The sequence below is a fragment of the Humulus lupulus genome, chromosome 9, assembly GCF_963169125.1.
Source record: "Humulus lupulus chromosome 9, drHumLupu1.1, whole genome shotgun sequence".
NCBI lineage: Eukaryota > Viridiplantae > Streptophyta > Magnoliopsida > Rosales > Cannabaceae > Humulus > Humulus lupulus.
Genome location: NC_084801.1, coordinates 67,839,364 through 67,911,452, shown reverse-complemented (window position 1 = coordinate 67,911,452; position 72,089 = coordinate 67,839,364). Strand labels below are relative to the sequence as shown.

At 42.3% G+C, this 72,089-nt stretch overlaps 2 protein-coding genes across 3 annotated transcripts; both read left to right on the top strand.

Moving 5' to 3' along the window:
• Window positions 1-30,678: 30,678 nt before the first annotated feature.
• On the top strand, window positions 30,679-36,002 carry LOC133800564 (cytochrome c oxidase assembly protein COX11, mitochondrial). Of its 2 annotated transcripts, none has more exons than XM_062238563.1 (8): window positions 30,679-31,122; window positions 31,468-31,586; window positions 31,772-32,135; window positions 32,247-32,299; window positions 33,563-33,635; window positions 33,772-33,876; window positions 35,603-35,683; window positions 35,753-36,002. In XM_062238563.1, exons 2-8 carry the CDS (start codon window positions 31,507-31,509, stop codon window positions 35,852-35,854), a joined length of 858 nt encoding a protein of 285 aa, XP_062094547.1. In that variant the 5' UTR covers window positions 30,679-31,122; window positions 31,468-31,506; the 3' UTR covers window positions 35,855-36,002. The 2 variants fall into 2 exon arrangements, with proteins under 2 accessions (XP_062094547.1, XP_062094546.1); XM_062238562.1 differs by having other exon boundaries at window positions 30,679-31,190.
• A 4,202-nt stretch (window positions 36,003-40,204) lies between these two features.
• LOC133801708 (zinc transporter 1-like) lies at window positions 40,205-44,898 on the top strand. The gene is made up of 3 exons (XM_062239964.1): window positions 40,205-41,013; window positions 42,771-42,920; window positions 44,299-44,898. Exons 1-3 carry the CDS (start codon window positions 40,417-40,419, stop codon window positions 44,602-44,604), a joined length of 1,053 nt encoding a protein of 350 aa, XP_062095948.1. The 5' UTR covers window positions 40,205-40,416; the 3' UTR covers window positions 44,605-44,898.
• The last annotated feature ends 27,191 nt before the right edge of the window (window positions 44,899-72,089 follow it).

The window sequence follows — 72,089 nt, the reverse complement described above, 5'->3', positions numbered from 1 at the left end:
TCACACTCTCTGTACTCATGGTTGGACGACTTTTCCCTTGCCCTTACCTACACCATAGAGCACCCGTGAGCCGAAGCCCAGCAAGAAAACCCTCACAAGCAGATAACATATGTATATTAAACACTTAACATATAAACAAGCCACGACCAGGCTAAATACATACGCCCATGCCGTCCCAGGCGCTTTACCAGGCCCTGGGTTCACGGTCCACACCGTAAGGATATCCCAGGTATCCTTTAGGGTCTTGCCTTGGAAACTTGCACTCCGCGTGCTAAAAGCTGCTCCCGACCCCTTGTCATTCTCGACCTTCGCCGTTCCCAACCCTCACCGTTCCCAGCCATCGCCGTTCATTCATTTATATCTACACATAATATAACTAAACAGATACTTAACACACATATAAATTCAATCAAAGGGCTACGCTCTGCAACACAGTCATATAGGGCCGAGCCCTGCAACTTAATCATATAGGGTCGTGCCCTGCAACTCAAGCTCTATGGGAACAATAGTTTTCTTACCTGTGTCCCGAGCTTTCCAAGCACCGATGTCCCGAGCACCGTCTCCTAGTCCGAGTCTCGCAGAAACCCTAGTCACAACACACCAACAATATCCATACATCAAGTTCTAATCCATTAAATGACTTTGGGTCATAATTCTAGTCTCCGAGACATTGAAATCTATCAATCCGGGTGATAAAATCCTTCCCGAACCTTAACTATTGAATTCCAGAGCCTAAAACCTCTTAAAAGCCCAAAATGCACTAAGCGTCGCAGCCCTAAGAACTCATGCTGCGGCCCCCAGCTCAACCCGAGGCCCTGCCTCATTTCAGCCTACACGCGCCACGGCCCTTCCTGAAGGGCGCCGCGGCGCGCCTCCATTTTAAGATGCCCCTATGTTCTAAGGGGTCACGGCTCTGCAAGAACAGCATCGCAGCCCGACCCCTCGAGCCCAGAAAAACTCACCATTTTTACCATGAAAACCAATCCAATTAACCCCAAAATCAACCCAACAACTCAAGCTAATCATCACAGAAGTTATACTATGGATTCAGCAACAAAACCCAACAAGAATTCAAGCTAAAAACCTCATCAAACTCAAAGTCAATTCTTCACTCAACACACATGCAATACTCCAGAATTTCATCTTAAAAACCAGTATAATTCACTAAGATTAAAGCTTACCTTGAGCTGAGTTGAGTCTCTGAATTAGGTCCTTAAGCTTCAAGCTTCTAGCTCCCAAGATTCCCAGCCCAATTCCTTAGTTTTGATTAGTTTCCACCACAATTTCCCTTGCTAAGACTTAGAGAAAATAAAGAGAGAGAAGAGTGTATCTTTGGGTCGGTTTCTACAAGTTTCTGAGTACTCCTTTGGTTTTTTACTTAGCCTCTAAGGTTACCTCAAGGCTCGGGGTACCAAAAATGTCCCCGAGGGAAAAATGGTAAATTTCCCCCAATATTCCCTCCTAAACATTCTATCTTCAAATATATCTCCAAATATATATTTCCATAACCCGATAACCCCATAGAACGTCCAATACCCAAAATACCCCTCGACTCGTCCCGAGTCGGATTTTCGATCCCGTTGTGACTTTCTAGTTAACCACTCCCTAGAACTATCTCGGATCATGCAACACAGATATATCGCAAATATATCACAATTATTCACATTTATCACATTTATGCCCTCAACGGCTAAAATTACAAACATGCCCCTAATAACCAAACGGGGCCCAAATGCATACTTAATCCACCTAAACATGCATCACTAATCACATATTCACACAAATTCACATATTATGACAATAAATCACTTATTGCTCTCCAGGCACGCTAATCAAGGCCCTAAGCCTTATTAGCGAATTTGGGTCGTTACAAATGCCATCAGGAGGGGTCTCCCGAGTACTACATTGTAAGCCGATGAGAAATCTACCGCTAGGAACTCTGTCATCACAGTCTCGTGCCTGGGGGCATCCCCCACTGTGATCGGTAGTTTGATATTTCCTGCTAGTACTAGGCATTCTCCCGTGAACCCATATATCACTTGAAAACACGGTGTCAGGTCCTTGACTGTGAGCTTCATCTTCTCGAGGGATGATTTGTAGATGATATCTACCGAGCTTCCCGTATCCACCAAGCACCTCTTCACTCGGCCATTGGCGATTTGAATGGTAAGGACTAGAGGGTCATTGTGGGGGTACCTCACGTGTCTGGCGTCATCCTCTGTAAAAGTGAGTGTTTCAATTTCATACTTTGGATTTTTTGGGGACCGCTCCTCGACCGGCATACATTGGGAAGACTCCCCTACCTCATGCCTGAGGGTCCCTGCATATCACTTGTGAGCATTGTTGTTGTTGCCTACTATGTGGGGCCCTCCACATATGGTACCCGGTGTGAAGTCTATAGCCGTCAGCTCCAGTGGTGGACTCCTCTGCCTTCGGAATTCTGAGTTCCTGCTTGGGGTCTCGGTCTTGCCTCGGTACCTCGAGAGTTTTCCTGATCAGAGAAGAAACTCTATCTCATCCTTCAATTGTTTGCACTCGTTTGTGTCGTGCCCATAATCATTATGGAAACGACAAAACTTATTCTTGGCCTTTTTTCCTTTTGAACACAAGGGTGGTGGCTTTCGGTATGGTACCTCCTGGTATGTTGCCAAGTAAATCGTAGCCCTTGATGTGGTCAGGATGGTATAATTGGTGAACCTGGGCTGGTAGGGTTGATGCTTAGCTTGTTTGTCGGCGAGTGCTGACTTAGCTTTCTTTTCTCCCCCTGCTCGAGCCCTGAGGTAATCCTCTTCTTACTGTTGCCCCCACTGCCGCCCTGAGGGTTTGCGCCGTTCTTATCTGCCTTGACAGTGGTCGGATGGTTTAGGCCTTTTTCTTCCTTCATGATAGCATCATCTAGCTTCATGTATTTGTCGGCTCGGTCCAGGAACTCCTGCAGGGTGTTGATAGGGTTTCTGTGTATACTATCCCACAAGGGACTTCGATAAGTTATTCCTGCTGAGATTGCAATGAACTTCCCTTCATCTCCTACCGTGGCCACTCGATTTTCCTCTCTCATGAATCTTTGAATGTATTCTTCCAGGGACTCATCTTTCCCCTGCTTGATGTCAGCTAGCTGATTGGCATAAAGCGGTTGAATCCGCCCAGCACTAAAGACCTTGCAAAATTCCTTCTTGAACTACTCCTAGGAAATGATGGATCCATGTTTGAATTTCTAATACCATTTCTAATACCCTACACCTATAATCATGCTCCACACCGAGTAACTCCATCTAATCCTCGAACTTCCCAATGTGTCGTACCGGGTCCTCCTTCCCAATGTATGTAGGAAGTTTTGGGGTCTTGTATTTTGGTGGGGGTTGGGAAACTTGGATCTTGGCACGGAAAGGACTCCCACTTCTATGAGCCAACTCGATATCTGAAGGTTTCTTTATTAGACCCTAAACAGCCATAACGAGTGCATCTATTTGAGCCTGTACTGCTGGTGGGATCGCTACTCCAGGTGGAGTAGAGGTCCCTGGTACAACTTCCTGAGTGCTGGTCCTCCTATTGATGACCTCCCTCATATCCTGAGGTTGCACATCTTTCCCCAGCCAATCGAACACAGTACTTGTGTTATTCATCGGTTCTTTTCCCTTGCGAGACTGAGGATGTAGGGGTGGTAGGTCCGCCTTGCCCCTGTCGGTGCGACCCTGCCCCCGAGCCTCTCCTCCTATGTAATGCCCTACCTCCTTAGAGTCGTTACTAAGTGAGTTTAAAGTGTGCAATTAACTCGCTAATCGAGGTTTTAGGTTAAAAGTGTAGCTACACCGTAATAAAATTCATATAATTTGAAATGTAATCATTCACTGAAATTATAAAGCGTTATACATTTGGGATCCCAAAATACTGTTTAGAAATATTTACAACTCAAAATATAATTAAAGTCGACTAGACGAAAAAATTAGGTTTAGTACACATCATCTCCCAAAAAAATACCCCTGGCCATGGCAGCCAGGTAGGCCGAACATGTACACGCCACTTCACGCTCTCCGTACTCATGGTTGATCGACCTTTCCCTTGCCCTTACCTGCACCACAGAGCACCCGTGAGCCGAAGCCCAGCAAGAAAACTCCACACAAGCAATCAACATATGCACAACTATCAATCAACATATAACAAAGTCGCCAACAGGCTAAACACATAACAACCATGCCGTCCCAGGCGCTTTATCAGGCCCTGGGTTCGCAGTCTACACCGTGAGGATATCCCAGGTATCCAATAGGGGTCTCACCCTAGCAACTCACACTCCGCGTGCTTAACGCTGCTCCCAGTCCCTTGCCATACTCGGCCTTGTTGCTCTCGGCCTTCGCCGTTCCCGGCCCTTGCCATACATTTACAAATATGCAACACATAGCATAAACTTTAACGAATACTTAAGCAAATACGAACATAATTAATAGGGCTACGCCCTGCAACACAATCACATAGGGTCATTCCCTTCAATACAAACTATAGGGCCATGCCCTACTCTACGGGTACAACAATTTTCTTACCTGTGTCCCAAGCTTCCCGAGAAACGATATCCTGAGCATAGTCCCCTAGTTCGAGCTTCGCTGAAAACCTAGTCACAACGTATCAACAACATCCATCCATTAATCCCTAATCCATTAAATAACCTTGGTATATAATTCTAGTCTCGGGGACCTTGAATTAAATCAATCCGGGTGATAAAATCCATCCTGAGCCTTAACAATTGGGTTCCTAAGCCAAAAACCTACAAAACAACCAACACATTGAATTAGGGTCGTGAATCAGCCCCTTAAGGGCTGCGGCGCGCCCCAAAATAGAGGCACAATTCCTCCCTGCTGGGAGACGCGGGATGCGACATGCCTGTAACGCCCTACTACCTTAGAGCCGTTACCAAGTGATTTTTAAGACAAAACAGTGTGCAATGAACTCGCTAACCGAGGTTTTGAAACAAAAGTGTGACTAATTAAAAGTTAAGGCTGTAATCTTAGAAAAATGCGTTGTTTCAATAAAACTTCTAGTATTTAACATTTGGGATCCCAAAATGAGGTTTGAAAACTATTTACATCTTAAAATAAGTTTACAATTGATCAGTTATAAAATCATAGATTATTACAGCCATTTTCAAATAAACCCCCAACCAAAGCAGTCGAGCAGACCAAACATGTACGCGTCGCTTCACGCTCTCCGTACTCATGGTTGGTTGACTCAGTCTTTGCCTTTACCTGCAACACGGAGCACCCGTGAGCCGAAGCCCAGCAAGAAAACTCATGCAGAACATAACATATGCAAATATACAGTTAATCATATCAGATAGTCCACATATAAACAAGTCAACCATTAGACTAAGCAAACACGGCCATGCCGCCCCAGAAGCCTTACCGAAGCCTGGGGTATCGGTTCACACCGTAAGGATAACACATGTATCCACCGGGCCCTGCCCTGACTATAGCATCCCATGTGCTAAGTGTTACTTCCGGCCCCGCTGCCGCACCCGGCCTACGCCGCTCTCGGCCCTTGCCGTTCATTTTATTATAATCACACATATAGTATAACACAACAACATTCGAACGAATAATAATTCATTTAAGTCTGCATCCTAACATGTCATGCAATATAGGGCCATGCCCGGCAATCATCTCATCATGCAACATGCAATATAGGGTCGTGCCCCGCAATCACACTATGGGCCCATGCCCTATCCTACGGGTGTTATAGTTTTCTTACCTTTCCAATCAATAGCCTAGATCACCTGACTCCTTGAGCACGATCCCACTCGAGCCTTCGCACACACCTAGGCACAAACATAGGTCAAAGTCAACACCGAACCCCAAGTCCGAATACCTAGCCTCGGGACCAATCCCGAGCCCCCGGGAAGTCCTAAATCCCCAAAACAAAGTGGCGGAATCGAGCCCCGAACCCTAGGTCAAAATCCCTCATCAAAAACCTAAAAATTCACCTCTGTGAACAGTGCAGCGCTACAGCGCTCTAAAGAGGGCGTTGTAGCGCTACAAACAGAACACACCCCCCAGAACAGGGGCTAGCACTACAGCGCCCACTGACTAGCGCTGTAGCGCTAGTTGCAGCCCAGAAAACCCAAAATCGCATTTCTGCGATTTCCTTCAACCAAATCAACCCCAAACTTGTCCAAACCTTTTCCAAACCCAAAATCAAGCTTATAAACATCTCACACTCATCCCAAGCATCCCAAGAACTCAAAACCCAAGCACATTCAACCCAAATCTCAAAATTCACCATGAACAACCCTAAACCCAAAAATTCAGTCAACAACTGTAATGCCCTACTCCCTTAGAGCCGTTACCAAGTGAGTTTTAAGACAAAACAGTGTGCAATGAACTCGCTAACCGAGGTTTTTAAAACAAAAGTGTGACTAATAAAAAGTTAAGGCTGTAATCTTTGAAAATGCATCGTTTCATTAAAACTTCTAGTATTAAACATTTGGGATCCCAAAATAAGGTTTGAAAACTATTTACATCTTAAAATAAGTTTACAATTGATCAGTTATAAAAATCATAGATTATTACAGCCATTTTCGAATAAACCCCCAACCAAAGCAGTCGGGCAGGCCAAACATGTACGCGTCGCTTCACGCTCTCCGTACTCATGGTTGGTTGACTCAGACATTGCCCTTACCTACAACACAGAGCACCCGTGAGCCGAAGCCTAGCAAGAAAACTCATGCAGAACATAACATATGCAATTTATACAGTTTATCATATCAGATAATCCACAGATAAACAAGTCAACCATTAGACTAAGCAAACACGGCCATGCCGCCCCAGAACCCTTACCAAAGCCTGGGGTCGCGGTCCTCACCGTAGGGATATCACATGTATCCCCTGGGTCCTACCCTGACTATAAGCATCCCATGTGCTAAGTGTTACTTCCGGCCCCGCTGCCGTTCTCGGCCTTGCCACCCTCGGCCATAGCCGTTCATTTCACTATAATCATATATATAGCATAAATCAAACAACATTCAAACAAATATCAATTTATTTAAATCTGCACCCTAACATGTAATGCAATATAGGGCCGTGCCCGGCAATCATCTCATCATGCAATATAGGGCCGTGCCCCGCAATCACACTATGGGCCCACGCCCTATCCTACGGGTGTTATAGTTTTCTTACCTTTCCATTCAATAGCTTAGATCACCTGACTCCTTGAGCACGATCCCACATGAGCCTTAGCGCACACCTAGGCACAAACATAGGTCAAAGTCAACACCGAACCCTAAGTCTGAATACCTAGCCTCGGGACAAATCCCGAGCCCCCGGGAAGTCCTAAATCCCCAAAACAAAGAGGCGGAATCAAGCCCCGAACCCTAGGTCAAAATCCCTCATCAAAAACCCAAAAATCCACCTCTGTGAACAGTGCAGCGCTACAACGCTCTAAAGAGGGCGCTGTAGCGCTACAAGCATAACACTCCCCCCAGAACAGGGGCTAGCGCTACAGCGCCCACTGACTAGCGCTGTAGCGCTAGTTGCAGCCCAGCAGAACCCAAAAATCGCTTCTTGCGATTTCCTTCAACCAAATCAACCCCAAACTTGCCCAAACCTTTTCCAAACCCAAAATCAAGCTTATAAACATCTCACACTCATCCCAAGCATCCCAAGAACTCAAAACCCAAGCACATTCAACCCAAATCCCAAAATTCCCCATGAACAACCCTAAACCCAGAAATTTAGTCAACAACAAAGTTAAAGGCTTAGAATTCTTACCATTGATGCAAATTTCGACCTTGATTCAACCCTAGACCTCCTTAGCTTGTTCATCATCAAAGCTTGCCCAGAAATTCCCTAAAATTCCCATCAACTCAGCTCAAACCATCAAAACCCTTAAAACTGAGATCTCTAAAACTTACCTCAAAAGTTGATGTGTTCTTGCCAAATCTTCAAGTCTAACCCAAGATCCTTGATGCTCAGCCAACCATTGCTCTCCACTAAGCTTTGCTCCAAGAAAAATGGAGAGGAATGGTGCAAAAATGCACAAACCGATCCTTTGGAAAACCCCTCTGTTTTTTTCTCTCTTTTCTTTCTTTCCTTTTTCTTTCTTTTCTTTCTTTCCTTCAGCATTCTTACTCTCTAACAATCCCACTCACTATATAAAGCCTTATAAAATCTATCTTTAAAAGCCAAATGACCAAAATGCCCACCCTATTAAATTCTAAATCCTTTTACCCAAGTAGGGCCATTTTAGTCATTTTACCCAATTCCCGCTAATCCTCAAGTGTCTCTAATATTTTCCCGTTGCTTTCCAACACCTGATAAACCACCAAATAAATATTCCCCATCATCAAAATTAATCTCAATCTATTCTCTAAATTTCTGCTTATACCCCCAGGCTCACCCCGAGCCGGGTATAAATTCCCGTCATGACTTTCCGCTAGCCTGCTCACTGGGATCGCCTCGAGTCACAAATCACAGATACACCCACATAACTCTGTGGTCTCAACAATCATCACGTATCAATGCAGTTATGCCCAACATGGCCAAAATTACAATTATGCCCTTCTAATACAATCCGGGCCTACATGCATACTAATATACATAGTCATGCATCTCAGATAAACAAACAGTCATATAACATGCTTTAAATCATAATCATGCATTTAACTCATCAAATCACACATAAATCCCATCTTGCCCTCCTGGCACGCTAATCAAGGCCCTTAATCCTTATTAGCGGATTTGGGTCATTACAACTATCCCCTCCTCATAAAAATTTCGTCCTCGAAATTTAACCCAACACATCAGTCAGTAAACCCGCAACTCTGACCATAATTTCCAAGGCCCACCGCCTTTACTTTACTTTTCAACAACACTCTCACCAGAGTAACAATCTTGCCCCTCAAGATTTTTTCTAATAGCCATACTCTCGATAGCTTCTTGTTTACACCGCAACCCTGCTGAAACCTCAGGGTTTGCCTAGATTAAAATGACCAATTCATTGTCTTATTCCTGATTCCAGAGATGCTCAAAATCATCACCTCTACTAGGTGGGATCAGCTTGTAGGCCCCGCTGGCCTAACCCTTAGTACAACTTCAGAATTTTATGTTGAATTAAGAGTCAGAACTCTCCCTTCTTTCTCTGAACACCTTACAGATCCTCGTCTGTTATTACGCAGAGACACAACTCTTTCCTTCCGGAACTTTATTTCCTCATAACTTAGCAATTTACCAGCTCTTTATTCTTTCAAATAGGCAGACACTCCTGCCTTAAGAAGTTTCAACGACCTCTTTGGCTTTCTCTCTGAACTAAAGCCAAACTATAGTATTCACTATGCTTCACCTCTTATCAAGCCCTATGTCGTGTTACATTAACAAGACACCAGCAACTGCCACCACGACTAACTTACCAAGGATTACACTTCCCTTAATACCTCAAGTACTCGCCCACTCAGCGCTCAATTCTTTAAGATATCCGATAAACTTTCAGACTGCCACTCCACTTGCAATCAACTGATAGTTCCAGGTTCCCACTCTGTTCTTTTCGTTCACTAAATCCATTCCAACAATTTAAAATACTATAGGGCCTCAATTCAGTATCATCGACGTTCTATCCTGAACCAGTTCACTTGACCCAACAACATTAACTCAAACAACCGAGTTAAAACTTTTCTTGCCCAAACACCTGACTTAAGGTCTATTGTGGTCTATCCCCATGATGCACCACCACATCACCTTAACCCTTCAGGGTCCAAAGGAAAACACTAGACTCTGTCACCCATTCGACCTTCCCAGTACGACGTACCCTAGGAGGTGGAATGATGTCCATTCAGAATTCTCATTCATAAACTGAATCTAATTGGATCCTTCATCCATTCCTGGTATCCTAACTTGTACCACCTTAGCAGGGTTCTTCCCTGCTTCGACCCAAGCCAACACTTCGGATTCCATAGCTCAGTGACCCTCACCAGCTAATCATACCTACTAACGTTACGCCAATCTCAGTTGTTGCCTTGACCACTCCATTACAATCTATGGCGTTATTACCTGACTGACACACGCCTCACAGCTAGGAGTTCCGCCTCCAATTATATCTCCCCTCGCTCAATCGAGGATTTCAAACACTGATCATCTGTCTGTTACTTTTCACCACATCTGTGTCTCAACGCTATCTCCCTTATTAATACCCAACACTCAGGTACCTTATGCCCTGCACAACAGTCGACTTAACGTTCCAAGTGTATCAACCATGATCCATTCAGTCGCCTCCCGCAAGGTTCAATCCATCCTTGCGTCAATTAATTCCTGGGCGTGCCCAAATCGTGGTGCACTCCCACACTTCCATAACCCTACTATAGATCAGGTCCCTTATGAAATCACTCTTTACTTAACCAAAACACACCTATTCCAGCATCGCCAGTTATCAAATAATTCTTACCTGTCTTCTGAATTTCTTTCTGATGTGACACCACTCAGTCCGTCTAACCTCAAGTTTTACTGTTCTCCTCATCTCTGATGTAGTTGTCTCCGGAGGTGCTCGTGCAATAGATGACGCGCTTACCAGTCTTGTTATGCCTTCAATTCTTTAGATATTCATCCTTAGCTTCTTGCGGCTTCAGATCAATTCTCCTCATGCTTGTCCTTTCTTCTTGTAGCTCTATTCTGAGTACCCCTGACGACACTCAAACTAACACTCCGTAGAACCTTACCTGAGACTCCGCCTTCTGGGTACAAACGTCTTCCGCATAGTCATTTGCTCACCATTTCCGTCTGGGAGTAATCCACACGCACTGCTCGTGAGCTTGAAGGGGACTTGTCCATACCGTTCATGCATTCTCTGCCTAAAGAACTTGCCTGTGCTGCTGTAGCTTGAACCATTCCAGAATCTTTGTTACCAGCTCCTCACACCCTACCCGGTGCAAACTAAACAATTCACGAAATGTCTTTATCCTTGGTTTCCAACTGGTAATAACCAGGTCCTAGATCAACTCTTGGAGACATCGTCCCATCTTGTATCCAACATCGTACTTTTCGTCCTAACCTGACGATGCTAACAATCCCCGCAGTGTAACACACTGGCTACACCAGGGTCAATTCCTTCGATTGCTTCACTAGACTTTCTGTCGGCCAAAACCGTCTTTTACAACATTCTTTATACCAATCCTATCTGTAGTCTAACCTTGAAATACTCCTGAGTCTTCCATTTCATACCCACATAATTTTTCCACTGGTCAGCTCAGTTCCCACTCAGTATCCTTTACATACTCCAGATGATATCCTCTACAATCCATCTGCCAGAGTTCCTAATTCCTTCTCAATAAGTATCACTGTCCTCAGCCTCCCGAATAACACCTTTGAGGCAACCTCTCTATGTCCATCACCCTCTCGGAGCATTCTCAACACCGAGTCCTTCCAGTTCGTTACATGCCCAAAGCATAAGCTCGTCAGTTAATTACTCAACCTCGAGGAATCAGCCTCGAACTTTGAACGTATCAACGCATTCCAGTTCCCTGTTCCCTCACCATGGGAAATTCATCCTCACATATCAAGTCATTTCATGTAGAAGTCATGCCCTCACCTGACCTCCTCTCAGGTGGCATCCTTTCCCTCGTGCATACCAAATAACCTCCCTGGTTCTTGTCGCCCTCTCGATAACTACCTTTTCAATCAGGCTTCTTTCCAATCTCAAATTAGGTGCCCAAGCACTGTCTGGGGTCCTTCTACCTCAAAAATTGAGAATTCGACCTCGCTGCGTCCTATCAACAAAAGTACCATCTTATCAATCAGACTTTTCCCCTTTCTTGGCAAAACCAGAAGCCACAACACTATCTGGGGTTCTTTCAACTTGATTATCATGAATCTATCTTTACTAATTCCATCAAAGGAAGCACCGCCCTTGCGGCTATAGCACCCATGCTCTAATCATCAACCATCAGTTCCTCGAACAACATGGCCCTCTCCGCCATCCACACACAGACGATAAGTTCTTACATCAGAGCGGCCCAAACACCTTGGACTAATCCAGAGTTCAATCCTTAAGTGGGTCGCCATCAATTCCGGATACATCCGCCAGTAAACATTCCCGAAATGAATTATCCAATTCACCAAACTCATTGATTTACACTGTTGTTACCCTCAACAGTCCAAACCGAACTTATAAGCCCACCAGTCTCCACGGTCCAAATCATGTCTTAATAATCCCTTCTAACAATTCATCATCTAGGTTCTTGCCAACCCATTAAGCCAGTACTTCAGCCCGAGTACCATTTCCAGGCATCTCCCTGCCTCAACATTTAACACAACCCTCTAACCAGGATCTCTCATCCTCTTAACCAAGGGTGGAATTAACTCTGCCCATCTATTGATAAATTCCTTTGTCATCCTGTACTCCCCTCAAAACCCGAGGATAACACCCTTTAAGCCTTTCATTTAATACCCTTTTCTGTCCATACCTCACAGTAAGTCAACACTGGTAACCTTACTGTTGAAACATCTAAATCAGCTATTTCCCCAGAGAAAATCCGCTGTTCTTCTACCCCATTACAACTAACAAACTCCACAGCTTACTCACACTAGTGACCCTCTGCTGCTACTTTTCGGGATAACTGGAGATCTCAACTCCAAATTATCTAGAATCCCCATTTTCAACCCAATAACAGGTCCACACCCTTCTAGGAACCAACAACTCGAGTTCACCTGTCAAAACTGACCCAACTCCTGAACTCTGAGGTTCATACCCTGAACTAACCCACAACTAGATCCAAATATCCACAGGTATAATGCACACACAAGCATAAACTAGGCCGAATCCACAATGATATACATTTAGCAACCGAATTTAATCACCACTAAGTATATCCATACTCATCATGCTTCATACAAGCCAATATACAGATATAACATATGAATTTAATTCAGAAAATTAACCGCATACGCTCAATATGCGAACCATTATGCCAATATTCATCCACATGCATAATAATGTTATTCAGCACGCATTAATCTCAACATGCAACAGTCAAGGGCCCAGCCCAATAGTATCTCCTGCATATGTCAACTCATTACTCATGCTTCATATAGATAAGCAGGCAAACAGGCATTCAAACATATATTCAAACATGTCCATCAATCATACCAACCAACACTGAGTCGAGCTTGTCACTGACAGCGAGCGTACATGTTCGGTCGATCTCCAGAACCAATAAACCTTGGCTCGCTCTGATACCAATCTGTAACGCCCTACTACCTTAGAGTCGTTACCAAGTGAGTTTTAAGACAAAACAGTGTGCAATGAACTCGCTAACCGAGGTTTTGAAACAAAAGTGTGACTAATTAAAAGTTAAGGCTGTAATCTTAGAAAAATGCGTTGTTTCAATAAAACTTCTAGTATTTAACATTTGGGATCCCAAAATGAGGTTTGAAAACTATTTACATCTTAAAATAAGTTTACAATTGATCAGTTATAAAATCATAGATTATTACAGCCATTTTCAAATAAACCCCCAACCAAAGCAGTCGGGCAGGCCAAACATGTACGCGTCGCTTCACGCTCTCCGTACTCATGGTTGGTTGACTCAGTCTTTGCCCTTACCTGCAACACGGAGCACCCGTGAGCCGAAGCCCAGCAAGAAAACTCATGCAGAACATAACATATGCAAATATACAGTTAATCATATCAGATAGTCCACAGATAAACAAGTCAACCATTAGACTAAGCAAACACGGCCATGCCGCCCCAGAAGCCTTACCGAAGCCTGGGGTATCGGTTCACACCGTAAGGATAACACATGTATCCACCGGGCCCTGCCCTGACTATAGCATCCCATGTGCTAAGTGTTACTTCCGGCCCCGCTGCCGCACCCGGCCTACGCCGCTCTCGGCCCTTGCCGTTCATTTTATTATAATCACACATATAGTATAACACAACAACATTCGAACGAATAATAATTCATTTAAGTCTGCATCCTAACATGTCATGCAATATAGGGTCATGCCCGGCAATCATCTCATCATGCAACATGCAATATAGGGTCGTGCCCCGCAATCACACTATGGGCCCATGCCCTATCCTACGGGTGTTATAGTTTTCTTACCTTCCCAATCAATAGCCTAGATCACCTGACTCCTTGAGCACGATCCCACTCGAGCCTTAGCGCACACCTAGGCACAAACATAGGTCAAAGTCAACACCGAACCCCAAGTCCGAATACCTAGCCTCGGGACCAATCCCGAGCCCCCGGGAAGTCCTAAATCCCCAAAACAAAGTGGCGGAATTGAGCCCCGAACCCTAGGTCAAAATCCCTCATCAAAAACCCAAAAATTCACCTCTGTGAACAGTGCAGCGCTACAGCGCTCTAAAGAGGGCGCTGTAGCGCTACAAACAGAACACACCCCCCAGAACAGGGGCTAGCGCTACAGCGCCCACTGACTAGTGCTGTAGCGCTAGTTGCAGCCCAGAAAACCCAAAATCGCATTTCTGCGATTTCCTTCAACCAAATCAACCCCAAACTTGTCCAAACCTTTTCCAAACCCAAAATCAAGCTTATAAACATCTCACACTCATCCCAAGCATCCCAAGAACTCAAAACCCAAGCACATTCAACCCAAATCTCAAAATTCACCATGAACAACCCTAAACCCAAAAATTCAGTCAACAACAAAGTTAAAGGCTTAGAATTCTTACCATTGATGCAAATTTCGACCTTGATTCAACCCTATGCCTCCATCGCTTGCTCTCCCTCAAAGCTTGCTCAGAAATTCCCTAAAATTCCCATCAACTCAGCTCAAAACACAGCTCAAATCATCAAAAACCCTTAAATCTGAAATCTCTAAAACTTACCTAAAAAGTTGATGTGTTCTTGCCAAATCTTCAAGTCTAACCCAAGATCCTTGATGCACAGCCTACCAATGCTCTCCACTAAGCTTTGCTCTGAGAAAAATGGAGCGGAATGGTGCAAAAATGCACAAACCGACCCTTGTGAAAACCCCTCTGTTTTCTCTCTTTTCTTTCTTTCCTTATTCTTTCTTTTCTTTTCTTTTAGCATTCTCACTCTCTATAAAGCCTTATAAAAACCTATCTTTGAAAGCCAAATGACCAAAATGCCCTTCCTATTAACTCTAAATCCTTTTGTCCAAATAGGGCCATTTTAGTCATTTTACCCAATTCCCGCTAATCCTCAAGCGTCTCTAATATTTTCCCGCTACCTTCCAACACCTGATAAACCACCAAATAAGTATCCCCCATCATCAAAATAAATCTCAATCTATTCTCTGAATTCCTGTTCATACCCCCAGGCTCGCCCCGAGCCGGGTATAAATTCCCGTCATGACTTTCCGCTAGCCTGCTCACTGGGATTGCCTCGAGTCACAAATCACAGATACACCCACATACCACTGTGGTCTCAACAATCATCACATAACAATACAGTTATGCCCAACATGGCCAAAATTACAGTTATGCCCTACTAACACGATCCGGGCCTACATGCATACTAATATACATAGTCATGCATCTCAGATAAACAAATAGTCATATAACATGCTTTAAATCATAACCATGCATTTAATTCATAAAAATCACACATAAATCTCATCATGCCCTCCTGGCACGCTAATCAAGGCCCTTAAGCCTTATTAGCTAATTTGGGTCGTTACAATGCCCTTCCTAGGTTCCCCAGGCCTCCACGCACATGCGGGCCGCGACATGCCCAGCCTTGGGCCACGACTCGCACCTCCAAACCCAAAAAACCTCCATTTTTCCCTGCATTTCTGTAACACCCTACTACCTTAGAGTCATTACTAAGTGAGTTTAAAATGTGCAATTAACTCGCTAAACGAGGTTTTAAGAACAAAAGTGTGATTAAACAAAAAGTTAAGACTGTAATCTTTGAAAGCACCCTATTTCATTGAAAATTCCAAGTGTCTAACGTTTGGGATCCCAAAATAAGGTTTATAAAATATTTACAACTCAAAATAGGTTTACAGACAACTAACTATCAAAATCACAGTTTAATAAAGCCATTTCTCAAAATGCCCCAACCAAAGCAGTCGGGCAGGCCAAACATGTACGCGCCGCCCTACTCTCTCCGTACTCATGGCTGGTTCACTTTTTCCTTGCCCTTACCTGCAACACAGAGCACCCGTGAGCCGAAGCCCAGCAAGAAAACTCACACAGCACATAACATATGCATATTATATAACCATTTATATCAGATAATCCACAGATAAACAGATAGTCCATCAGACTAAACATATATGGCCATGCCGTCCCAGAAGCATTACCAAGGCCTGGGATTTTGGTCCTCACCGTAAGGATATCCCATGTATCCATTGGGGGCTCACCTTGGTGGTATGCACTCCACGTGCCAAATGTTACCTCGGCCCCACTGCCATTCTCGGCCTTCGTCGTTCTCGGCCCTTTGCCGTTCCCGGCTCCTTGCCGTTCTCGGCTCCTTTTCCGTTCATTCAACTATAACCACATATAGCTTAACTCAAACAACATTCAAACATATAACAGTTCAATCAAGGGCTATGTCCTAGCATATAGTACAATCTAGGGTCGTGCCCTGCAACAACACTATGGGCCCATGCCTTGCTCTATGGGTACTATAGTTTTCTTACCTGTATCCCGAGCTTTACAATGCACCAAAGTCACGAGCACGGTCCTCTATCCCGAGCCTCTTTGAAAACCTAGTCACAACACATATAAAACACCCTTTAATACTAACCAATCCAAAACCACTTCCCGGAACCTATCCCGTACTCTCGAGACCTCCAATTTCCCAAAACAATACAACGGAAACATCCCCCGAACCCCCAGGGCAAAAGCCCTAAAATGCAAAAATTCCCTGCCCAGAAAATAGCCTAGTGCCGCGGCACTACCCTTCAAGGGCCGCGGCGCCCAGAAACTTCTCTGCTGCCTGATGCAGCCTTGCGCCGCGGCGCCCCTTCGCGAACCCAGATTTCTGGGTTTTCCCCGAGCCAAAACACCTCCAATCCAACCCAAACACATACCTAAACCCCAAAACCAATTTGAAACCTCAAATAAACCATCTAACAACCTATAAACACCAGCAACAAGGTCAAACACCCAATCACACCCAAAATCCACACTTTGGTTTCAAACTTCAGAAACTTAAACCAGTAGGCCAAAAACTTAAACCAAAGCTTGAAAAACTTAAACCACATGAGATACGAAAATTCAAAGATATTTAAAACTCTTACCTCAATCAATAATTCAACCTTGAGCTGCTTTCCCAATCAAATTCCAAGCTAAATCACAAACTCAAGCTGAACCTATCCTCAATTCATCCCAAGAATTCACCAAGCAAAACACACAACTTAATTCTCAATTCCATGATATTCTTAACTGAATTTTAAAACATATGCACAGAATTTCCTTACCTCAATATGCTGAACACCCCTCTAAGTTTCCTAGCTTTAATCCCCTTCTTGATCCCAAGAGATTTGCCCTTCTTCCCTTCCTTCTTGCCCTTAGTTTTTTCCCTTTTCTCCTCTAGGTTTTCTTCCAATTTCAGCAAGATCAAAATATGGCTAAGTATAAAACGTGAATCACCTTTTCCCTCAGCTGAAGGTATCTAAACCCTTGCCAAAAGACTATTTTACCCATCCAAGTAATTTCTTTCCTAACTAAACTTCAAGGGCACTTTTGCCATTTCACCTTTCCTACAAATCTACCATCTTTCTCATCTAAAATCTGTTACTCTTAATGGTTACTAATGGTCACTCAAGTTACTCAATCACCACTAACCATTAGCTCACAAACTCAAAGTATACAATTCCCAAAATACCCCTAGGCTCCTCCCCAGCCGGGTATTTAATCTCGTTGTGACTTTTAAACTAATTAGCTCCCTAGGACCATCTCGGCACATGCATCACAATAATATCACCACTCACACGTGGTACTAATCATATAATACAATTATCACATTTATGCCCTCAGCAGGCTAAAATTACCATTTTACCCCTAACAGACAAACGGGGCCCACATGCATATTTATACCACCTAATCATGCATTCTAATCACATATTCATTTAAATTCATATATTAACATGTTAATTCACTTATTGCCCTCCAGGCACGCTAGTCAAGGTCCTAAACCTTATTAGCAAATTGGGGTGTTACAATTTCCTTCGAGCCAATCTTTCTAAAATCATCCCAACTCAATATCTAAACCCAGAATTAGGCTTGGACTTCCCTACCACACCATCTAGGCTCCATAACAAGTCCAAAATAGTCATATAAACTCAGCCCATAGCTAAACTTAACTCAAGAATCTAGTTCACATGTAACTTACAATTCTAACAAAAATTCAACAGAAACTCAAGTAATTTAGTGTTAGGCTCCTTACCTCAGCTGATAGCTTTGCCCTTGAGCTAATCCCCAACCACAGCCAGCTTCAAATCCTTAAGAACTAAGCCCAAAATTCTCTAATACATCAAAGTCTTCAAGCACAAGGAAAAGGAAGGAGGAAACCAAAGGAGAGAGAGAGAGTCTTGACTTATGCCTTATCTTTTCTAAGTTCCAGTAAATTCCTAAGTCTCTAAGGGTATAGCCACTAGCCAAAAAGACTAAATTGCCCCTAAGCCTAACCTTAACCCCTTAATGGCATCAAGGGCATCTCAGCCATTTGCCAAATACCGCTAAGTCCTCGAGTATTCCTATAAATCCCCATTTAATCCCAACATATCTTAATCATTACTAAATTACTACCCATTACTCAATAATTCCCGAACACATATAATATTCCCAAAATACCCCTAGACTCCTCCAGAGCCGAGTATTCAACCTCGTTGTGACTTTCTAGCTAAACCGCTCCCTAGGACTGTCTCAGGTCGTGCATCACAAATATATCACCACTCACACGTGGTGAAGATCACAATATTCATAAGAATTAAATTTATGCCCTCAACGGGCTAAAATTACAAACATGCCCCTAATAACCAAATGGGGCGCACATGCATATTTAATTCACCTAAACATGCATTTCTAATCACATATTCATCAAATTCACATATTAATATAATAAATCACGTATTGCCCTCTAGGCATGCTAATCAAGGCCCTAAGCCCTATTAGCAAATTTGGGATGCTACAACTATCCCCTCCTTACAGAAATTTCGTCCTCGAAATTACCTGAATAACTCAGGATACTGCTCCCGCATATCTAATTCAAGTTCCCACATTGCCTCCTCAAACTTGTTGTTCCTCCACAGCACTTTCACCAAGGCGATGGTCTTGCTCCGCAAGACTTTATCCTTCCGGTAGAGAATCTGAACCGACTTTTCCTCATATGATAAATTTTGGTCCAACTCCAAGTTCTCATAATTCAGTACATGTGCAGAATATGATACATACTTCCGGAACATGGATACGTGAAAGACATCATGAACCCATGATAGAGCTGGAGGCATCGCCAATCTATAAGCTACCTCTCTAACCCATTCCAGAATCTCAAAGGGGCCAACAAACCTAGGGCTCAGCTTGCCCCAAACACCAAACCGTTTCACTCCTCTCAAGGGAGAAACCCTAAGGAACACATGGTCACCGACTTGAAACTCTACGCTCCTGCGTTTCAATTCTGGGTAACTCTTCTCGCGACTTTGGGAGGTGAGCATTCAAGCTCTAATCTTTTTAATCTCCTCATTGGTTCTCTGAACCATCTTAGGACCTAAGTACCTCCTCTCACCCGCCTTATCCCAATGGATAGGTGATCTGCACTTTCTCCTATATAGCATCTCATACGGATCCACCCCGATAGTCGCATGGTAACTGTTGTTGTATGAAAACTCAATCAATGGGAGATACTTACTCCAAGATCCCCCAAAATCCAATACACAGGCTCGTAACATATCCTCCAATATCTGAATCGTCCTCTCAGATTATCCATCCGTCTGAGGATGATAAGCGGTACTAAACCGCAACTACGTGCCCATAGCCTTCTGCAAACTATCCCAAAACTTGGAAGTGAAGGTGGGGTCCCTGTCAGATAATATCGACTTCGGAGCCCCATGAAGTCAAACAATTTCCTTCACATACAACTCAGCATACTGCTCCACAGTATAAGTCGTCCTAACATGCAAAAAGTGAGCGGACTTGGTATACCTATCCACAATAACCCACACTGAATCATGCTGTCCCACAGTCTTTGGTGTAACGACCCCAAATTCAGTATTAAGGCTTAAGGGCCTGGAGTAGTGTGCCTGGAGGGCATGATGGGATTTGGTGTGTGTTTTATTGAGTTTTATGCATGATTATCATTTAATGCACGTTATATGACTAATTGATTATTTGAGATGCATGACTATGTGAGTTAGTATGCATGTAGACCTGATTGTCTTAGAATGAGCATGATTGTAATATGGCCATGTTAGGGCATAACTGTGATAATTGTACTATGTGAATTGTGCCATGTGAGGTGGTGTTTTATCAGGATGCACGCATCGAGACGGTCCTAGTGAGCCATTTAGTCTAAAAGTCACAACGGGATGTTGTACCCGGCTCGGGAGGAGCCTAGGGGTACTTCGGGAATCTTATAAGATGAGTTGAGAATGAGTGGTTAGTTACTGGTAATTGGGTAACCTGGGTAACCATTTGTAACTGCTGTAGGTAACAAGTTTTAAGATAGAAAGTGGTAGAATTGAAATGAAAGTGTAAAGACTTAAGTGCCCTTGAAGGTTTAGCTAAGGAGGGATTATTAGGAAGGGGTAAATTGGTCTTTTGGCAAGGCAAATAGGAAAGTTTCAGCTGGGTATATGGGGTATACGGTTTGGGCATTGGATCAATTAGTGTTTTGATAAAATTAGAAGAGAAGGAAAAGAAGAGGAGAGAAAGGCTAGGGCAAGCAAAAAGAAAAGAAGAAGAAGAGAAGGAGAAGTGGGAGCCTAGGAGGAAATCAAGGAAGCTTTGTGTGGATTCTCCATTTGAGGTAAGGGTTTTATACATATTTAAGTTTGGGTTGTTTTGATTTGATGAATTTAAATGCCTAAGCTAAGCATTGTTGAGTTTTGGGTTAGTTGCTGAAATTTAAGATCAAAGGTGTGGATCTTGGGTGTGTTGATGTTTTGATCTTGTTTCTAGTGTCTATAGGTTGTTAGATTGTTCATATGAGGTTTGGAGTTGAGTTTTGGGGTTGAGATATGTGTTTGGGTTGGTTTGGAGGTATTTTGGATGAAGGAATTGAAGGTGAAAAACCCAGAAATTCTGGGTTCGCGATGGGGCGCCGCGGCCCTGTTCTTGGGCGCCGCGGCGCGAGGCTGTGTCTAGGCGAGGGTGGTTCTCTGACTCGTTGGGCGCCGCGGCGCTAGGCCATTTTCAGGACACCAAAATTTCCATTTTTGAGCTTTTGCTCCGGGGGTTCGGGGGATGTTTCCAATGACTTATTTTAGGATTTTGGGAGTCCCGAGAGTGCGGGATTGGTCCCGGGAAGTGGTTTTGGGTTTGGTTAGTATTAAAAGTGTTTTGTGTGTGTTGTGACTAGGATTTCGGAGGGGCTCGTGCTAGAGGACCGTGCTCGTGACCGTGGTGCATCAGAGAGCACGGAATACAGGTAAGAAAACCGTGACACCCGAGAATAGGGCATGGCCCCCACTATGTGAATGCAGGGCATGGCCCGAGATTGTATTATGTGCAAATGTTTAATCTTAAATGAATCATGATATGTGTGAATGATTATTTCGAATGTGTTATATGTGTGATTATAATGTAATGAACGGCATGGGCCGAGAGCGGCATAGGCCGGGTATGGCCGTGGGGCCGGAAGTAACACTCAAGCACATGGGATGCTTATAGTCAGGGTGGGACCCAAGGGATACATGAATTATCCTCGCGGTGAGAACCGAAACCCCAAGCTTTGGTAAGGCCTCTGGGGCGGCATGGCCGTACTTGTTTAATATGATGGTTTTTCCTATTTACCAGTGAATCATGCCAGCTATATTATTTGCGTATGTTATGTGTTATTTGGGTTTTCTTGCTGGGCTTCGGCTCACGGGTGCTCCGTGTGGCAGGTAAAAGCAAGGAGTCAGTCAACCGGCCATGAGTATGGAGAACGTGGGGGCGGCGCGTACATGTTCGGCCTGCCCGACTGCTTTGGTTGGGGGCATTTTGTATATGGCTGTATTTAACCATTCTTTTGATAGCTGATCAAGTGTAAATCTATTTTTGAGTTGTAAACATTTTGTAAACCTTATTTTGGGATCCCAAATGTTTTATAATTAACGTTTTTAATGAAACTAAACATTTTCTAAGAGTACAGCCTTAAACTCTGGTTTATTCACACTTTCAGTTTTAGAAACCACTTAGAGTCAATTAAATGCACAAATTCTGTTTTAAACTCACTTAGTAACGACTCTAAGGTAGTAGGGCGTTACATTTGGCAAACCAACCACGAAGTCCATGGTGATATCCTCCCACTTCCACTCTGGAATCCCTAGAGGCTGCAATAACCCTGCTGGCCTCTGATGTTCAGCCTTTACCTGCTGACAAGTTAAGCACTTGGCCACATAATTGTAATGACCCGAATTTGCTAATCGGGCTTAGGGCCTTGATTACTGTGCCTGGAGGGCAATAAATGACTTAGTATGCTAATATGTGGATTTATGTGAATATATGATAATGATGCATGTTTAATTGAGTTAAATGTGCATGTGGGCCCCGTCTGGATATTAGGGGCATAAGTGTGATAAATGTTATATATATATGTGATATGTCTGTGCAGCACGATCCGAGACAGTCCTGGGGAGCGGTTAGCCAGAGAGTCACAATGGGGTTGAGATTCGGACTCGGGGTGAGTCGAGGGGTAATTTGGGTACTAGGTGTTATGGGATTATCGGGACATGAAAATAAATATTTGGAGATATATTTCAGGATATAATGTCTAGGCGGGAATATTGGGGAAATTTACCATTTTGCCCTCGGGAACGTTTTGGTACCCCGAGCCTTGAGGTGACCCTTTAGACCTAAGTTAAGTAAAACAAAAAGGAGGAATTACTTAGAACTTTGGGGAAACTGACATATTCAATCTTTCATAACTGAGATAACTTTTATTCTCCTCTCTTCTTTACTCTCTAAGGCAAAATCAAAGGGAAACTTTGGGAATCAACTTGAAGGTCTAAGGAGTTCAGCTGGGATTTAGGGAGCTTGGAGCATAAGGGGGCTGGTTCTAAGGTTTCATTCAGCAAGAGGTAAGCTTTGATTATGGAGGTTATGTTTAGAGTTGCAGCTGGTTGTTAGAGTATGCATGCTAGCAAGTTTGTATTGTTCTTGTGTGATCTAGTTGAATTTTGGGGTATATTTTAATGGGTTTTGATGTTGTTACTGGGTTATTATTGAGCTGGAGTATATGTGTTAAACATCTGGGTTTGATAGATGAGTTTTGGATGAATTGGCTTGAGGAAAGGTGTGGAAAAATGGTGAGAAAATATGGGTTCGGTGATGAAGGTCGCGGCCCTAGGATGGGCGCGTCGCGGCCGAGGGTGGCCGAGAAGTTCATGCGCTCCGTGGCGCTTGGTGCGCGCGCCGCGGCCCGTGTGTGTTGCAGGGGTGTGCTAGCTTCTGTTTTGAGGCTAGCCGCGACTCTTGTGGGTGGGGCCGCGGCCCTTAGTGCCAATCTGTGTTTTTAAGGGTATTTAGGCTTGGGAATTCAATGGGTAAGGCTCGGGATGGATTTTATCACTCGGATTGATAGAATTAAAGGTCCCGGAGGTTAGGATTATGGCTCAAAGTTATTTATTAGATTAGAACTTGATGGATGGATATTGTTAATGTGTTGTGACTAGGGTTTCAGCGAGACTCACGTTAGAGGACTGTGCTCGAGGCATCGGTGCTCAGAAAGCTCGGAACTCAGGTAAGAAAACCCTTGTTCCCATAGAGCTTGTGTGCAGGGCTGAGCCCAATGTGTTTGAATAGAATTGGTATGCAGGGCTGAGCCCAATATGTTAGAACTACGGGGCGTAGTCCTTTAACTGATTATGATAGAATTCTGTACTTGCTTGCTATGTTATATATATTAGGATGTGAATGATCGGCTAGAGCCGAGAACGGTGTAGACCGAGAACGGCGAAGGGCCAGGAACGACGTTGGGCACATTGAGTGCAAGGCCGAGAACGGCAAGGGACCGGGAGCAGCGTTGAGCATGTGGAGTGCGAGTTGCCAGGGCGAGTCCCTATAAGGATACCAGGGATATCCTCACGGCGTGGTCCGCGAACCCAGGGCTTGGTAAATGCCTGGGACGGCTAGGCCGTATGTGTTTAGCCCATTGGCGGCCTGTTTATATGCTTGATATATGTGTTGCATATGTTATCTGTTTGAGGGTTTTCTTGCTGGGCTTCGGCTCACAGATGCTCTGTGGTGCAGGTAAGGGTAAAGAGAAGGTCAACCAACCATGAGTACAGCAGGCGTGAGGCAGCGTGTACATGTTTGGCCAGCCTAGCTGACACATCCAGGGGATTTTGGGAGATGCTTGTAAATGAACCTAGATTTTGTCGTCTAGTCGACTTGGTTTAGTTTATATGTTGTAAATATTTCTAAACTGTATTTTGGGATCCCAAGTGTAAAACTTTTATGATTTTCAATGTTATGGAGTTATTTCTAAAGTTTTTCCTTTGTTTATGGCTTAATCACACTGTTTGACCTAAAACCTCGATTAGTGAGTTGAAAGCACGTTTTAAAACTCACTTAGTAACGACTCTAAGGAAGTAGGGCGTTACAATAATCCACCACGTCCCTCTTCATTCCCGACCACCAATACAAGGCTCTCAAATCTTGGTACATCTTCATCGTACATGGATGTAACGAATAAGGAGTGGTATGAGATTCATCCAAGATCTTTCACCAGATATTAGAATCCATCGGAACACAGATCCGACCCTTGTACTTCAGTAATCTCATCTCTGAGATAGAAAGTCCTTAGTCGCTCCAACTAAGACACTCTCTCTGTGCCCTCTCAACTGGGGATCTTTCCCCTGCGCTTCCTTGATCCTCTCAAGAAGTGTAGACTGAAGAGTGATATTGGCTAACTGACCAACCACCAACTCTATACTCGCTCTAGCCATCTCCTTAGCTAACTTATCAGATATCTGCCTCGAACTGAACAATTGTCTTGGGCCCTTCCAACTCAACGCGGAGTGCGAGTTGCTAGGGTGAGACCCCTATTGGATACCTGGGATATCCTCACGGTGTAGACCGCGAACCCAGGGCCTGGTAAAGCGCCTGGGACGGCATGGTTGTTATGTGTTTAGCCTGTTGGCGGCTTTGTTATATGCTGATTGATAGTTATGCATATGTTGATTGCTTGTGCCCTAGCAACTCGCACTCCGCATTGAGTCGGAAGGGCCCAGGACAATTGTTCGGTTCGAGACAGATATCTGATAAGTTAGTTGAGGAGATGACTAGAGCGGGTATAGAATTGGTGGTTGGTCGGTTAGCCAACATCACTCTTCATCCTTCACTCCTTGAGAGGATCAAGGAGGCGCAGGGGAAGGATTCCCAGTTAAGAGGGCATAGAGAGAATGTCTTAGTTGGAGCAGTTAAGGACTTTTTTTATATTGGAGATGGGGTTACTGAAGTACAAGGGTCGGATCTGTGTTCTGATGGATTCTGATATTCGGCGATAGATCTTGGATGAATCACATACCAATCCCTATTCTTTACATCCAGGTACGACGAAGATGTACCAAGATTTGAGAGCCGTGTATTGGTGGTCGGGAACGAAGAGGGACGGGGTGGATTATGTGGCCAAGTGTTTAACTTGTCAACAGGTAAAGGTTGAACATCAGAGGTCAGCGGGGTTATTGCAGCCTCTAGGGATTCCAGAGTGGAAGTGGGAAGATATCACCATGGACTTCGGGTTGGTTTGCCGAGGACCGTGGGACATCATGACTCGATGTGGGTGATTGTGGATATGTATACCAAATCCGCCCACTTTTTACCTGTCAGGACGACTTATACTGTGGAGCAGTATGCCGAGTTGTATGTGAAGGAAATTGTTCGACTTCATATGGCTCCGAGGTCGATAGTATCTGACAGGGACCCCACCTTCACCTCCAAGTTTTGGGAGAGTCTGCAGAAGGCTATGGGCACGCAGTTGCGGTTTAGTACGGCTTATCATCCTCAGAAAAATGGACAGTCTAAGAGGACGATTCAGATACTGGTGGACATGCTACGAGCATGTGTGCTAGATTTTGGGGGATCTTGGAGTAAGTATCTCCCTTTGATTGAGTTCTCGTACAATAACAGTTATCAGGCGACTATCGGAGTGGCTCCGTATGCAATGTTATAAGGGAGGAAGTGCAGATCACCTATCCATTGGGATGAGACGAGTGAGAGGAGATACTTGGGTCATGAGATGGTTCAGAGGACCAATGAGGTGATTGAAAAGATTAGAGCTCGAATGCTCTCCTCCCAGAGTCGCCAGAAGAGTTACTCAGACTTGAAACGCAGGAGAGTAGAATTTCAGGTCGGTGACCATGTGTTCCTTAGGGTTTCACCTTTGAGGGGAGTGAAACAATTTGGTGTTCGGGGCAAGCTGAGCCCTAGGTTTGTTGGCACCTTTGAGGTTCTGGAACAGGTTGGAGAGGTAGCTTACAAATTGGCGATGCCTTCAGCTTTATCAGGGGTTCATGATGTTTTTCACGTGTCCATGCTTCGAAAGTATGCATCAGATTTGACGCATGTTTTGAGTTATGAGAACTTAGAGCTAGACCAGGATTTGTCTTATGAGGAGAAGCCAGTTCAGATTCTCGACCGAAAGGATAAAGTCTTGCGGAGCAAGACCATCGCCTTGGTGAAAGTGCTGTGGAGGAACAACAAGGTTGAAGAGGCAACGTGGGAACTTGAATCAGATATGTGGAAGCAGTATCCCGAGTTGTTCATGTAATTTCGAGGATGAAATTTCTGTAAGGAGGGGATAGTTGTAGCATCCCAAATTTTCTAATAAGGCTTAGGGCCTTGATTAGCGTGCCTGGAGAACAATAAGTGATTTGTTATGTTAATGTGTGAATTTGATGAGTATGTGATTAGAAATGCATGTTTAGGTGAATTAAATATGCATGTGGGCATGTTTATAATTTTAGCCCGTTGGGGGCATAAATGTAATAATTGTGAATATTATGATATATTTTTTATATATCTGCATTGCACGATCCGAGACAGTCCTAAGGAGCGGTTTAGCTAGAAAGTCACAACGGGGTCGAATATTCGACTCGGGGCGAGTCGAGGGGTATTTCGAGCATTAGGCATTTTATGGGGTTATCGAGTTATGAAAATAAAGATTTGGAGATATATTTAAAGTTAGAGTGTTTAGGAGGGAATATGGGGGGAATTTACCATTTTGCCATCGGGGATGTTTTTGGTACCCCGAGCCTTTGAGGTAACGTTAGAGACTTAAGTTAAATAAAATAAAATTGAGGAAGCACTCAGAAACTAGGAAACTGACTCTCTCTCTCTCTCTCTCTCTCTCTATCACTCGGTTCTCTTTTCTCTCTTAGAAGCTTGGAGATTTTGGTGAAAAACTAACCAGAGACTAGGGAATCAAGCTGGAACTTTGGGGGCTAGGAGCTTGGAACTTAGGGGATTAACTTAGAGGTTTAATTAAGCACAAAGGTTTTCAGCGAGGCTCGGACTAGGGGACTGTGCTTGGGACATCGGTGCTTGGAAAGCTCGGGACACAGGTAAGAAAACTGTTGTACCCGTAGAGCAGGGCGAGGCCCTATAGTTTGTGTTGCAGGGCACAGCCCTATATGATTGTGTTGCAGGGGCGTAGCCCCCCATTGATTATGGTTATACGTGTTTAAGTATTTGTTTAACTATGCTATGTGTGCATATATGCGAATGAAAAGCAAGAGTCGGGAATGGCGAAGGCCGAGAACAGCGAAGGCCGAGTACGGCAAGGGGCCGGGAGTAGCGTTAAGCACATGGAGTGCGAGTTGTCAGGGTGAGAACCCTATAGGATACCTGGGATATCCTCACGGTGTGGACCGCGAACCCAGGGCCTGGTAAAACGCTTGGGACGGCATGGTCGTATGTGTTTAGCCTGTTGGCAGTTTTGTTATGTGTTAATTGATGGTTATGCATATGTTATTTGCTTGTGTGGAGTTTTCTTGTTGGGATTTGGCTCACGGGTGCTCTATGGTGCAGGTAAAGGCACGGGGAAAGTTGGCCAACCATGAGTACGGAGAACATGAAGCGATGTATACATGTGTTGGCCTGCCTGGCTGCCACGGCCAGGGGTGTTTTTTTTGGAGATGTTTGTACTAAACTTGATTTTGTCGTTTAGTCAACTCTCATTACATTTTTGAGTTGTAAATATTTCTAAATAGTATTTTGGGATCCCGAATGTATGTCGCTTTATAATTTTCAATGGATGATTATATTTTCAAATTGTATGACTTTTATTACGGTTTAGCTACACTTTTAACCTAAAACCTCGATTAGCGAGTTAATTGCACATTTTAAACTCACTTAGTAACGACTCTAAGAAAGTAGGGCGATACAGTTGGGGTCAGGCCGACCACCCCTAGGGGTCCTTGTGCATGCTGTGGCCGACCACCCCTAGGGTTTTAAGCTTGGTCGACTTCCCTAGGTACTGGACCTATCTTTTTTGCCCGTCTGTCTTTTCTCAATACTTTGTATTTTTTCCTTAATTTGTGATGTCACGTGTCATATTCTCATTCACCACAACATCCTCGTATTTTTGAGGGATAACAATATAATTTAATTCATTAATTAAAAAATTGAAGGTATTTTTGTCTTTAAAAAAATGATCAAAATTAGGCCTAGGGCACTATTTTGTTCTATTTTGTAAAATACATGATCTTAATTATCATTTAACAAAACAGAAGGTCCAATCGATAGTTTTTGCTCACTATAAGGGCCAAAATGATATTTACCAGCTTATTATTTACTTGAAATTATATTTTTGGTAAAGAAAATCTATTTTAAATATAAATTTAATAAAGTAATATTGATCTCATACAATGTTTTATAACTACTCACAACTTAAAAAATCTACAAAAAAAAAAAAAAATATTAGGGATAATTACCAAGACAAAATAGAGAAACCTAAGGGTGTGATTGATATCTAATTTGGGTTCAATTTTATAATTTTAAAAACTTAAAGTTTGTGAGTCCCATCAAAATAAGTGATTAGTAAGTTATTTTGTAAAATCAAATCTAAATCAATATCCAGATTTTACAATGCAAAATGAAAATCGAGGAAATGTTGTTTTCTCCATTTTATGAAAGTTCTCCTCCAAAATCCTAAAATCTAAAGCCATTTATTCTCTTTCTCTGAGCTCCACTTCTCTCTACCTCTCTTCTGCCATTATCAACCTAAAGTATCTCTAAATTCTGCTATATTTTAAGTATATATATATATAAATATATTGTGAGATTTTTATTTTTAATTTTTATGAAATAAAATATGCTATGAATATATATATAGATATATATGTTAAATGTGGGTTTCTGTGTGCATATATATATGTATATATATGTTAAATCTAGAATTCTGCGGACGGTTATTTGAAATGGATAGCATAATATATATATGTATATATGGCTACACAATGTGATTTGGACATATAAGGACTTATAGTCCATCATATAACAACAAGAAATGATGATATATATATATAACAACAAAAAATAATGAGATAATAATACTGATTAATGAGTAAGATGGTGTGTATGTTTGGTTAGGTAATTAGACTAATTTATATATATATATATCTTTGTCTGTTGTAACATATATTTATATACATACAACATATAAAATTTTATTAACGAAAAATATATCTAAGAAGGAAATAAAGTCTGAAACTATGAAAAAATTGGATCATAAAACAACTATGGTGAATGAAATGAAAAGAGGAACATTAGAAAAGATGATGATGATGATTTATATCATCATAAAATAGAGTATGTACGTGAGGAGAAAGTAAGTTATGCGTGTGAAGAGAGAGAAGAAATATGAGAAAGAGTGGACTCTTATTACTGAACATAAATTTATCATTTTAGAAAGAGAAAGAGAAAGAGGAGAGAGTGATGTATGGGAAGAGAGTGGACTTTGTAGTACCATTCTATTGTCTATGCATGAGGAGACCCAGAAGAGTGGCTAGTAAATTTTTTATAAAGATTTTATGTTGCTATATCTTTGTTGTTTGATGTTTTAGCATGTAATGATCTATTAATGACATCATGTTTCAACAAAGTAAAGATCAAGGTAAAATTTATATCACACCATATATTAATTTCAGTTAAAACTTATGCCACTAAGTTGAAAAATGTTGGAGATAATATTGCTGGACAATATGGTTTAACTATAATAAAAAAACTTAATTAATTAAAAATAATGTAACTTTGATAAAAAAAAATGGCATGTTACGAGAATAAACAATTATTATAAATTTAATCAATACACTAATTTTAAATTTCATTTAACTAAATTTATTAGCAAATTAAAATTTAATATAATACACAATTTGTTTCATATTGCTGATATATCATACAAAATTTATCAATCACTTATTTTGTTTATATTATATTTTCAAATTTTTTTTATCTATCACATATTCTATTTCTTAAAACTAAAAAAATAGTATAACATTTTACATATTTCCAATTACTAAATTTAAAATTTCATTTCAGAATTACACTTTTTAAAAATAGTTTTCTAATTGCTAACCATTACCTCGAACAAGCCCAAACCAAACCTTAAGAGAGTCGTACGCTACCCTATTCTACTGATTCGTTGCCAAAGGGAGATCATCACATCAGTAAATGGCGAATCCTCCCTTAGTCTCCTAGGATAACCCCCTTTTCCACCTGGTTTATGAGATGACTTTGTTACCCAATCGCTGGTCCTTATGCCATATGAGGACTCCTTAGTCATCTAACAGTCTCTATGCCTGCCTCTTTACCTATAAATTGGGAGCTTTCCTTTCCGCAATACACACAACATGACACTTTGTTCATTTACACGAGTATGCGCTTGAGATCTAAATTAGCTTCCTTACTACTCTCCCTCAAAAGATACCTTTCCACTCGAGGACTTTCTGAGACATTCGTTTTCATCTCGAGGCTCAATCGGTCTCTGCTTCGGCATCGTCTCTCTCCCATTGGCCTCGGGTTAGTTTACTGCTGACTGCTTAAGTGCGAAGCTATATTCTTGGACTCATTTACTCTGTCCCTCTCAGGTTGGTTAGCAGACAATACTAATTAGTTAATTGTTCAAGCTATATATTGAGTTGAACGACTGTTGTAGTGACATTGTACTCCAAGTGCTTGTCAAAATGTGTTGTTTAGGTTTTCACATATATTTTTCTACCAAATTGTCATTTTGATTTGATGGAAGCTTTTGATTGTTGCCACTAAATATTTGGATATTTAAGATGTTTTGGTATCTTATTTTGAGGAAATGTGAAAATTTATTTCACTTATTTGATTTAATCTTATAACGTTTGGTGTGATTAGGATGGTTCTGTATACCCTGTGATACATATTTCTGTAAAAATGCTGTTTTCAAGACTTTCTAGGAGAGCCTATCTCTTGCCTTATCTTAAAAGCTTACAAGTCAAGGCTCCTGCATTCAGGTAATTGTATTGTATTGTGATATTTCAATTTAAATTGTTTAGTTCAACATACTTTTGAGCTATGGTTTTATTTTCGTATTGATCCCTTAAATCTTCTAAGAACCATTTCTTCACAATAGAGCAATATTTTGGTAGTGTACTATTGCTTAAATTCAATAAGATTGTTTTTGCTTTTCTTGATTCAGGTATTTAAATAATAACTTAGTGTGTTCGAGTTCTAATTTCATCCGAGGTAATAATGGATATCAGAGGCATTTTTGTTATAATGTATGGAGATCAAAGTTAACAAGTGAATTCAGTACGAATTCATCTGATAAGTGTCGTCAGTTTGCTTTGTTCTCTGCTAAATACACCGGAAGGCCCTTTTGTTTGTTCAGAACTCAGCGTCACTATGCTTCTATAGTATCTATGGAACAGAAATCAAAGAAGATGCTTTATTATCTTACTGCATTAGTCTTTGTAATGGTTGGATGTAGCTATGCTGCTGTTCCTCTGTACAGGAGATTTTGTCAAGCTACAGGTTATGGGGGCACCGTCCAGCGTCGTGAGGTCTGTCTTAATCAAGGAAGCTCATCCTAATATAGGAACTGATTTAAACTTTCTGCCTGGACTTGTCAATTCAACAATACGTTAATACCTTTAATTTTTGTCTTTTTGTAGAGTGTTGAAGAAAAAATTTCTCGGCATGCTAAAGATGGAACAGTCACTACAAGGTATGGTAAATTTCCTAGGGCATGGTAAAACGAAGTAAATCTAGAAAATCAATTTTACTCGACATTGCACTTGTGCAACCCAAATAAAACAAAGAAAAGGGAAATTTATCAAAGCCTTAGGAGTCAAGATCCAAAATGTAATCCTGCACTGATTCTGATTAAAATAAATCTGATACATCATTGAACCTATCATCAAAAGTCCTGTAATATGTGTGTCATAGAACCTATCATCAAAAGTCCTGTAGTGTGTGTGTGTGTGTTTGTGATTTTCTTCTTCTAAAAGATGAAGCCAATACAGCGTGTGTGTAATTTTCTTCTTCTAACAGATGAAGCCAATACAGCACCCTTCCATGATACTTTGTGTTTTTTTCATCTCCTCAAAAACTTTTGGCGACCAAGCATGCATCTCATCTGCTTTTTAGGAGTTGTTTTCACATTATTGCTTTATAAGCTGATATAAATTACTTAAGCATATTTTAATTTTGAAAAAAAAAAGAAATGAAGCAACTTTATTAATAATAGGAGATTACAAACTAAAACAACAGTCTTCCCCATCAAAACACAGGAAAGCAACCAAACTACATAATATCAACACCTCCCAATATCCTAAAAGATCAGAAAATGAAATATAACTAAACAATATTATGTAATTAAGCCACAGAGCAACCCAATACTGATTTTGTTTTGCCTTATAAGTCTTAGACTTGGTTTGACATTTGTAATTCAACACCAATAGAAGAGGTACCAGTCAGCTTGTTTAGTATGTCAACTTGTAATATTGACTGTGATGGACGAGTCATATGCGGTAGATTATATATAGATCTTTACAGACTTGGATCCCTTTAAAATTTATCATGGTATTTCCGTAAAGGAGAGTTTTGATTGATGTTGGTATTATGACTTGATAGTACTAAAGCTTGATGTATTTACCTGAGCAATGCACTGGTAGACTCTATCAATGTATTTTTTCAATTTCATCGGAGCTTTAGTGGGTGTGGATGGAATTCACTAGCAGAATTTGATCTGAGTTTTTGCACTAACCACACTGCATATCCACCTTAAGACTCAACAGTGCACGTTTCCTATATAACACTGTTCTCATGTTCTAGTTACACCCAATCTCGATTGATACATTCGTGCTGTACACACCACTGATTGTAGAGAATTAACTTGATTAAAGGTTCAGCAAAAGTTATTGTACTCTATACTGTGAACTAATTCTTCTAGATTTCGTAAGCACCTTTAAATTCTTCTGTCTTGCAGGGAGATAGTGGTGCAGTTTAATGCTGATGTAGCTGATGGAATGCAATGGAAATTTATTCCTACACAAAGAGAGGTTCCTTCTTTTGCTGTTTTTTATTTCAACTTTTTATTTTTATTTAATGTACTACAACTATTTTGAACATCACTTAGTCAGATGGTGCAAATGGGTGCTCTACTCTAATTTTCTGTTCTTGTTTGATATACTGTAGGTAAGGGTTAAGCCCGGAGAAAGTGCCCTTGCATTTTACACTGCTGAAAATCGAAGTTCAACTCCAATAACTGGTGTCTCTACTTACAACGTTACACCTATGAAGGTACTGCTGAATATTTTTTTCTTGAATGTAACTGACTCTAGGACGGATGGAATTGCATTGTTTATAGCTATGTCTTAATTCATGAATAAATCTATTTGCTTTTCTTGTAAACTGTCAAGTCACTTCATCTGAACGTATAAGAGATGGTGACTAAAAAAATGTGTTTTAGAATTTGGAGAATTTTTTAAAAGATATGAACTGTAATCTTTGTCTTTATTTCACTTTTGTGTTATTCTTTCTCTTGTTGTGTTTTTTCATCTCAATCAACAGTTTACCTTTATGTATGGAAGCTGGGGAAGGGATAATTTTTTAATTGTTTTTTACCCTGAAAAGAAACTTTAATTAAATTAATGAAGGAAAAAATAAAGGTTTGAAAAAATATTAGCTAAACCAAAAACATTACCGACCAAATCACAGCAGAAGACAGAGTAAAAAATAAACCACAGCAGAATTAATGGGGGAGGGATAATTGATAATTCTGCTTTGTCTATTTGTTTTCCAAAGAGTATGATTTGTTAAGTTTGTACGGGTAGTATTCTTTCTCACTGGTGTCACCTCAAACATGACTTCAGGTGCCTTTTGTTTAGTCAGGACTAATATGGAATCAACTTGGACACAAAATTTGGCAGTTTTAGTTTGGAGTATCAAGCAGTGAGAGATTTGTTGCATTTTCACTGGCACTAGGTTAATCCTGCCCTCAAGCATCTGTCATTTACATAGTCAGATGTTATTTTGAGCCATGTTGTAGCATAGGGGTGGAGCCAGGATTGAACCAAATATATAAGTATAGAAAACGTTTTTGCCAATAAATATATTTGTTAGTATACTAAAATTGCATGTGCATAGTGAGTTTTCATCACTGCTTAACAATCTCAGTATTTTATTTTGGAATTCTCAAATTAATATATACATTATTTTTTAGGTTGCTTGCACTTATTAGGTACACACTATGTTTTTTAAGCTATATATGCCGAGTTCTATAACACACTGTACTATAGGTTATATAAAAAACGCACGTCTCTTCAATACTCTCGTCTAAAAAATATAATTCTCAAATGAAAAAATAAAAATAATACAGAGCTCTTACACAGTACACTTTATATATATTTGGTATGACTGTAAGTAATTATTTGAGCTTTTAGGTATTGTCCTTTGAGTTGGAACAAAATAAGTATTTATATTTTAGGATCAAATTATGTCTTAAATGTGAAGGACTTGAGAAGACGTGTGTAAATTTGAAATATTAAACTGCATGTCTACAAGTTTGAAATTTTAGGTGGACAAATACACAATTTTAATATACTTCAACTAAAGAAAAAAATGTATTAAGTGTAAAAAATAAAATTTGAGTAGACACTATGCAGCTCTGTCCTGGTTGTATGTAAACTCTGTCAATGCTAGGTTTGGCTACTTGTTAGTATTATGTTCTTAAGGGTTAAGAAATATACATTTGCTGTTTTCTTTCTGGTAATATCAAATATATCCTCTAGAAAGCTAAGCCATGTAGTCTAATGTTTATTGGGGGTCAATTTGGAAATGATATCTTTTTTTTCAGTGCTAGTTATAAATTTTGAATATTTCTCATATTTGATTTTCCTTTTCTTTAGTTCTTGTTTGGGGTCCCTATGCATTGATCAGTTGAGTTTTTGAAGCTGCTGTTACTGAATTGTAGTCTTGTGACTTTACCAGATGGTTAAGTTCTTACCATTTTTGTTATATTCTTAAGGCTGCAGTTTATTTCAACAAAATACAATGCTTTTGCTTTGAGGAGCAGCGTCTTCTTCCTGGAGAGCAAATTGACATGCCTGTAAGTCATTATTTTTGCACTGTTTGTCTCAGAAATTAAATAAGTATTAAGCATATTTTTCTTTGTCAGGTGTTCTTTTACATTGATCCGGAGTTCGAAACAGATCCCAGAATGGATGGTATTAATAACTTGATTTTGTCTTATACCTTCTTCAAGGTTTCTGAAGAATAAAGATTATGAAAAGGTATTAAAAAAAATATATGTCACTGCATTTGAACAAGAGTAATATTATTGCATCATCAGTTCTTTGATGTGTACAAGTTTCACACGATTGATTTTAATAAAAGGGATTTTCCCTATGTTCTACGTTTTAAACTTATTCGATGTTTTGTCAAACTGAGGGCTCCGACTTAATTGTGCTCATGAACCATGGTATCTTTGTTTCTGCTAGAAGCGGAGCTAGTGTACATGTTTTCTTGGAAAGGTTTATTTTTTGTTTTATTCAATCAGCTAATTAGTGTACAATCTGCAAAAGTTGTAATAGGTATGTTTTTGGTAGAAATTGTACCCATATATTGAAAAAGTACTCTAGGAAATTAAAGAATTAAAGACACCCACACAACTGATTAGAAAACACTGTAGAGGGAATATAATTCAAAGGAATGTCTGTAAATATTGAATTAAGTGGTCCACTAATCCAGATTGTGACACAAAAGTTAAAATAGGAGCATGAAATGAAATCCTAACCTAGGAACCTATTCAAAACGGGGGGAGAGAGAGAGAGAGAGAGACTGTTACTAGTTTTGTTGGCTGGTAGCAAGAAAGAAAATATGGTGTAGATGGAAATATCAGCACTATAATTTTGTGAAAAAATATATTTTGGGAATTCTATGTGGGGCCTTCACTTCAAGACTTACTAGTGGGGCTCTCAGTATTCTCAACTCGTGAACAGTTTTTTGCACGATTTTTTTTTATGACCGTTTATATTGTAGCTATTTAGAGTATTCTGCAAATTTTCAGAAAATTTTGAATAGTTTACAGTACCGAAAACTATATTCAAACATGTTGCTTTTCACGCGCATAAAAAAAATGTAAACTATTCAAAATTTTTTGAAAATTTGTAGGATGTTCTAAATAGTTATAATATTCACGGTCATAAAAAAAATCTCTCTGAAAATCGTTCACAGGTCAAGGAAACACTGAGAGCTCCATCGATAAAGCTTAAAGTGAAACCCCTATAGAAAAATTGTAATATATATGTATATATAAAAGGAAGAGTTCTTGTCTAAAAGTATGTAATATGAAAGTTATTGATAAAACTTGTAGAAAACTAATAAAATTGAACAATTACAATAAAATACAATATAATAATAAATAAAAGTCTTAATTATATGTTGTATAAAATAAGTTAATAAAGCATAAATAAATGTTCTCCAACTTATTAAAATTTGGTGTCATGCACATAGATTATAGTAGATGAACTTTTTTATATTATTATTACATTACACATCAGAAATAGAGAAAAAGACTAATCTATAATTTGTCATATCCATTTGTTGTGTAAATTCAAGCAAATAAAATTGTGCAAGTTTATAAAATCGGCAAACAAATAATAAATTAATAAGTGAGTATCGTCTCCACAAGAATTGTATTAGTAATAAATTGTGTAAAATTAACACTTAACAAATTGGAATAAAGCAATTAATAATGGTTTAATTAAATCTAAAACTAAACAAGAAAGTAAATAAAATAAACAAATGGACGAGAGAGCAAGATGATGATCATGAGCTAGAATCATTATTTCATCCTAAAATATAAATCTGAAGCTAATGTTTTAGTAATGCTGTAGCAAACTGAGAGTATTAATATAGAATTCCAATTTAGTTCATAGGCTTCCGTCGAAATTACTATGATATCAATTCTCTAATTAAACTAACATATGTTTATGCCAATCTAATTATAAGAATACATTCCAAAGTACCAATTCCAAAAGATTACGCAAGGTAACAATACATGTCTATATCGTTACAAAATTAAAATAAAAAGAAATTAATCTTGCACCATTCAAGTCTTATGTCTATTAATTATAACTCTTTTCAACAGCCACAATTAATTCAATTACTCACTAAAGGTGATCAAGCAATAACAATCATTAAACATGAAAAATATTTGAATGAATAAAACCCAATTAGCATTTAGCATCAATAGCAAGTATCAAATTCACATATTTGGGTTCAATAATTATTCTAGCTACAAAGAAAATTAGCTCATACCCAATAATATAAAAATACCAAAAATAATAATATCCATAGCTTTAGAAAATATGAAATAGAAGATAAAATACAAAAAGAGTAAAGAAGAACTTGTGTATGTAGATAAATTTGTCCTCTTCTTCTTTCTCCTTCATTCCTTGTATTCCTTTTCTATTTTTGTCTTTTTCTTCATTCTCCTTTGTTTCTTTCTAATGACTGATATGTGTGGTTTTTTTTTTCTAAAAAAATAAGAAATTGATGTTGATATATGTTTTTAGGACTCCAATTTTTTTTACCTTAAGCCCATGCTGGCATTTTTCCTCCCATTCCTTGTTTTTTTGCTAAACATGCACCAACACAATTAAATGTTTAAATATTTTCATTTAATCTTCAATCCAAGTCAAGTTAACTAAAAAAAATTGATTTATACAACTGATGTGACAACTTATCAGATTGACTCAAAAAATGCTTTCTGTCTGGACAGATTGCTTCAGCATTGCTACAACATTCTAAGAATTCATGCACGAAAAACTATCATTTTAAATCACATTAGCTCATTTTCACTTCATTCAACTTCATCAAATTTATCATTTTCTTACTTATTTTCCCTCACAAAACCAAAACTAATCCCTAAATCCAAATAAAAGAAAATGACTCAATTATAAAGACAAATACATAAATTACTCATATTTTTAATCAAATTATAAGGTAAAAGTATTAAATATAGAGGAAATTACATTTTACATGAAATTTTTAATAAAGTTTGCAAAAAAATAGTTTTTTTTTAAGAATTTTCACTTTTATAAGTTTAGTTTCTCATATTTTGTATAAAAATTGTTTTATGCCATCATTTTACTCTTAATTAAATTTATGATATTTAGTTAGTTAGTGTTTCCATATTTTATTTTTTTCTTTAATAAAGTTTTCTATACAAATTAAGAAAAATATAATTCCATATTTTTGCATAATAATAACATAAAAGCCATATTTATACAAAAAAAAAATCCTCTATTTGAGAGAGTTTTATGAAAACTGGTTTTTTTGCATCAATAATTCTTTATATCAATTTTTATCGATACATTGCTTGAAAAGTCGTAGAAAAAATTTCATGTCTAAAAAAAAGTCAGCACCATCTAAATTCTGAAATTTCTCTGTTAAACCAGAGTGAGAATATGAATATTGAATTTAAAAATTTTAACGAGTTGAATTATAAAAAGAAAAAAAATAGTTTGTAATGAAATGATCTTTCTTCTTTTTTGTGAGAAATAGCCTTCTGTCAAATAATAGACAGGTTAAGAGTGACGGATAGAAAATGTGTGTTCGGTGTAAAATTTGAATTAAATAATGGAAGCACACTATTTTTTTTAGGTAAAAATTTAGAATATTTATGTAAACTTCTCATAAAATAAGTAATTTAACCATAAAATAGGAATTTCGGGCACCCTCGTTTGAATCAAGATTTTTTACGAATAATATAAAATTAGATATTTAACTCTTAAAATGGATGAGTAATTTTTTTTGGTCCGTAGTTTTGGTATATTTTATAAGGAGGTGAAAAAATTGGTCTAGTCAATTTATGAGGCACGGTGATATTGGTCCAATTAAGCAAGTGAACTTGTTATAAAACGAAAATCCCTTATACTTGAGAGAAGTACTAAGGTACAGTCGCCTACTTGCTTCTACATCTCACAGGCGTTAGCCCCACAAGTTTTTGAAATGAAATGATACTCCTTTTGCTAAAACTATTCTTGTATAAAATCAACTCCAACGCCCAACGCCCATTATTGTGCGTGCCCTTCTTCCTTTCTTATAGTTTCAATGAAGAATATAGTGAAAATTCTCACTGCACATGCCAAGGGATGTTTAGGTGCGTGTTCAAAGGACACAAACCTTCCATTCCAAACTGAAGTGCCTACCTATGCTTCTGATCCACCACTACACTCTTTTTTATTCTCAAAATAATATTTTAATATTTTCCATAAGTACCAAAAAGAACAGAAATTATATATACTAATATTTGGAGCAAAGCAAAGTAAGATGAATTTCATAAGTTTACTCCAAAATTAAGGAGGATATGCTTCAATTTTTCTTTAAAGCATTCGTACACACACTTTTCGTGAATTTGATATGATTTCTTTATACAGCTGAAATTATGTGAAAGAAATTTTATAATGGTTCGTAACAAAATGAAAACCACTATCTCGTAAAGCATATTTGGAGTCTCTTGTACACGATAGAGAGAGACTGATCTCATGGTCTATATATATATTTGTGCTTAAATAAGCCTAGTTAAAGCTCTATTCTCCTACGCAAGTTGTTCATTATCTCATAATGTCGACATATTATACAATTACCTTATATTTGTCACTCTCTTACATCGGTTACTTTCTTTGCTTTGCCCTTTTATGTCGTCATTTTCATCCTTCACTTTTCTTAACTTCTTCACATAAATACCCTTCGAAGAAAACTTCCATGTCTTGTCCACCCTAGCAATCTCAATCTCTATCTCTTTCGACTCTTGCTCTCTCTATCTTTCTAAACATGAAGATAATGACATTCTTTGGCTTTATACTTCTTTGTCCTCTTCTAGTTGCTGCGGATTGCTCTAGCAAGGGAACTAGTTTAGAGAACCGTGATAAAGCCAAAGCTTTACAATTCAAATTAGTAGCAATAACTTCAATACTCATAGCAAGTGCACTTGGCGTTTGTATCCCAATCTTGGGCAAGAAAATACCAGCTCTACGTCCTGAAAACGATATCTTTTTCATGATCAAAGCTTTTGCAGCTGGCGTGATTCTAGCAACTGGTTTCATCCACGTTCTGCCTGATGCATTTGATAGCCTGACAAGCCCTTGTCTCGAGCAAAATCCGTGGGGCAATTTTCCCTTCGCAGGCTTTGTCGCCATGGTTTCAGCAATGGGGACGATGATGATCGACACTTTCGCAACAAATTATTATGAAAGAGCGCATTTTAAGAAGGAGCTGCCAGTGAAGGAGGACACTCATATTCATGAAGTGGTGCATGACGGGCATGTTCACGTTCACACGCATGCTACACATGGCCACGCTCATGGTTCAGCCTTTGTTTCCGAGGACTTATCTACAGCCGATCTTATTCGACACAGAGTAATATCTCAGGTAAGACTTGATTCTGTTTTTGTCACTTTTCACTCATCAAATATGCTGCAAGTTACCCTGTATTTCTCTGTTTTCATTTCTTTGTATTCCTCTCTTTTTTGTCGACTTTTGTCTCATATTTTACTGCTTTATAGTTTCTGTCAGATTAAATAACATCAAGTAAATGTGGGAGTAAAATACCCTGTTTTTTTTCTTCTTTTCTTTTATGGTTATCCATGAATTGCAGCAAGTTACTTTGAGGGGTGTTTTGACTCGTCAATTAAAAATTATTTTTATTTTTGAGACCTAAAATTTGTTTTCCGAAAATAAGTAGGAGTATTTATTGTTTTCATAAAATAATTTTTAAAAATAAAATTACAAAAATTAGAAAATTTTGAGAACAAAAAAAAATTATTTTTAGTTGTTCTTAATTTTTTTCATATAATCTTTATAATTATTATCTCACATCATTTTCTCTCTTATTAAATATATCTTCTCATTTTTTCTCTCCTCACTTTCTTTAACATCAGTTTCTCTCTCATAACTTTTTATCTTCTTATTTTTTCTCTCATCACTTATTAACTATCACATTATTTTCTCTCTCATAATTTCTTATATCGTCATTTTCCCTCTCCTGATGTATTCTATCTTGCCATTTTCTCTTTCATCACTTTATTTTTTATTTTTTTTCTTACATCAATTTCTCTCCTCAATTTTTCTTCCTCAAAATTTCTATCATTTCTTTCATTCTCTTTATTTTTCATCACTTTTTATTTCACATTACTTTATCTCATTATTTATTACAAACTTTTAAAAAAAATTCTCTTTGTAAATATATTTATTTAAGATTTTTTAAAAAAAATAAAACTAAAAAAATTATTTTTAGAAAACATTAACCAAACACTTATTATTTTTAGAAAACTACAAAAATTGTTTTCTGTTTTCATTTCTGAAAACACAATTTTGAAAATAAAAAATAAAAAATAATGCCAAACATGCCTATGTTTTTTCCTATTTTTTTTTCTCTCCTTAATGTTTTGGTACGTACATTATTTTAAATTACATAATAAAATGCGGCACATATATCAATTAACTATGAATAAAGCAACTTTTGTAGACCTGATTACCTGATTACTTTTACACATGCAGATGTGTTAGTGGTGACACTCTATTTAGTTCCCCTGTTTTGTATAGCCTTGCATATATAACCTCACATGTTCTGTACTTACAAGCGTAAAAGTGGATTCGAATTCATGGAGTAAACTATTCAAGAGTCATTTACATAGTAGAGCATCGAAGCATAATTTTTATTGATAGAACACAATAATGAGATTAGATATTAATGTACTTTCGTTTTCAAGTATGGAAGTTTCTTATTCATTCGTACAAAGCAATGAAAACTCAGTTATGCGTGACAAAAATATATGATGCTTTATTAGATTCATAGATTCTTAGCATTGTTTACATTGTATTATGGTCTTTAGAAAATTATTATCAATTTTCCTTTACTGACTTCTAATATTGACCTATGTTTTAGAATAAGATTCTTTCACAACTTTATGAAAAAATATATAGTCTAAGAATAATATGACCTTGCCATTTAATTATTTCTTTTCTATTAACAAGTAACACTATTAGCTAGTGATGTCCAATGAGTCATGAAAGTCCTTCAATTTAAATCTCAGAAGAATATCTTTACATGTGCATAACTATTTTTTATTTTAATTTTTTAAATGTAACAATATACATTATTTTATTTCTTTTTAAATGTTGTACAGGTTTTGGAGCTAGGGATTGTGGTGCATTCAATAATTATTGGGATATCTTTAGGTGCCTCATATAGACCCAGTACAATTAAACCTCTTGTGGCTGCTCTAACTTTCCATCAATTTTTCGAAGGCATGGGTCTCGGTGGCTGCATTTCTCAGGTACTTTGAAACTTTTCAGTTTTTCTTATTTTCTTTTGATAGCCTCCTAATAAAAAATACAAAAGTTATATTTAGATTAATATGCATATAAAAAAATAATCATAATAAATTGGGGGCCATTCTTTTGTAAATACATCAAAGAAAAATGCATAACATGTCATTCATGTGTGAGTGGAGTATATAGATTTGTTTAGATTCTCCACTACTCTAATGTCTATTGCTCTGCTCTCTTGTACTATTATTGGTTTTACTGTGTGAGCCTAAGAATTATTAAAAGTCAACTTTTACTTTATGTTCAATTTGTATTCTTCCTTTTTTTTATTACGTCCAAGAAAAATATTCAATTAATCTTTCGTCACAAAAGGTTTTTTATTTTTTATTTATTCATTTTGTTTTACTCGGCAAATGAATTCATTATAAATTACATTTTTGTCAAACTTTTTATAGTTTTCAGTCTGGGAGACAATAGTAGGCCCTGGTTAAATGATTAGAAAACAAATTCAAGTTTTATTTTATTTTTATTTTTGAGGGAGATAAAACACAGTAAAATATATAGGGAATTTACTTAATTAGTACCCTATATTTTTACAAAATATCATTGTAGTATATTTTATTTTTAATAATGCTCATATGATACAATATATTTTAAAATTATACATATTTGATACCCTAAATTCAGATTTGATAAATAATTTTTTGTCAATATAATCAAACTGTCTTCAGTTATATGTAATTAAGTAATTAAATTTAAATTTGGAACTTACATAATTGACAGCAATTTGATTAAATTGGTAAAATTTTATTAATTAAATTTGAGTTTAGGGTACCAAATATGTACGATTTTAAAATACAGGGTACCATATGAACATTATTGAAAACAGAGGGTACCAAAATGATACTTTGCAAAAACACAGAGTAACAAATGATTACCTACCCTAAAATATACGTAACCCAAATATTACAAAAATGACTAATTTTAACTACTATTTTTTAAATGGTACCATGTTATTTTAAGCTGTATTTTTAAAATTAATCACACATTTATGTGTAATTTTGTTCTTGAAAAAACCCGGTGAACCATAAGTATAGAAAAATTACAGAAATACAGAGTATTTGAAAATAAATAACTAAATAAAACTTAAAGTTTTTTTTTTGTTTCCTTAAAAATCAGTGGCTCTACTGATCCTGAAGAGGGCATGCGTACTCAAATATTTAAATCATATATAAGTGTATTAGTAGTCGTATTGTGAAACAGTAGTCTGCATTATGCAAAGAATATAAATAAGTAAGAATGAAGTAACTTAAATAATAATGATAATATTTCAGAACAAAAAAAAAAACTTAAATGTTAATATATATTTTTTTGTATAATTTTCAGGCCAAATTCAAGTCAAAGGCAATTGCAACGATGGTACTTTTCTTCTCACTGACCACCCCAACTGGAATCGGAATTGGGATGGGAATATCAAGCGTGTACAATGAAAATGGACCATCTGCTCTAATGGTTGAAGGCATTTTCAACTCTGCTTCAGCTGGGATCTTAATATATATGGCACTCGTTGACCTTTTGGCTACTGATTTTACAAGCCCTCGAATGAAATGCAATATAAGGCTCCAGCTTGGGGCCCATCTTTCACTACTTCTGGGTTCAGGCTGCATGTCTTTATTGGCCAAATGGGCCTAAATCAGTACTGATAGAACGGAGTGCATGAACTTTGCCATATGCTATATGCTGCTGCTGACTTCTCTAGTCTCCATGTTGGTGTTTTTTTTTTCTTTCCCTTCTATTGGTTCAATTCCTATTGACCTTACTTCTCTCTCTCTGTTTTTCTTTTTTACGTCACAAGTGTAATTTGTCTTTTTATAATAACATCAACCGTTAACATGAGGGAACAAAGTGGTATCCCTTGAAAAATGTAGACGAGCTTGTTAAGTTTCGTAGCACAATTAACCTAAACATACTTACCCAATTGTCATATTTACATTTAAAGTGCCATTATTATTATTATTATTATTTGTTGAGAATGAACAACTCCTAACAGGAACACAAAGTCAAGAGAAACAATATACTGCAAGATTGAACAAATTAGAAATTAAATAACAAAGTAAGAAGATAGAGAACTTGGTGGTTAAGCTCAGTGTGAGCCTACGTCCACGGTGGGAACAATCTTCAGTGGCTTTGCTTCTCTTATTATCAATACAAATGATTACAATTCTAAGTACTTTCTGAACTAAGGAGTCTTCCGAAGTACAATTCAAAACAGAAAGTTTCTCTTCAAACAGAGTTGCAAAAGCTGTCCAGAAATTTTAAACCTTCTCTTAACAAATGAGTGATACTAAAATACCTTTTTATAATGCTAGTCGAGAGGAAGAGTGACCTGATGTTAAGTTAATTAACTTAACGCTCTGGACTTGAGGAAGCTTTTAAGTTGCCCACATGTAATCAGTAGCGTTTTGAAGTGGCTGAGCCAATTCACAACAATATCCACCTTGGTTCAGTTACTTGAAGATGATTAGAATTAGGGGATTTTACACAACTATACAGAATTATGATAATAATGTTAGAATACATTATTATTATAATAATTAGAATTATCAAAAATCATTAATTCTAATTGATTCTGATTAAAGTAAATATTGTAATTAATTGACAGATATTCTCAACACGGTTAGCATTTAAGGTAGTTACTCAATATTTTATATCCCATTGAATGCCAAGTATTCTGACATTAATTGTGGCAGAGATCTTGATGAAATGTCTCACCTATATAAATAAAGAGTTCTGGTCCTCAAGCTCAACGCTCATTCTCATACTCCATCTAAAGAGTTAGTGAGAGCTTGGAGGTCCATTACCCTCTCTAACTCTCTTTTCATTTTTCTTTTGCGGACCTAAAGACTTTAGATCGAGGTTATCTAATCAATGGCTGGAGATATAATTTATTGATCTCCTTTATTTATTATTATTTTTTTTGTAACAATCGTATACAGTTTATTCCGCATATTAGGATTGTTAATGCATATAAATTAAATTAATCTTACATTTGGTATCAAAAGCCATGTTTGCCTCTGCTTTGATATTGTTGCATGAATATATATATGATTTATATATGTTTTGTCTTCGTATATACACATATTCATTCATGTATATGATTTGTATATTTATGTTATTATTGCATTTTGATGTTAGAAATGCTTCATTTATTAAATTTCTAACAGTTTTTGCCAATAAAACTAAAGAATAAGTTTCATCATATATGTGCAAATTTTGTTGTTATTTCAAATTTATTTTTCCATAAAGAATAACATTAGAAATCATTTAGTTCATGTTTCTAACGAATCTGTGAAAGAAAAAAATGAGTTTGAAATTTAAGAAAACAAAGCTTTTAAAAATTCGCATATTTATTCATGGTCAAAACTTAAGGAAAATTAAAGTTTGATTTCTAGTTGTTTCTTTAGCAACCTAAGGTTGTAAATCTTCAAGTTCATGATTTTTTAATTAATTTGTGCATTAAAATCGAGTTTCTCCAAGGAAGAAATTTAAAAAAAAAAAATTAAGAAAAATTTGAAAATTAAAGTTTTGAAAATCTTTTTGGAAATAATATTTTTCTTGATTTCTACATTAATTTGGGAAATAAATTTAATTATTTAATTTTGCTTATTTTAATTAAGCATATAATTTTAGTAATTAATATGTTATTTGGAAATTAATTAAAATATGAAATTTTTTTATTTAGTATATTTATTGCATGATTTATTTTTATTTATTGAGCATGCAATAATGATAATTGTACTAATTTGAGTATGTAATTACATTTAATGTTTTACAATTAAGTTTTAGTATAATTATTTATTAATTTACCAAATATTGAGTAATTGATTTATTGCCCCATTAAGCATTGATTTTAAATTAATTCTGCCATTTAATTATTTATAGAATCATTGCATTTATTTTTATGATACATATAAATGTAGTGGATTGTACTAATTTTGTATGTTTATTTATGTTTTAATTCATGCAATATTTATTATTAGTACAATTAATTTTGAGATATTATATGTATGATTTTAGGGTTTAAATGCATGATATATATATATATTCCATATTTGTATTTTTATGCTTAGATACTATTGACATAATGTTATTCATGTTATGTAATTTGTACGCCCTGTTTTTCCCGCGGGCTGATTAGCGAGCCGAGCTGCGGCCTAATCATGATTACCTCATGAACAACCCCAACATCGGAGCTTCTGTCTCGAGGTCGTACCTCCTTAGCTCGGGAAGACCCCAAGGGCTCGCCAAGATTGCCCAAGGCTGGGGGAAGGGCTCTGAAGGCCGAAGGTCGAGTCACGTATGTAGCTCGTGGTACGAGCTAGATATGGAGGCTATGACCCTTTGTAAAGTCTACACACGCAAGGTAAACGTGCATATATCAGACATCACGTGTCTGATATCCCCCTGACTTCTCGGACACGCAGCAGGAACGTGCGTATTTAGACACCCACGACTGGGTTGGGCCGTGTGGCCCATTATCTCCTTACCTATTGATTTGACCACACTTATGTGTCAGGTTTAGGAATTAATCATGAATGTCACATAATTGATATGACAGGTAAGAGGGTCACGGGATGACCTTCTTACCAACGTCCAAGTGCCTTCTCCTATAAATATGGAGACCCTGGGAGTTGATAAGGGGTTGGTTGAATGATCTCTTGTAAGAAACACTCTGTAATCAAATACCCAGTATATATCAATAATATTGACTAGTGGAGTAGAATGATTTTAACCTTTGAACCACTTAAAAACCGTGTCTTGAGTCACCTTTCCATTTGCTAAGATCATATATCTGTTCCGGTTCATTATTAGCACTAATCTCTTTCTCTTCTTCTTTTAATTACCTGTTTGCGAAGAACCGCGTCAACAGTTTGGTGCTTTCATTGAGAGCAAGTTCGATTAAGTGCTGTCGCAAACATCCAACTATGGTGACTACGCGGTCCAGGCATGGTAACGAGACAGAACAACATGATGGGCAAGAGGCTCATCATACTGCCATCCCTGGTGAACAAGTTCCTGAAGTCCAGCAGCAGCCAGGAAAATAGCTGGCGGGCCAAGATGATACTGGTAGTTCGGCGCCCCGGCCACCTAATCCGAACCCATGTTATTATACTGCGGTGGAGATGGAGAACGCTCAGCTGAGGAGTCAGTTAGCAACAGCTAGTCAGCAAATCCAGGATATGCTGGCCCGACTACCCCCTCTCACAACCGGCGTTAACGCCGGAGAGAGGCAAGGCGAGGCTCCTAAGTCTCGCCGGGGTAACCGGTCCAGGCATAGCCGTTCGGATAGACTTCCAGCAGCCAACTCCACCCCTTCATCACACCATCGAGAGGCAAACTTCGAGGAAATGCCTAGGGCCGGACAACAGCAATACAACCGTTCGGTTAGGACGTCAACTCCTAGCTCCCAACCATCCTTGAGAACGCCCAGGGGAGCTCGAGGAAATTCCCGAAGGAGATATGGGGAGGGCTCGCGACGTTAACCCGTCCCCGACGACCATCCTGCGCCTCGTCCAAATCGCCCGGCGCGGGACCAGCAGGTTGGCAGGGCCGAAAGGCCCCCACCAAACTTGATCCGTCCAGACGGAACTAGGATCGCCTCCCCAGTCAGGCATCCTCCTTCTCCAATCAGATATCCATCTCCTCCTCGGCCCGTCCGAGACATCCCAGCCTATGGGAGTAGTAGGAGAAATCCGCCATCGGTAGGACCTTCCCGGTGTAGCAGGGCGCCGAGGGAAAGCCCAGAACCTCAGCACCATAGGCGGACTACGAGCCTATCTAGTGGAAGCCATTGGACCGGCAGTCGCCGGAGTGATCTCTCGGTGGGAGACCTGCGCCAGCGTCTGAGTTTGGCGCAAAGTCATCAAACCACCCAGGGAGGCGACCTTCGAGATTGCCTCAACTCTCATAGAGGGGATAGAGCAGGAGGAGATGGCCAGGCTCGCTCAGGGGGGGCTCTGTCCGAAGTACGTAACGGAGGGAATGTCCCAAATAACCTATCTCAAGATAGGAGGGGCAATAACCCACCAAATATGTACAATGGATCCGGAGTTGTTGAACAGCCCCGGAATAACCAAGGACATCAGGACCAAACCCTCGAGCGCTTGACTCAGATGGAGGAGCTGATGAGGAAGCTCCTATCAGAAAAAGAAAAAGATAAATATGATTCAGGGGACGAGATGGAACTCTTCGCCCCCAGTATAGCAGCAACGACGTACCCATCTAGTTTCCGTATGCCCCACTTGTCAACGGTCAATGGGGACGGAGACCCATCGGACCATCTATGGATGTTCAACACCCTGATGATGGCCCACAACATTGGCCCCGAGCTGAGATGTTTAATCTTCCCTTCCACACTGACTGGACCTGCCAGGCAGTGGTTCAAGCAAAGTAAAAGACAGTCAATCGGTTCCTGAAAAGACCTTCTCAGCTGACTTCAAAATAGCATTCCGAGCCTCCCAGTCCACCCGTGTTCAGGCTGACTCCCTGGATAACGTGAGGCAGCAGCCCGGTGAGACTCTGAAGGCCTACCTGAGCAGATTCGCGAACGTTGCTGCTCGGGCCAGAGACGCGGATGATAGCTCCAAGCTCATGGCCATGAGAACCAAAATCCTTGTCGGAGGAGATCTCTGGAAGGATATACAAAGGAAGGGAGTCATCGGTTAACGAATTCCTCAACAGGGCCCAAGAATGGATAAACTTGGAGGAAGCCGAAGCCTCAGTTGTGGGAACCAGCCAGGTTTCCGATCAGCCCGCTGGAGTAGGGACGGAGGTCGTGGCAGCGACCCAAAACGTCACACAGAACAACCAGCCCGGTGGAGGCAAAAGAAAGGGGAATGGCGAAAACAGTCAGAACGGCCAAAAGAAGAACAAATCCATAGACAAGTTTAAGCCCGTTTTCGCAACCTATACCGAGCTAACCCAGTCTAGGGAGGATATCTTCCTAGCCAACTCTACTCGAGTCCCTTGGAAGAGGCCGGAGCCATTAAAGCACCACAAGGGGAAGAGAGACACTTCTAAGTTTTGCCATTTTCATAACGATGTCGGCCACAATACCGACGATTGCAGACACCTAAAAGACGAGATCGAGACTCTCATCCGAGCCGGCCCCTTGGCTCAATACGCACGGATCAGGGTTCCAGCAAACCGACCTGCTCTGGATGTCCCAGCCAGTCAGCCCGGGTCTCGGTTAGATCAGGATATCCCTCCCCCTGTTGTAGGGGGGGAGATATCCACCATCTCTGGAGGTCCGCACATGGTCGGTACGAGCAGAGGCGCCCAGAAGAGATACGTGAATGAACTAAAGGCTCATAACGGAGTGGAGTTTGTTCCGGAACAGCGTCAGTCAAAGCAACAGCGATTGGAAAGGCAACCAATCATTTTTACGGAGGAAGATGCGGGCCATGTCCAGTTCCCTCACAATGATCCTCTGGTCGTAGCGGTCCAGCTCGCCAACTGGAGGGTGAGGAGGGTACTGATAGACAATGGGAGTTTGGTGAACCTTTTATTCCGATCCACCTAAGAGAAGATGGGTTTGACTGTCGCCGAGCTACAGGCAACCTCCATGATGTTGTATGGTTTTTCGGGAGAAGGATCAGCAGCGATTGGGACGATCGGGTTAGTGATCACCCTAGGTGAAGGGTCTCGGACAGTCTCCAAACTCCTTGAGTTCATGGTCATTGACTGCTCCGCTGCCTACAACACCATTTTGGGCCGACCTACGCTCATAGCTTTCGAGGTCGTCACTTCCATTCGCCACCTCGCAATGAAGTTCCCTACTTCGACAGGAATCTGCACTATCCGTGGCGATCAACTCGCTACCAGGGAATGCTACAGCATTTCCATGAAGGGAAAGTCTAAACCCGGGTAGCTGGCAATGGCCATTCAAGGTGAAGAGGAATCTCGGGAACCCTCGGCGGATCCTGAGATTGAAAAACCTCAAAGCGCCGAGGGGGAAAATGTCGTCTTAAGTGAGGATATTGACCCCCGAATAGGCGAGGACAGATCCGAGCTCCAGGCTATTGAGGAGCTCGAGGAAGTGAACATTGACTCGCAGAATCCGTCACAGACGGTCAGGCTCGGGAAAAACCTCTGCGGCAAGAGGAAGGCGGAGCTGACTACGTTTCTGCGGGATAACTTAGACGTATTTGCCTAGTCCCACGAGGACATGGTGGGGATTAGCCCGAGTGTTATCATGCACACACTTCATCTGGATAAAAGCATTCCTGCCAAGTCTCAGAAGCAAAGACGTTTAGGAACAACCCGGGCTGAAGCCCTAGAAGAAGAAGTAGCCCGGCTAAAAAAATGTGGCTTTATCCGTGAAGCCAAGTTTCGAGTCTGGGTCGCAAACCCCGTGCTAGTTCCAAAGCCTAACGGGAAATGGCGGACCTGCATCGATTTCTCCGACCTGAATAAAGCCTGCCCCAAGGATTGTTTTCCATTGCCAAGGATTGACCAGTTGGTGGATGCCACGGCGGGGCACGAGCTCATGTCCTTTATGGACGCGTACTCGGGCTACAATCAGATCGCGATGAATCCGGCGGACCAGGAGCACACCAGCTTCATGACCCCGACTAACGTCTATTGTTACAAGGTCATGCCGTTCGGTCTGAAGAACACCGGAGCTACCTACCAAAGGCTAGTAAATAGAATGTTCGCGGACCAGATCGGAAAAAACATGGAAGTGTACGTTGATGACATGCTAGTCAAGTCAAAGACTGCCGATAACCATGTTTCCGACCTGGAAGAATGTTTTAAGATACTACGGGAATATGGCATGAGGTTCAATCCACAGAAATGCACTTTTGGAGTCGCGTTAGGGAAATTCCTGGGGTTCATAGTCAATACACGAGGAATCGAAGCAAACCCCGACAAGATCAGGTCATTGCTTGAGCTTCCTTCGCCCAGATCGCGGAAAGATGTCCAAGGCCTGGCAGGAAGAGTGGCAGTCCTCAACCAGTTTATTTCCAAGTCCAACGATAAGTGTTTGCCTGTACGCCCTGGTTTTCCCACGGGCTGTTTAGCAGGACGAGCCTCAGACTAAACATGATTTAGTCCGAGGCTCCCACAGGCCAGAGGCTCTATTTCCAGGACGGGCCCTTGCTAGCTCGAAGGGGTCCTGTTTCCAGCTCGCACTTGTTGCCCCAGGAGCTGGGAATAACATCCGACGGCCACGGACGGATAAGCTCGGGTTATGGACTGCTCCGGTAGCGAGCTTCTCAAGAAGCTCTGACCCTATGGGAAGTCAACACGCAAGGTAAACGTGCATATTCCTGCCATCACGTGTCCGATATCCCCCTGACTTCTCGGACACGCAGCAGGAACGTGCGTATTCAGACACCCACGGACGAGTTGGGCCGTGCGGCCCATTATCTCCTTCCATACTGATTAGACCACACTTGTGTGTCAGGTTTAGGAATTAATCATGAATATCACAGACTTGATGTGACTAATGGTAAGGTCACAGGATGACCTCCCTACCAACTTCCAGGTGCCTTCTCCTATAAATATGGAGACCCTGGGAGTTGATAGGGGTTGGAAAAAATAGTCTTTGAAGAACTATATACTTTGTAAACCAATTACCCAGAGAATATCAATAATATTGACTAGTGGAGTAGAAGGATTTTAACCTTCGAACCACTTAAAAACGTGTCTCGAGTCACCTAGTTCTTTCCCCAAAGATTTCCTATCTGCGACGGTTCTACTTTTAGTACTAATCTCTTTCTCTTCTTCTCTTAATTATCTGTTGCCGAAGAACCGCGTCAACAGTTTGGTGCTTTCATTGAGAGCAAGTCCGATTAGTACTACGACAAACATACAACTATGGTGACCACTCGATACAAACATGGCAACGAGATAGAACAACATGATGGGCAGGAGGCCCGCCATGTTGCCCTCCCTGATGAGCAAGTTCCTGAAGTCCAGCAGAGGCCAGGAAAGCAGCCGGCGGGCCAAGACGACACTGGTAGTTCAGCGCCCCGACCGCCTAATCCGAATCCATGTTATTACACTGCGGTGGAGATGGAGAATGCTCAGCTGAGGAGCCAGCTAGCAGCAGCTGGTCAGCAAATCCAGGATATTCTGAGTCGACTACCCCCTCTCACAACCAACGGTAACGTTGGAGAGAGGCAAGGCGAGGCTCCTAAGTCTCGCCGGAGTAATCGATCCAGGCATAGCCGTTCGGGTAGACTCCCTGCAGCCAACTCCACCCCTTCACCACACCATCAAGAGGCGAACTTCAGGGAAATGCCTCGGACCGAACAGCAGCAGTACAGCCGTTCGGTTAGGACGTCAACCCCTAGCTCTCAGCCTTCCTCGAGGACGCCCAGAAGAGATCGAGGAAGTTCCCAAAGGAGGGCCGAGGAGATCCGGAGATGTCAGCCCGTCCCCGAAGAACGTCCAGTTCCTCGTCCAGCTCGCCCAGCGCGAAACCAGCAAGCTGGCAGGGCCGAGAGGCCCCCACCTAATTTAGTCCGTCCCGACGGCACTAGGATCGCCTCTCCGGTTAGGCATCCTCCTTCTCCCATCAGATATCCGTCTCCTCAGCCCATCCGAGACATCCCGACCTACGGGAATAGCAGGAGGGGCCCGCCGTCAGCTGAACCCTCCTGGCGCGGCAGGGTGCCGGAGGAAGGATCAGGTCGTGGCCGCCAAAGACGCACTCCGAGTCTGTCCAGCAGGAGTCACTGGACCGGCAGTGCACGGAGTGATCTTTCGGGAGGAGACCTGCGCCAGCGGCTAAGTTCAGCACAAAGTCGCCATACTACCCAGGGAGGCGACCTTCGAGATCGCCTCAACTCTCACAGAGAGGATCGAGTTAGGGATGGTAGCCAGGCCCGCTCAGTTGGGGTCCGATCCGAAGTACGTAACGGCGGGAATGCCCCAAACGACCTATCTCAAGATAGGAGGGGCAACAACCCGCCTAATATGTACAACGGGTCCGGAGCTGTTGAATAGCCCCGGAATAACCCAGGATCTCAGGACAAAACCCTAGAGCGCTTAACTCAGATGGAGGAGCTGATGAAGAAGCTCCTGTCGGAGAAAGAAAAAGACGAATATGATTCAGGGGATGAGATGGAACTCTTCGCCCCCAATATAGCAGCAACGTCATACCCTTCTGGCTTTCGTATGCCTCACTTGTCAAAGTTCAACGGGGATGGAGACCCATCTGACCACTTAGGGGTGTTCAACACCCTAATGATGGCTCATAACATCGGACCAGAGCTTCGTTGCTTGATCTTTCCTTCCACCCTAACTGGACCTGCCAGGCAGTGGTTCAAGCAAAGTAAAAGGCAGTCAATCAGCTCCTGGAAGACCTTTTCGGCTGACTTCAAGAGGGCATTCCGCGCCTCTCAGGCCGCCAGGGTCCAGGCCGACTCCCTAGCTAACGTGAGACAGCAACCTGGAGAGACGCTAAAAGCCTACTTGAGCAGATTTGCAAATGTCGTTCCTCGAGCCAGAGACGCCGACGACAGCTCCAAACTCATGGCTATGAGGACCGGGATCCTAGTAGGCGGAGATCTGTGGAAGGATATTCAAAGGAGGGGGGTCAGCTCGGTTAGTGAATTCCTTAACAGAGCCCAAGAGTGGATAAACTTGGAAGAAGCTAAAGCTTCAGCCGCAGGGACCAGCCAGGTCCTCGAGAAGCCCGCTGGGACGGGAACAGAGATCGTAGTGGCGACTCCCGACGTCGCGCAGAGTAACCAGACCGGTGGCGGCAAAAGAAAAGGAATTGGTGAAAACAGCCAGCACGGTCAAAAGAAGAATAAGTCCGCGGATAAATTCAAGCCTGTGTTCACAACGTATACCGAGCTCACCCAGACCAGAGAGAATATTTTCCTGGCCAACGCTACGCGAGTCCCCTGGAAAAGGCCGGAGCCAATAAAACACCCTAAGGGAAAGAGAGACGCTTCCAAATTCTGCCGTTTTCATAACGACGTCGGGCACAATACCGACGACTGCAGGCACCTCAAAGATGAAATCGAGACTCTCATCCGAGCAGGTCCGTTGGCACAATACTCGCGGAACAGGGTCCCGACAAGTCGACCCGCTCCGGAGATCCCAGCCAGTCAACCTGGACCTCGGGTAGATCAGGACATCCTTCCCCCCGTGGTCGAGGGAGAGATTTCCACCATCTCTCGAGGACCACACATGGCTGGCACGAGTGGAGGCGCCCAGAAGAGGTATGTGAATGAGTTGAAGGCCCACAATGGAGTGGGGTTCGTCCCGGAAAAGCGTCAATCAAAACAACAAAGATTAGAGAAACAACCGATTATCTTCGCGGAGGAAGACGCAAGCCATGTCCAATTCCCTCATAACGATCCCTTGGTCGTAGCAGTCCAGCTCGCCAACCGGAGAGTAAGGAGAGTGTTAGTAGACAATGGGAGCTCGGTGAACCTCCTATTCCGGTCCACCTTAGAAAAAATGGGTCTGACCGTCTCCGAGCTCAAGGCAACCTCGATGATGCTGTATGGTTTTTCAGGAGAAGGATCAGCAGCGATAGGGACGATTGAGCTAGTGATCACCCTTGGAGACGAGTCCCGAACAGTGTCCAAACTACTCGAATTCGTAGTCATTGACTGCTCCCCTGCTTACAACGCCATCTTGGGCCGACCTACGCTCATTGCTTTCGAGGCTATCACTTCCGTCCGGCACCTCGCCATGAAATTTCCTACTCCGACAGGGATCTGCACTATCAAGGGCGATCAGCTCGCTGCCAGGGAATGCTACAGTATTTCCATGAAGGGAAAATCTAAACCCGGGCAGGCGACGATGGCTGTTCAGGATGAAGAGGAATCTCGGGGACCCAAGGCGGCTCCCGAGATTGAAAAACCTCAGATTTCCGAAGGCGAAGAGCTCGCCCTAAGCGAGGACATTGACCCCCGAGTAGGCGAGGACAGGTCCGAGCTCCAAGCTATTGAAGAGCTCGAGGAGGTAAGCATCGATGAACAAAACCCGTCACGGACGGTTAAGCTCGGAAAGAACCTCTGCGATGGAAGAAAGGCGGAGCTAACTGCGTTTCTGAAGAAGAACCTGGACGTGTTCGCATGGTCGCACGAGGACATGATAGGGATCAGTCCAAGCGTAATCATGCACACGCTCCACCTAGACAAAAGCGTCCCTGCCAAGTCTCAAAAGCAGAGGCGTTTAGGGACAACCCGAGCCGAAGCCCTTGAAGAAGAAGTAGCCCGGCTCAAAAAATGTGGCTTTATCCGCAAAGCCAAATTTCCTGTTTGGGTTGCCAATCCCGTGTTAGTTCCAAAGCCCAATGGGAAGTGGCAGACCTGTATCGACTTTTCCGACCTGAATAAAGCCTGCCCCAAGGATTGCTTTCCATTACCAAGGATCGATCAGCTGGTGGATGCCACGGCGGGGCACGAGCTTATGTCCTTCATGGACGCGTACTCGGGCTACAATCAGATCGCGATGAATCCAGCCGACCAGGATCATACCAGCTTCATGACCCCGACTAATGTCTATTGCTATAAGGTCATGCCGTTCGGTCTGAAGAACGCCGGAGCTACCTACCAAAGGCTAGTAAACAGAATGTTCGCGAACCAGATCGGGAAAAACATGGAAGTGTACGTTGATGATATGCTTGTCAAGTCTAAGATTGCCAGCAACCATGTCACCGATCTGGAAGAATGCTTTAACATACTGCGAGAATATGGCATGAGGCTCAATCCTCAGAAGTGCACTTTCGGTGTCGCATCGGGGAAATTCTTGGGTTTCATAGTCAATACCCGAGGAATCGAGGCAAACCCCGACAAGATCAGGTCACTGCTCGAGCTTCCTTCCCCCAGGTCGCGGAAAGATGTCCAAGGCCTCACAGGAAGAGTGGCTGCACTGAACCGGTTCATTTCCAAATCGACCGATAAGTGCTTACCCTTCTACAACCTGCTCCGGGGAAACAAGAAGTTTGAATGGACAGTAGAATGCGAAGGCGCATTCCTCGACCTAAAAATGCACCTGGCTGAACCACCTGTGCTGTCAAAGCCCAAGGTAGGAGAACCTCTTTTCCTCTACATGGCCGTAACTGAGGACGCAGCTAGTGCCGTTCTGGTGCGAGAAGAGGACCAGACTCAGAAACCGGTTTATTACATCAGCAAGAGACTCCTCGGAGCTGAGTCAAGGTACCCATTGATGGAAAAACTGGCGTTCTGCCTAATCACGGCCTCGCGAAAACTCAGGCCATACTTCCATTCCCACTCTGTACACGTCATGACCGATCAGCCTCTAAGGCAGGTTTTGCAAAAGCCTGAAGCCTCAGGACGCTTGCTAAAGTGGGCGGTCGAACTCAGTCAGTTCGAGATTTTCTATACTCCCCGAACTACCATAAAATGTCAAGCCTTGGCCGACTTCGTGGCAGAATGCGCGGGATTCCATGAGATCCCATCAGAAGACTCACATCAGCTCGCCTCCTCAGGTTCAACATGGAAGATCTTCGTTGATGGCTCATCTAACGAGAACGGCTCCGGGGCCGGAATCATTCTGATATCCCCAGAGGGGCATAGATTCCACTCGGCGCTAAGGTTTGGGTTCAAGGCATCTAACAACGAGGCAGAGTATGAGGCCTTGTTAGCTGGACTTAGGATAGCTAGCGAGCTAAAGGCGAGCTCTGTCCAATGCTTCAGCGACTCCCAGCTCGTGGTGAATCAGGTTCTAGGCGAGTATCAGGCGCGGGGTCCCAAGATGGCCGCCTATTTGGCAAAGGTAAAGTCCGAAATGTCTGCGTTTGGGCGGGGGTCGATCGAACAGATACCTCGGGAGCAGAACGCCAACGCAGATGCTCTCGCCAAGCTCGCCACCTCGGGAGAGACAGAAACCCTGGGGTTGGTGCCAGTTGAGTTCTTGGAGAAACCTAGCATAGATGGAGATCGAGCAGATATTGAAATAATTGACATCAGGCCGACCTGGATGACTCCCCTTATTGAGTATCTCGTCGAGGGTAAGTTACCCGAAGGGCGCAACGACGCACGACGAGTCCTTTATCAAGCTCCGAGGTATACGCTAGTCGAGGGGGTGTTGTACCGACGTGGGCATTCCTTACCTCTCCTCCGGTGCGTTCTTCCAAGTGAAGCGAAGGCCATCCTGCAAGAAGTTCATGACGGATTCTGCGGAGATCACACTGGGGGGCAAAGCCTGGCCTTGAAGATCCTCCGGCAGGGTTATTACTGGCCGACTCTGTCCAAAGACTCGATCTCTTATGTAAAAAAGTGCGACAAGTGTCAGCGGTTCGCTGCGGTGGCACAAGCTCCTCCGACCGAGCTAAAAATGATTTCGTCTCTCTGGCCCTTCGCCATTTGGGGGATAGATCTAATAGGCGCCCTGGCCACCGGAAAGGGCGGGGTCCGTTACGCCGTGGTAGCCATTGACTACTTCACCAAGTGGGCCGAAGCAGAACCGTTGGCGACAATAACATCGAAAAAGGTGCTAGACTTCGTGGTTAAAAGCATCGTATGTCGATTTGGCCTACCTAAAAAGATCGTCTCCAACAATGGTACTCAATTTGACAGCGATCTGTTCACCGAATTTTGCGAGAGGCACGGAATTGTGAAAAGCTTCTCGTCTGTGGCCTATCCCCAGGCGAACGGCCAGGTCGAGGCTGTCAATAAAACTCTGAAGGCAAGCCTCAAGAAGAGGCTAGATGAGGCAAAGGGGATCTGTCCAGATCAGCTCCCCCAAGTTCTGTGGGCCTATAGGACCTCACATCGGACTCCCACGGGTCACACTCCCTTCTCCCTAACCTTTGGAAGTGAAGCAGTCCTCCCCGTGGAGGTGAAGGTCCTGTCACACAGGGTCCGGTCCTACGACCAAGACGGGAACCACGAGCTCCTATGCCACTCCTTAGACTTAGTGGATGAAAGGCGAGAGGATTCACAACTCCAGCTCGCCCATTATCAACAGAAAATCACTCGCTACTTCAACACTAAGGTCAAAAGACATGCCTTTAGCGTCGGTGATTTGGTCTTGAGGAGAGTTTTCCTGGCCAGGAAAGATCCCAAAGATGGGGTTTTGGGACCAAGCTGGCTTGAAGGACCATACCAGGTCATCGAAGTCATCAAAGAGGGAGCTTATAAGTTAGCTCGACTTGGTGGAGGGGCGGTCCCGCGGACTTGGAATGCTATCCACCTAAAGAAATACTATCAATGAGCCATTTGTAAGGCCTAGAAGGTCACCTTCCATGTATAAATAAAAATCAAATGTTTCTCGTTATTTGCAAGTGTAATTTTAAAGTAACAACGAAAGACCCTTTCCCAGTTACTTGGGGGGCATATGGTACCTGGATATAACCAGGTCTCCTTAATGACTTAGGTGTTAATTTTTATCTACGGATAAGAGTTATCACAAACTAAGTCCTATCCTGGTCTTAACCAGGTCACAAAACTTAGAAGTTAACTAAAATTTGTTGACCGCGGTTCTCCTTTAAAGAGCCCGGGATACGGATAAAAGTTGACGCGAACTAAGTTTTTCAAAATAAGTTCCTGGTCTTAACCAGGTCACAAAACTTAGAAGTTAACTAAATTTTTTTGACCGTGGTTCTTCTTTAAAGAGCCCGGGATACGGATAAAAGTTGACGCGAACTAAGTTTTTCAAAATAAGTTCCTGGTCTTAACTAGGTCAAAAAACTTAGAAGTTAACTAAAATTTGTTGACCGTGGTTCTTCTTTAAAGAGCCCGGGATACGGATAAAAGTTGACGCGAACTAAGTTTTTTAAAATAAGTTCCTGGTCTTAACCAGGTCAAAAAACTTAGAAGTTAACTGAAATTTGTTGACCGTGGTTCTTCTTTAAAGAGCCCGGGATACGGATAAAAGTTGACGCGAACTAAGTTTTTCAAAATAAGTTCCTGGTCTTAACCAGGTCAGAAAACTTAGAAGTGAACTAAAATTTGTTGAACACGGTTCTTCTTTAAAGAGCCCGGGATACGGATAAAGTTAACTCGAACTAAGTTCATAAAAATAAAGAGATGAATTGTAACCAAATGCATAAAAATATATATATGTCAAACTGGCTGAGCAAATTGTCTCGAGGTGGAAACGCCTCACATAAAAAAGAGAATTACAATAGAAAGAGAGTTCAAAATACTTAAACGAGAAGTGTCCTAAGCCCCATCAGTTGGCCTTTTGGAGGTCGCGGTCTCATCCTGCTCCGCCGCGACAGAGGCCTCTCCAGTCTCCGATGGAGGAACCTCCTTATTTAGGCGGGCTTGGAGCTGCGGCAACAAGAAAGCCCAGAGGTCCGGCGGCATGAAAGAAAAGTCCGCGTCCGGATTGTGGGACCAGCAGTGATAGAACAGGTCTTGTAAGGACTGCTCCGAGATGACCCGCTCGGCTTTCAGGGCGGCCTGGGAGGCCTGGGCTTCGGCCTTCACCGCCTCAAGATCTGTCCGCGATGCGGCCAGGGAGTTTTTAAGCTCTTGGTTCTCGGAGCGGATCTTCTCTAGCTCGGCTTTAGAGGCCGCCAGCGCGTCTCTCGCCTCCTGAGACTCCTGGAGGGCGGTCTGGCGATCAGCTTCCAAACCCTCGAGCTGGGCCTTGGTCCTAACAATGCCTCTGTATGCGGCAGCAATGCCCTGCAAGAAAAGAATGATAAATTAACAAACTGGAAGGAAAAAGGCGGCGTGTGAGTGTTAAAGCCTTAAAAGAAGGGGGCACTTTACCGTTAAGGTCATGTCCATCGCAGACTCTATAACTCGGACCGGGCTTGTTGTTTCGATGGCCCGGAGCTCCTTCTCCCTGATATTGTAGAAATGGCTGACGGCGTAGCTAGCCGACTCATACACCGTACCCCGGAATGCTTCGGGCATCTTCTCCAGAGCCCGGGGGTCGACCGGGATACGCACATCCAGGGCTGCCGCGGCCAGATTCCCGACCTCTATTACCCCGTCCTGGGCGACTAATGGAGATCGTTGGGGTGGCGGGTGCATGAGCCCTGTCCTGGAAACAGGGAGGTTCGCCCCCGCGACCTGGGATGGCGGGGCTTTCTCCTTCTCCTTAGCCGGGGATTTGGTGGAGGCCCCAGCCGAGCTCTTGGACTCGCGGAGCCTCTTTAACCTCGGCCCTGCTGGGGGGTTCCCACCGAACACAACGCCCTGCAGACTATTTCCGGGTTGAGACATCTCTTCTGCTAAGAACAAAAAACATGGTTATTACAAGGTAGCAATCATGCAGAAATAGAGGCCAAAATTTCAAAGGCAATAGGTAAGAAAATACTAAGGGAGCCCTACCCCCCGAGCTGGAGGAGCCTAAGACGATTATCTCGCGATCTGTCGCAGGTTCTAGGTCCGGCTCTGACTCAGGACTGGACTCTCCTACGTACTGCCTAATTCCCGGAGCATAGATGCCCCCCTGGAGCGCAGGCCACGTGCGCAAGTTGGTCCCGTACTCCTAAAAAAGGACCGACCTAAAGGCTAGGGTATTATCTACTACTACGGTACCCTTAGGCCGACTCTCTTGGTTGTCCAGCACGAGCTGGTCAACGCAGTGAAGCAAGAGCGTGTCCAGGTCCGGATTCCTGGGGTGACGATGGACGAGCTGCCTAGGGTTGAACCTAACCAGCCGGGGGTCTGCAGTGGCCCTATCTACGTTCTTAAACAAGTAAGGGTTACCTTGGCCGGAAGGACCCGCGGCTGCTCCGGATTGGACCCTCTCCTCGCCCATACCTTGGGCGACATCCAAGGTCCTCTTCCTGTTTATCACGAGAGGAACTTCGTCACCTTCCTCCTCGCCTTCATCGTCTGCGACCTCCTCCGCGACGATCGGTCTGTTGTCACGAGCTGGGGGAGGCCCCCGGGGCCTTTTCAAATTCAAAGTCTGATTTGGGAAAATCAGCTTGCAGAATACCATCGTCTCGTCCGTCACGAGCACGCGGTAGTCTTTCTCACTGGGGGGCAAGTTCGCCAATGTATCGTATTGACCCCCGAGGGTCACAGACTTTCCGGTCCTCGCGTAAATGGCTGCAAGGTCGGTTGAAATCAGAAGTGGAATAAGGGAGGAGCTAAAACAAGATAGCCTTTAAAAGGCGAGCTAAATCAAGGATCACTTACGAGGACGGTTGAAGTAGTGATGGTCGCAATTGCGAAACCCAGTTGACATGAAAAACTGGTCTTTGAAGTCGTTTGGATGGCTTGGCAGCTCGATGACTGCTGCTGTGTTAGGGAAGCAGGTTAAATAATAGAACCCGTCGCCTCGCCCCCGCTGGTCCGGGCTGGCTTTAAGGCAAAAGAAATATAGAATATCAGCCGGAGTGGGGACCTCCCACTCATGCTTTTGGAACAAATACCTCAATCCTGCCAGCAGACGGTATGAGTTTGGGGGGGGGGGGGGGGAGCTGAAATGGGGCCAACCCCACGTAGTTCAAAAAATCAGCAAAATACTGATCCAGGGGGAGGAAGGCCCCTGCCTTGAAGTGTTCACCGCTCCAGGCCGCGAACGACTCGTCGAGCGGCGTGCAGCTCCGCTCCCCATCCGCAGCAGGTCGGGCTATCACGGAGGCCACCCCCAGGGGAATGTTGTGGTTGAGGAAGATTTTGGTGATCTTTGCCTGGTCGGTTATCTTCGAGACAATTCTCTCCGCCTCGAAAAACGCGTCAGGGGCCACCTCGGCTTGCTTCTCCACCGCCGACCCAAAGTGAGGAATTGGCGAGCTGGGCACCACCGCCTTTCCTTTATCCTGTTGGGAAGACGAACTTCCCACGTTCTTCTGTGGCAGATTTCTCTTTGGAGCCATCTGGTCGCCTATCGAACAAAAGAAAACACTTTAGAAAAGGCGACCCAAGCAGGAGAGTGAAGCAAATATTAAGTACACGAGCTGGGGTAAGCCCAGCCCGTGGAGAGTGGTGCCACGCGTTCCAAGGAACACGCGCCTATGCCCTCAACAGATCCCAGATTACTCGGAATTCGTGTGTCAGAGGACTCAGAGTAAAAAATTGCCTTGGGGGGAAAGTTTCAACAAGCAAGGCGTGGCAAAATCGCTTTTAAGGCGTATTCCCTAAGCTACCCAGTTTTTGCACCCAAAATTCCTAAGGATCCTACCCAGAAATTGTTCCTAAGAGAGAACCATGGAACCCATATTCTAAGACGATGTCCCATGGCAAGTGTGCCCTAATCTAAGAAGGGCTGTCACCCTCCATATCCGCGCGACCCAGAAAACCTCTGCATGTGGCTACAGTAAATTTTTTTACCTAAGCTACAGTGGCATGCTTTCAAAAATAAACTGGGACAGAAGACTTACAGTATATGGTTAGATGGTGAGCGAGGTTGCTGCGCTGGTAGGAGCTTCGTTGGTACAGTGGTCTCCAAGGCTTTGAAGGAACTCGTACGCTTAAGCTTCGTCAACGGAGAAGATGAGAGCAATGGAAATGAGGGTTTCGTTCTTCGGAAGGTCAAAGAGAAAAGAAGGAAATTTGAGAGGTTTTGAATGGTAAGGTGGCCTGTGCGTGGGATGACCACCCCCTTTTTATACAAGGGAAGGATCACGTGCAAAAGGCTCTTGGGAGACCCTCCACTCGAAATGTGAAATGACGGCTGGACAGTAGGCTAGGCCATTTAATGCGGTTCTCGTAGAGTGTACCGTCGCCACCCACGGCGTTCCACGTATCAGACGCCTACGAAAAGCATGGAATACGAAGGGTTGTGGGGGAAGTCTAAAAGCCCCTACTATGGTCTCCCATATCTGACGTCATAGACCGCGAGCAGGAGCTTGGGAGGCAGATGTACGCCCTGGTTTTCCCACGGGCTGTTTAGCAGGACGAGCCTCAGACTAAACATGATTTAGTCCGAGGCTCCCACAGGCCGGAGGCTCTATTTCCAGGACGGGCCCTTGCTAGCTCGAAGGGGTCTTGTTTCCAGCTCGTACTTGTTGCCCCAGGAGCTGGGAATAACATCCGACGGCCACGGACGGATAAGCTCGGGTTATGGACTACTCCGGTAGCGAGCTTCTCAAGAAGCTCTGACCCTATGGGAAGTCAACACGCAAGATAAACGTGCATATTCCTGCCATCACGTGTCCGATATCCCCCTGACTTCTCGGACACGCAGCAGGAACGTGCGTATTCAGACACCCACGGACGAGTTGGGCCGTGCGGCCCATTATCTCCTTCCATACTGATTAGAACACACATGTGTGTCAGGTTTAGGAATTAATCATGAATATCACAGACTTGATGTGACTAATGGTAAGGTCACGGGATGACCTCCCTACCAACTTCCAGGTGCCTTCTCCTATAAATATGGAGACCCTGGGAGTTGATAGGGGTTGGAAAAAATAGTCTTTGAAGAACTATATACTTTGTAAACCAATTACCCAGAGAATATCAATAATATTGACTAGTGGAGTAGAAGGATTTTAACCTTCGAACCACTTAAAAACGTGTCTCGAGTCACCTAGTTCTTTCACCAAAGATTTCCTATCTGTGACGGTTCTACTTTTAGTACTAATCTCTTTCTCTTCTTCTCTTAATTATCTGTTGCCGAAGAACCGCGTCAACATTGCCCTTCTACAACCTGCTCCGAGGAAACAAGAAATTTGAATGGACAGTAGAATGCAAAAGCGCATTCCTCGACCTGAAGGCACATCTGGCTGAGCCGCTCGTGCTATCCAAACCCAAGGCAGGAGAGCCTCTTTTTCTCTATCTGGCTGTCACTGAGGACACAGCTAGTGCCGTACTTGTATGAGAAGAGGATCAAGTTCAGAAGCCGGTCTACTACATCTGTAAGAGACTTCTCGGGGCAGAATCCCGATACCCACTGATGGAAAAATTGGCATTCTGCCTTATCACGGCCTCGAGAAAGCTCAGGCCGTACTTCCAGTCCCACTCAATACACGTCATGACCGATCAGCCTCTAAGGTAGGTTTTGCAAAAACCTGAAGCATCGGGACGTTTGTTAAAATGGGCAGTCGAACTTAGTCAGTTCGAGATTTTCTACACTCCGCGAACTGCTATAAAAAGTCAGGCCCTCGTCGATTTTGTGGCTGAATGCACGGGATTCCAGGAGGATCCAGCAGAGGACTCACCCCGGGTCACCTCGCCCTAATCGTTGTGGAGGATCTTTGTGGACGGTTCATCCAACGAAAGCAGCTCCGGGGCTGGAATCATTTTGATATCCCCCGAGGGACATAGATTCTACTCGGTGCTGAGGTTCGGGTTCAAGGCCTCCTACAACGAGGCCGAATATGAAGCTTTGTTAGCCGGGCTGAGGATAGCCCAGGAGTTGAAGGCGAGCTCCGTCCAGGGCTTCAGTGACTCCCAGCTCGTGGTAAACCAGGTTCTGGGCGAATATCAAGCACGAGGACCCAAGATGGCCGCCTATCTGGCAAAGGTGAAATCTGAGCTATCCGCATTTGAGCGAGGATCGATCGAACAGATACCTCGGGACAGAACGCTAATGCAGATGCTCTTGCCAAGCTCGGCACCTCCGGAGAGACGGAGACCTTGGGGTTGGTACCAGTAGAATTCCTGGAAAAACCAAGTACAGAAGGAGCCAGGACGGAGGTCGAGATGATCGACGCCAGGCCGACCTGGATAACCCCCATCCTTGAATATCTCGTCGAGGGCAAGCTTCCTGAAGGACGTAACGATGCACGACAAGTCCTGTATCAAGCTCCTAGATATACGATAGTCGATGGTGTGTTGTACCGATGTGGGCACTCCCTACCTCTCCTCCGGTGCGTTCTTCCAAGTGAAGCAAAGGCCATCCTGCAGGAAGTGCACGAAGGATTTTGCGGAGAGCACACTGGGGGGCAGAGCTTGGCCTTAAAGGTTCTCAGGCAAGGGTATTACTGGCCAACTCTGTCCAAAGACTCGATCTCATACGTGAAGAAGTGCGACAAGTGCCAGCGATTCGCTGCAGTTGCCCGAGCTCCTCCAGTCGAGCTGAAGATGATCTCGTGCCCATGGCCGTTTGCCGTTCGGGGGATAGACTTGGTTGGCGCCCTCCCCACTGGAAAAGGTGGGGTCTGTTACGCCGTGGTAGCCATCGACTACTTCACTAAGTGGGCTGAGGCAGAACCTTTGGCAATGATAACGTCCAAAAAAGTGCTTGACTTCGTGGTTAAAAGCATCATCTGTCGATTCGGCCTGCCCAAGAAAATCGTTTTCGATAACGGCACTCAGTTCGACAGCGACCCGTTCACCGAGTTTTGTGAAAGACATGGAATTATAAAAAGTTTCTCCTATGTGGCCTATCCTCAGGCTAATGACCAGGTCGAAGCTGTCAACAAGACCCTAAAGGCGAGCCTCAAGAAGAGATTAGATGAAGCGAAGGGAGTCTGGCTAGAATAGCTCCCCCAGGTCCTATGGGCTTACCGGACTTCGCATCGGACTCCTACGGGTCATACTCCCTTTTCCCTAACCTTTGGGAGCGAGGCAGTCCTCCCCGTGGAAGTTAAGGTTCTTTCGCATAGAGTCCAGTCTTACGACCAAGATCGAAACCACGAGCTCCTGCGCCATTCCCTCGATCTGGTTGATGAGAGGCGAGAGGATTCGCAACTCCGGCTCACCCATTATCAGCAGAAAATCACTCGCTACTTCAACACCAAGGTCAAAAAACGCGCCTTTAGCGTGGGCGAATTGGTCCTAAGGAGAGTTTTCCTCGCCAGTAAAGATCCTAAAGATGGAGTTTTGGGACCAAACTGGGAAGGACCATACCAGGTCATCGAAGTCATCAAGGAGGGAACTTATAAGCTAGCTCGACTTGATGGAGGGACGGTCCCGCGAACTTGGAATGCCATCCACTTAAAGAAATATTATCAATGATTCACTTGTAAGGCTTGGAAGGCCACTTTTTTATAATGAAAATCAACTTTTTATGCATATTTGCAAGTGTAATATAAAGTAACCACGAAAGACCGTTTCCCAGTTACTTGGGGGGCATATGGTACTTGGATATAACCAGGTCTCCTTAACGACTTAAAAGTTGATTCATATCGATTGACCATTGTTTTCTTAAAAAAGTGAGATATTGGTAAGGGTTAACGATAACTAAGTCCTATCCTGGTTTTAACCAGGTCATAAAACTTAGAAGTTGATTTAAATCTATTGATCGTTGTTCTTCTTAAAGAGCTCGAGATATGGATAAAAGTTAACGCGAACTAAGTTTTCAAATTAAGTTCCTGGTTTTAACCGGGTCATAAAACTTAGAAGTTGATTTAAATCTATTGATCGCTGTTCTTCTTAAAGAGCTCGAGATATGGATACAAGTTAACGCGAACTAAGTTTTCAAATTAAGTTCCTGGTTTTAACCGGGTCATAAAACTTAGAAGTTGATTTAAATCTATTGATCGCTGTTCTTCTTAAAGAGCTCGAGATATGGATAAAAGTTAACGCGAACTAAGTTTTCAAATTAAGTTCCTGGTTTTAACCGGGTCATAAAACTTAGAAGTTGATTTAAATCTATTGATCGTTGTTATTCTTAAAGAGCCCGAGATATGGATAAAATTTAACGCGAACTAAGTTTTCAAATTAAGTTCCTGGTCCTAACCGGGTCATAAAACTTGGAAGTTGATTTAAATCTATTGATCATTCTTCTTCTTAAAGAGGTCGAGATATGGATAAAGATCATCATAAACTAATTTTTTCAAAAGATTGTAACCGAAATACGTACATGCAAAAAAGAGATGATCAATTAAAAGCGTTAAAGCAAATTGTCTCGAGGTGAAAGCACCTCATGCAAAGGTTACATAAAAATTATTTCAAAAATATTGGGGGGCACAAGAAAAGAAACAGCCTAAGCTCTGCCAGGTGGGCCCTTGGAGGTCGCCGTCTCGCCTCACTCAGCTATGCCAAAACCATCCCCGGTCTCCGAGGGCACCTCTTTATCAAGGCGAGCTTGGAACTTCACCAGCAAGCGCTCCCAGAGGCTCGCTGACATGAAGGAGAAGTCCGCATCTGGATTGTAGGCCCAGCAGTGGCAGAACATATCTTCCATGGACTTTTCCGAAGTTGTCCGCTCGGCCTCCAGAGCATCCTGTGCAGCCTGAACCTCAGTCTTCGCAGCGTCTAGGTCCGTCTTCGAGGTGGCAAGGGAGGACTCGAGCTCTTGGATCTTCGAACGGAATTTCTCCAACTCGACCTGAGAGGCCGCCAAGGCATCCTTGGCCGCTTGCAGGGTAGTCTGATGCTCGTCCTTCATGTCCCCGAGCTGAGTTTTGGTCTTGATGATGCTCCGGTGAAGGGCGACAATGCTTGTAACGACCCAAAGTTGCTAATAAGGCTTAAGGGCCTTGATTAGCGTGCGTGGAGGGCATATGGGAATTATGTTTGATTTTAATGAGTAAAATGCATGATTATAATTTAAAGCATGATATATGACTATTTGAATATTTGAGATGCATGACTATGTGTATTAGTATGCATGTAGGCCCTGATTGTGTTAGAAGGGCATAATTGTAATTCTGGCCATTTTTAGCATAACTGTATTGATATGCGATGATTGTTGAGACCACAGTGGTATGTGGGTGTATTCGTGATTTGTGACTCGAGACGATCCCAGAGAGCGGGTTAGCGGAAAAGTCATGGCGGGAATTTATACCCGGCTCGGGGCGAGCCTGGGGGTATAAGCAGGAATTTAGAGAATAGATTGAGATTAATTTTGATGATGGGGAATACTTATTTGGTGATTTATCAGGTGTTGGAAAGCAGCGGGAAAATATCAGAGACACTTGAGGATTAGCGGGAATTGGGTAAATTGACTAAAATGGCCCTACATGGACAAAGGGTTTAGAATTAATAGGGAGGACATTTTGGTCAATTGGCTTTAAGAGATTGATTTATGAGGCTTTATACACTTAGTGGATTTTGTAGAAAAGAGTGAAGGCTGAAAAAGAAAGAAAAGAGAGAAAACAGATGGGTTTTCCAAAGGATCGGTTTGGGGTTCTAGCACCTCTTCTCTTCAAACTTCTTGGGGAAAAGCTCAGTGGGGAGCTAGGATAGGCTGAGCATCAAGGATCTTAAAGCTAGGCTTGAAGATTTGGCAAGGATTAGCAAGAACACATCAATGTTTGAGGTAAGTTTTTAGAGTTTTCAGTTTTAAGGGTTTGGACTGGTTTGAGCTATGTTTTGAGCTGAGATGATGGGAATTTTAGGGAATTTCTGGGCAAGCTTTGAGGAAGAGCAAGCTATGGAGGTCTAGGAAATGAATTAAGGTCGAAATTGCATCAACGGTATGAATTCTAAGCCTTTAACTTTGTTGTTTGACTGAATTTCTGGGTTTAGGGTTAACCATGGTGAATCTTGAGATTTGGGATGAATGAGCTTGGGTTTTGAGTTTTGGGGATGCTTGGGATGAGTGTGAAGTGTGGATATGTTTGTTTTTGGGTTTGGAAAAGTTTTGGGCAAGTTTGGGGTCGAAATGGTAGAAGGAAATCGCAAGATGCGATTTTTGGGTAGTGCTGGTCTGCAACTAGCGCTACAGCGCTAGTCAGGGGGGCGCTGCAGCGCTAGCCCCTGTTTCTGATGGGATGGTTCTGCTTGTAGCGCTACAGCGCCCTCTTTAGAGTGCTGTAGCGCTGCACTATTCATAGAGGGGATTTTTGGGCTTTTGTGAAGGGATTTTGACCTAGGGTTCGGGGCTCGATTCCGCCACTTTGTTTTGGGGATCTAGGACTTCCCGGGGGCTCGGGAGTGGTCCCGAGGCTAGGTATTCAGACTTGGGGTTCGGTGTTGACTTTGACCTATGTTTCTGCCTAGGTGTGCGCTAAGGCTCTAGTGGGATCGTGCTCAAGGAGTCAAGTGTTGAAAGCTATCGAATTGTCAGGTAAGTAAACTATAGCACCCGTAGGATAGGACATGGGCCCATAGTGTGATTACGGGGCACGACCCTATATTACATTACATGTTAGGGTGCAGATGTAATTGAATTAATTGCAGGGCACGACCCTAAATTGTATTACATGGTTATGGTATGGTTTTGATTGAATTGTCATATGTTTGACTGTTATTTGAATTATACTATATGTGATTATAGTAGCGAGAACGGCAAAGGCCGAGGACGGCAAAGGCCGAGAACGGCAGTGGGGCCGGAAGTAACACTTAGCACATGGGATGCTTATAGTCAGGGTAGGACCCAGTGGATACTTGTGATATCCTTACGGTGAGGACCGAGACCCCAGGCTTTGGTAAGGCTTCTGGGGCCGCATGGCCGTGTTTGCTTAGTCTAATGGTTGACCTGTTTATCTGTGGACTATCTGATATGATTAACTGTATAATTTGCATATGTTATGAACTGCATGAGTTTTCTTGCTGGGCTTTGGCTCACGGGTGCTCTGTGTTGCAGGTAAGGGCATAGATTGAGTCAACCAACCATGAGTACGGAGAGCGTGAAGCGACGCGTACATGTTTAGCCTGCCCGACTGCTTTGGTTGGGGGTTTATTTGAGAAATGGCTGTAATAATCTGTGATTTTAATAATTATTGAGTGTAAACTTATTTTAAGTTGTAAATAGTTTTCAAACCTTATTTTGGGATCCCAAATGTTAAATACTTGAAGTTTTCAATAAAGTAAAGCATTTTCAAAGATTACAGCCTCAACTTTTGCTTAGTCACACTTTTGTTTTAAAAATCTCGGTTAGCGAGCTAATTGCACAAAGTTTTCTTTCAAAACTCACTTGGTAACGTCTCTAATGTAGTAGGGCATTACAACTGCGTTACAACTTGGTATCAGAGTGAGCCAAGGTTTATTGGTTCTGGAGATCGACCGAACATGTATGCTCGCTGTCAGTGACAAGCTCGACTCAGGGTTGGTTGGTATGAATGATTGACATGTTTGAACATATGTTTGAATGCCCTGTTTGCCTGCTTATCTATATGGAGCATGAGGAATGAGTTGGCATATACATGAGATACTGTTGGGGCTGGGCCCTTGGCTATTGCATGTTGAGATTAAAGCGTGCTGAATAATATTGTTATGCATGTAGATAAATATTGGGATAATGATTTGCATATTGAGTTTATGTGGTTAATTGTTTAAATTGGATTCATATGTAATATATGTTTATTGGCTTGTATGAAGCATGTTGAGACCTGAGTATACTTGGTGAGGTTAAAATCTGGTAGCTAAATGTATATCGTTGTGAACTTGGCCTATATATGCTTTATGTGTGCATGATAACTGTGGTTATTTGGACCTAGTTGTGGATTGGTTCGGGGTGTGAACCACAGGGCGGAAGAGTTTGGTCAGTTTTGGCAGATGAACTCGAACTGTTTGTTCCTAGAAGGGTTATGTGGACCTGATATTGTGTTGAAAAGGGGGATTCTAGATATAAGTTGGAGTTGAGATCTCCATTTATCCCTGAAAGCAGCAGCAGAGGGTCACTAGTGTGTGAGTAAGCTGTGGAGTTTATTAGTTGAGATGGAACAGAAGAACAGCGGATTTCTCTGGGAAAATAGCTGATTTCGATGTTTTAACAGTAAGGTTACCAGTGTTGGTTTACTGTGAGAGTATGAACACATAAGGGTATCATATGAAAGGCTTAAAGGGTGTTATCCTCTGGTTTTGAGGAGAGTTCGGGTTGACAAGGGATTTATCAATGGATGGGCAAAGTTAATTCCACCCTTGGTTAAGAGGATGAGAGATCCTGATTAGAGGGTTGTGTTAAATATATTGAGGCAGAGAGATGCCTGGAGATAGTACTCGGGCTGAGATATTGGCTTAATGGGATGGAAAGAACCTAGGTGATGAATTGATAGTAGAGGTTATAAAGGCATGATCTGAACTGTGGAGAGCGGAGACCTTATAAGATTGGTTTGGAATGATAAAGTGGCAACAGTGTAAATCAATGGGTTTGGTGAATTGGGTAATATATTTCGGAAATTTATACTGATGGATGTATCTGGAATTGATGGCGACCCATTTAAGGATTTGAGATCTGGAATAGTCCAAGGTATTTGGGCCGCTCGGATGTTAGAGATTGTCGTCTGTATGTGGATGGCGGAGAGGGCCATGTTGTTCGAGGAAATGATGGTTGATGTTAGAGCATGAGTGCTAGAGCCGCAATGGCAATGCTTCCTTTGATGGAACTAGTAAAGATAGATTCGTGATAATCAAGTTAACAGAACCCCGGATAGTTCTGTGGCTTCTGGTTTTGCCAGAATGGGGGAAAAAGTCTGATTGATAAGATGG

What these genes read in the sequence shown, in the direction of transcription:
- LOC133801708 (XM_062239964.1), top strand. Translation starts at nt 40,417, where the DNA reads ATGAAGATAATGACATTCTTTGGCTTTATACTTCTTTGTCCTCTTCTA. An exon ending in GACACAGAGTAATATCTCAG is followed by an intron (nt 41,014 to 42,770) that starts GTAAGACTTGAT and finishes AATGTTGTACAG; the next exon opens with GTTTTGGAGCTAGGGATTGT. An exon ending in TCGGTGGCTGCATTTCTCAG is followed by an intron (nt 42,921 to 44,298) that starts GTACTTTGAAAC and finishes TATAATTTTCAG; the next exon opens with GCCAAATTCAAGTCAAAGGC.
- LOC133800564 (XM_062238563.1), top strand. Translation starts at nt 31,507, where the DNA reads ATGCTGTTTTCAAGACTTTCTAGGAGAGCCTATCTCTTGCCTTATCTT. An exon ending in GTCAAGGCTCCTGCATTCAG is followed by an intron (nt 31,587 to 31,771) that starts GTAATTGTATTG and finishes TTCTTGATTCAG; the next exon opens with GTATTTAAATAATAACTTAG. An exon ending in GCACCGTCCAGCGTCGTGAG is followed by an intron (nt 32,136 to 32,246) that starts GTCTGTCTTAAT and finishes GTCTTTTTGTAG; the next exon opens with AGTGTTGAAGAAAAAATTTC.